At 40.1% G+C, this 72,089-nt stretch overlaps 1 protein-coding gene and 5 non-coding genes across 6 annotated transcripts in view; 5 read left to right on the forward strand and 1 right to left on the reverse strand.

The window, feature by feature from the left end:
- The first annotated feature begins 19,235 nt into the window (after positions 1–19,235).
- On the forward strand, positions 19,236–19,308 carry TRNAG-UCC (transfer RNA glycine (anticodon UCC)). Its single transcript has one exon. It is a non-coding gene; the product is annotated as a tRNA-Gly (tRNA).
- A 469-nt stretch (positions 19,309–19,777) lies between these two features.
- TRNAA-UGC (transfer RNA alanine (anticodon UGC)) lies at positions 19,778–19,850 on the forward strand. The gene has a single exon. It is a non-coding gene; the product is annotated as a tRNA-Ala (tRNA).
- A 341-nt stretch (positions 19,851–20,191) lies between these two features.
- Positions 20,192–20,264, forward strand: TRNAV-AAC (transfer RNA valine (anticodon AAC)). Its single transcript has one exon. It is a non-coding gene; the product is annotated as a tRNA-Val (tRNA).
- A 203-nt stretch (positions 20,265–20,467) lies between these two features.
- Positions 20,468–20,540, forward strand: TRNAA-AGC (transfer RNA alanine (anticodon AGC)). The gene has a single exon. It is a non-coding gene; the product is annotated as a tRNA-Ala (tRNA).
- Positions 20,541–21,148: 608 nt separating this feature from the next.
- On the forward strand, positions 21,149–21,221 carry TRNAV-UAC (transfer RNA valine (anticodon UAC)). The gene has a single exon. It is a non-coding gene; the product is annotated as a tRNA-Val (tRNA).
- Positions 21,222–70,493: 49,272 nt separating this feature from the next.
- Positions 70,494–72,089, reverse strand: part of LOC149640190 (uncharacterized) — a 3,820-nt gene continuing 2,224 nt past the window's right edge. Inside the window, exon 2 of the mRNA XM_089850651.1 lies at positions 70,494–72,089. This exon is cut by the window's right edge and continues 1,091 nt beyond it. Coding sequence (XP_089706777.1) covers positions 70,494–72,089 — 1,596 coding nt within the window.

The following is a 72,089-nucleotide window of genomic DNA, read 5'->3' on the forward strand; positions in this document are numbered from 1 at the left end:
GGCCAGACTTGGGGCCACAACCCCAAGGCTGTACACTGGCTCTATACTGGGATCATCAGACCCATACTGTCCTACGGGGCACTTGTCTGGTGGACAAGGGTCCGGCTCAAGACGGTGCAGGCTGCCCTGCGCAAGCTTCAAGGGCAATGCCTGCATTGGAGATCGATCCCAACTGCTTCCCTGGAGCTGCTCCGTGGCATGCTTCCTCTTCATCTTTTCATTGAGGAGGAGGCTGTCATGGGGGCCTACAGGCTCAACATTAATGGCTGTTGGGTTCCAAGACTCTGGGATTTCAGCCATACGAAGCTCTTTCGGGAGTACGCCGCAATTGAGCCGTCGTTAACGATGTGCTCTGACAAAACCGTACCAGTTTTGATTTCACTAAGCCATTCAGCATCCACTTTCACAGTCGGGCCGAGTGGACTAACCTGCTGCCTCTTGGCACTGGGGATGAAACTATTTCGTTCACCGATGGTTCCAAGACTGATTCCGGCGCTGGCGCCGGCTATTACTGCCAAACCACAAGGGTCGGTTTTTCTGCTTGCCTGGGCATCTTTGCTAGCGTGTTCCAGGCGGAAATTGCCGCGATCTGTTATTGCGCAGATTACTGCATTAACAAAGGGTATACCGGACGGACTGTGGGAATTTATTCTGACAGTCAGGCCGCCCTGAACGCGCTGAACCAGTGTCAGATTACCTCTCAACTGGTGCGCCGCTGCCTTGATCTGCTAGCGCAGCTGGAGTCCTGCAACAGGGTTCTGTTGTACTGGGTGCCAGGGCATAGTGGATATTATGGCAATGAGCAAGCCGATAGTTTTGCGAAAAGGGGCGCGGAGGCCTAGCTCTTGGGGCCGGAGCCGGCCGTCCCCATCCCCTACGGGCACGTCAAACGGAGTCGGCATGACAGGTTGACTGTCATACAAAACCAGCTCTGGCATAACATGGAGGGCCAGAGACAGACAAAACAGTTAGGCAATGGTCCCTGCAGGTCTCGTGCTAGAGACATAATTTCGCTCAGCAGATGGGATATTAGGCTGGCCACCGGTCTTCTGACCGGACACTGCCGGCTAAATAGGCACCTCCATCTGATGGGTTTTGCCGACGACCCTTTCTGCAGGTCGTGTCGGGAGAAGGAAGAAACATCCGCTCACGTACTTTGCGAGTGCGACTGCTTCGCCTCGCTTAGACTAGAATATTTTGATTCACACTGTGGTAACCTCGCGGGTCTCCTCTATTACGGTGGAGCGAATTCTTCGCTACGCTGTGGCTACGGGTCTATTCAAGGCCTGAATACAAGGGCGCACAATATGCCTATGGCATCGGTGATTGGGCGCGAGCCCCCTACTCATTAATAACAGTAAGCCTTTGCCTAACTGAATTTTCTACTTTGATTTAAATATTAATTTTTGAAGCTAAGTATAATTTTTGTGGTCTAAGTGAGACCATTTTTGTTCGTAATATATTATTTTACTAATAGCTCCTTAGAAGATCGTTAGCCGATATTGTAAATTAACCGATGTCAATATCAAAGCTAAACCAATATTTTTAACTCAATGAATCTAAAATAACAATAAAATCTTTAATATTTAAAAAATATTCAGGTAGTGTTTATGAAATATTAATTAAAAGACGCAGTAATTGTCTCGATTAGGAAAATCCATTATCGGTAAGTGTACTCATACAAATGGCCAAATGATTTAATTTCCTATATAGAAACTTCTTCAAATAAAACGAAAATTAAGTATTTCTCCTTTAATATCACAAAACGTTAAAATTTTTATTTTGGAGTTGGAAAAATTTCGGGAATTAAGCAAAGAAGCTGGTTATTTTTGTGTAAGAAATAATAAATTTTATCTTCTTTTAATTTTAACATGATATATTAAAATTAAAGAACAGCGTGATATCTTTTCCAGTAGATAATTGTTTGATATTGATATTTTAGTTTCATTGATTTTAAATAAATTGTTACTGACATCGGTTAATTTACGATATTGGCCAATTGATCATCACTAATAATTTCAATTAAACGGTTCAATACCTTTAGGATAAGCTTAGTTTTATAATGAGTAAAATTCTAATGTAAAATTCTAATTTCAAATTAATTTATCGTACTAGGTAAAGGATTGAAATTCCACTTAATGTATATAGGCCAGGACAGATAGGCCAAAAAAGGGCTTGACCTAGAACATTAGAACATAAAGATGAAAATTGGTACATGTGTTGTTTTGCACCCAACAAAAAATATACTAAAAGTCCCCTGCTGTACAGCGCGAGCTTTCGCCGCCATCTTGGAAAATGGCCGCCGGAAATGCCAGCTACAATGTATTCCACGTTTTTCTTCAAAAATTATGAAAATTGGTACACATAATGATTGGAACCACATGAACATCAGGGCAAAATTTTAAGGCTCTGTGCTCAATAGTTTGGTCGCCATACTGGAAAATGTCTGCCGTGAATGCTAGATACAGTATATTTCACCATGTTATTGGAAAATTATGAAAATTGATAGGTATTATAATCAGAGCTGTGTGAACCTCATAGTAAAATATTGAAGCCATTAATCCGATAGTTTGACCGCCATTTTGAAAAATGGCCGCCATCAATTTCATTTAGATACACTATATGGTTCAAAAATTATGAAAATTGGTAATAATTATGTTGAAGACCGTCTTAACATCATACTTGAATATTGATGACGTGCTACTGATAGTTTGGGTGCCATCTTCGAAAATGACTTCTTGAAATGACAAATATATTACCGATATATAAATTTTTTCGATATTTTTTTTATTGAGTAGATGATTTTCATGAACGTATTAAACACCATAAAAATAACCAATTTTGAGTCTAAATTATTGACCCATCTTCAACAATGGTCGCTGAAATATTGATATCCTAAAATCTGGAAAAAAAGGAAAGCCATGTTACTTCCATTTTGGTTAGGAAAAACCATTTTATATGGGGTATAAACATTCTATTGCCGTTAAGGATTAGATTTAAGACACATTTTTAACATTTCGTTCATATTTCGCTTCATCCTGAAGACTTTTTAGTACGGCTAATACCTTGACAATGACCACACATTGCCCAGCAAGCAAATCCAGATCGTCTACATTCACAGTTCTTTATAAAAGATGTTCTGCAGACTGCAGGTACAAATAATGAGTGTTAGAAGTTCATCTGATGTCGGAATGAGAATGGTGTGAATGGGTTTTCGACTTTCGCGATCGCGAACCAATCCCCACTGTTTGGGATTAAATCGTTTCCTAGCTATTGTTGGACTTGAAGATACGCTCGGAAAAAATGTAGTTTTGCGGCGTCGGTTGTTGGATGAAGCTTAGCGAGATCAAATGAGGACAGTATGTGCGGCAACGGTTCCATTATACGTGTAATATCTACATGGTTGAAGCGTGACGTGTCAATTATCCCCATAAAACAAAGCGAAAAGAAATCTCCCTTCGGCAGCAGCTATGACTTCCTTAGATGCAATATGGCCATTCAAAAAGCGCAACAAATCTGTAAGATGTTTATTATCTGTCATTACTTTAAACCACGCCTTATCATAACCACACCCAGTTACAGCACGCAAATAAAAGAAGTGTTCTCTTAAGCTTTTTAACTCAAAGGACTTGTCGCGGCGGAGGGGGCCCGAGTTCGGTGTGACGGTTCGGGAGTTCCTTGGATTTGCCCTTGCTTTAGACCGTTCCTTGCCCCATTCCGTGAAGGTTTTGCCCGTCCGCTTCGCCCCCGCCTAGGTGTTGCCTCGGCTCGCCCCCGCTATTGGCAACCCTCTAGGGGTCGCGGATACACTATTTGTTTGGGCCTTATGGCACTTTTGTGCTTGGAGAGAACTCCCCCGTCTCCTCGAGTTTTCTGCTGCCTTAATCCTTCCCTGTCACCGACCACCTCCAAACTGGGCTCGCCGCTGACGGTGTCCAGCTTCTGTCACCCGCTCAAGTGGCGTTTGTCGGGCCCGCTGGCCGATCCCGTGTGCCATGACTGCGGCTCCGCAGGTTCAATTTGGAATATGATGGGGAGGGTCGCTGACAAGGCCCCCAGCTATGTGTAGCGCCTAATCAAGGGTTCTGACATGCAATTATTATGAAAAATATTCAGGGTGACGATGAATATGAATGAAATGTTAGAGATTTGTCTAAAATCTAATCTTAAAAAACACTAAAATGTATAAACCCCATATTAAATCATATTCTCTAATCAACATGTTGAGACTAACAGCTTTGAATAACTTTTCTTTCTTTCAGAATTTAGGGCAATGATTTTCGTTTCGCCATTTTTAAAGGTGGCGTCGATAATTTCAACTTCAAGATACCCATTTTTGTTGTTTATTACGTTAATGAAAATCATCTATTCAAAATAGGAATTTCAAAAAGATTTATATATTTGGCATTCCAGCAGTCATTTTCGAAGAGGTGCCCTAACTATCAGTAGCACGTCTTCAATATTCAAGTATGATGTTTAGACGGTCTTCAACATAATTATTACCAATTTTCATAATTTTTGAACCATATACTGTATCTAAATGACATTGATGGCGGCCATTTTTCAAGATGGCGGCCAAACTATCGGATTAATGGCTTCAATATTTTACTATGAAGTTCACACAGCTCTGATTATAATACCTATCAATTTTCATAATTTTCCAACAACATGGTGAAATATACTGTACCTAGCATTTACGACGGCCATTTTCCAATATGGCGACCAAACTATTGAACACAGAGCTGTAAAATTTTGTCATGATGTTCATGTGGTTCCAATCATTATGTGTACCAATTTTCATCATTTTTGAAGAAGAACGTGGATTACATTGAAGCTGGTATTCCCGGCGGCCATTTTCCAAGATGGCGGCGAAAGCTCGCGCTCTACAGCAGGGGACTTTTAGTATATTTCTTGATGGGTCAAAAACAACACATGTACCAATTTTCATCTTTATGTTCAAATGTTCTAGGTCAAACCCTAAAAGTCCTGGGCTAATAATAAAATCCACTTTATTTTAAAATGACGACTAGTTTCGTCGACCCATTCGAGGGCTTCTTCAGGTCTTTTACCTAGTATTTGATGTATAAGTGCCGCTCTACAATTCTATACACAATTCTATATACTTTATCGTAAATAATCAATTTGTCGTAGACAATTTATCGTAGATAATTAATTTATCGTAGATAATTAATTTATCGTAGATAATTAATTTATCGTAAATAATTAATTTATCGTAGATAATTAATTTATCGTAAATAATTAATTAATCGTACATAATTAATTTATTACCTTAGTATAATTTATGCTGAAATAAAAATACCGCAATGACAGAGGAAGTGACATGCATATGGGATGGGTAAATGTTTGGCGGGAGATTCAAATGTCGATTTGGATTAGAAAAATAAGAGAATACAGTTTTAAGCACCCTCTCCATATGGATCCAACCCTATTGTTTAGATTTAGATTTGGGTTTCTTATCATTGAAATTTTTAGAGAATAGTGTCACTGGACCTGAATACTTTTGAAGTGTTTTGTTTATTTCCGCTCTTGCGAATTTCCTGTAGGCTGAAAGTATTTGACTTATTTTCGTCCCTTTTCAATCTGGTCTTGCTGTGAGCTATCAGGGTTCATACAAACCAGGAAAAATCAGGGAAATAAATAGTTGACAAAAACCTCAGGGAAAACTCAGGGATATTTAGAATTTTTAGTAAAATTCAGGGAAATCTGGGAACTTTGCGTCAAACAGAGGCCGAGTAATTAAGCAAAATGTTCATGGCATGAACATACCCTCCATAGGATTAACATTACACTAATCTTTGGAGGCTCATAACTCTGATTCTACTAGAGATACGGAGTTGTCCTTCGAGTATGTTATAGTCTTATTTGCCTACCATCCAACGATACTAAAAACTTGGGATTTTGTCAAACAGTAATTAAGCAAAATGCTCGTGAACATTCCCGCCATAAGATTAACATAACACTATAATTTGGAGGCTCATAACTCTGATTATATTAGAGATACGGGGATGCCGTTTGATTATGTAATTGTCCTATTTACCCTTCCTCCTTCGTTAACATTTGCTCCATAGGATACTCCATATACGGGAAAAATCTGGGAAACTCAGGGAAGTATATGGGGAAAAACCAGGAAATCTCAGGGAAATTTGTTTTCCAAAGTTGTATGAACCCTGCCTATTGTGTCGGTTTTCTATTTAGCAGGGACGGAAATAAGATAACTTTGAGACACTTATAGGGGTCACTGCCTCACTGGACCAATGTCCTATAAATTGACTGGGTGTGCAAAAATGTTCTGGTTGCTAAACCAGCTTTTCCTTATTCAGAGTCACATCCACAAAGATAGCTATTAAAGGCTATTAATGTAACAATATGGGAAGTATGAGCGGCCGTGAATACAATGTCCATTAAACGAGAAATTTCAACAACTTTTGCATGAAGTCGAAATTTTTAAAGATGATGATTGATCTGACAAGTGGGGTTTAAAATTTTATTGAGTCATAAAATTTTTTAAATATCGCGCGGCAGGTGACCAGTATTGACATTTTCTCGTTATATAATGCTCTTGTCTAGCGAAGTTTCAAAAACGAATCTTATTTCAATTTGTTTGAGCCTATAATACAGTTGGAAATCAATTATTTGTAATATTCATTGAAAGATTCAACGAAATATATTTTACATACAAACAAGTCGGCGAGTATGGAATTTTGTGTAGACAGACACATTACGAGTTTATAGATTAGAATAAATCAAAAAAATCTTAAATATTTCAATGTCTTTCGACTACTCAACCGAGTCGCTTCAGCTTCATAGCTTAATGGCAACTACGTCCGGTACTTCTCGAGAAGAGCAAGCCTCGGAGTTTAATGAGAAAATCATTCATTCATTTGACGAGAAATTTAATAGGCAAGGAGTCGGTATTCGTAACATTCGAGACCATTTTATTTACTTCTACTGGAGTTCAAACAAAAACATTGTTGTCCAATGCAAAATTTGCCAAAAATAAGCAAAACTCAGCAGAGGTTTGCGTCAAATTTGGAGCGACACATTAAGGTGAGTTAAAGCTATATTTATAGATTCACTGCCAAATTTTCTAAGTTCGTTTTCAGATAGTCAAAGAGCGCAAGAGGCCAAACCTGGACATAATTCTTCCATTAATATAAATAGATGTTGGTAGTAAACTATAGGCACTCTCGTTCCAGTAATCCTGCAGACATGTAATGGTCATATTTTCTTTTAACTGTATAAAATATCACGTCCAATGTAAACGCGAAGCACTACTTCTAGAACTTATAAAGTAATAATAAAGTTAATTGTTAGAGTATACAAACTTTAATTCTTTAACCTCTACGTGAACACATCAGGGCCTAAAAATCTAGATTAACAAGTCTTAGATCTCAAAATAAGGTAAAAAGTCTTAGATCTCAAAATAAGGTATTCAAGGCATAAATCGGAATTCTTTATATATTTAAAATGACAGAGCAAACAATTGATGTTATTGTATGCTAAAGAACATTATTTTTACCTCTCCGAGTGACGTATGTCACGGAGAGGTTCTAAAATCGACAGGCATGGGTGTGTGTGTGTGTGTGTCTGTGTGTGTGTCTGTCACCGCGTTCGCAGTTGGCAAGTCGGAGCAAACGTGTTCGCAATTTCCGGACCGCGTTCGCAGTACACAGAAATTCGGAAAATTTTACTTCATTGCTTTATCCATCTTATTTGACGCCAATCACTAACTAGCCGTTAGACCTGCCATCTGTTGGCTAACCGCCAATTCTTTCACTCAACGCATACCGGTATTTATTGGCCTCTAACACCACCATCCACCGCTCTTTCGTCTATGCCCCATAGACACCAATCTGCAACATTGGCTTCTAACACCACCATCTACTGGTCTTTCGTCTATACCACATAGACACCAATCTGCAACATTGGCTTCTAACACCACCATCTACTGGTCATTCGTCTATACCACATAGACACCAATCTGTAACATTGGCTTCTAACACCACCATCTACTGGTCTTTCGTCTATACCACATAGACACCAATCTGTAATATTGGCTTCTACTCCATTATCGTCGTTTGGCTTAAGATGTACGCGGCGAGCGGCTAGGGTTACGAGAAACGTCTAGCCTCCCTAAGGTGGGATCACCACCAAAGGTTTTCGCAGTTGCCCTTTTTCTTATCCCTTCCTGTTAATCAATCGCCTTATATACCCTAAATTTACAAAAGTTCTGATATAGGTGTTCCCTAGAAGTATAACGTTAAAGATAGCTATGTTTAAAATTATTTTAGGAATTAAGTTTATTAAACCGACTTAACTATAATTAAAGTAAAATACTGACGATTAAAATAATTAATATCAGTTATATTTATTTAATTATTTAAGATAAACTTCTTTCTATGTAATGACACAAGTGAGAGTTTATATAGAACGAGTAATGAAGATTGCATCTAAATCGAAACACTACACGGATATCAAAGTTAATATAAAGCGAGTAGGATGAAAAGATCTCTTACAAAACGATAACATTTTCTTATTGCAGAATATTGAATGGAAATATTTTAAATATTTTTCGGCATTACGATTCTTTTAGTAGTTGTGTACATATAGAGTTCTGTTTCATCTCAATATTGCAAGAATATCCTTTGATATAATTAATTAAAATTTAGTGTTTACTTTTTAATTCAGCTTTACTACATTTATATATAGTGTAGACGTAAATTTTAATTTCACTAGATAATATGGATGTTAATACTCTATATCTCCACAAGTGTTGTTATGATTTGGTCTATGAATTAAGGTACACCTTAGACCTAAACTAAAATGGGCCTTGTTTCGTGTCATCTTTTAGGAGGTCTTAACGGTTCAGAGTGAGCCGAAAGTTAAATACACATTAAGATATAAGGTCTTTTAAAATAATTGTTGAGGATATATAGTGAAAGACACTTTAACCGTCACAAATTCACTTGGCAATATCTTGCCAAATTGGTGATCTTCATTTCCGGTTTTTCTCATTGACTGATGGACCTCTGTTTAAAAAGTATATTTTATATTGAAAAATGTTAGCCCTCGTCTCAACAAAGAGAGGTTTATCTTACTAAACGCTGTGAATTAATCGTCTTATATACCCTAAAGTTTCTAAAATTGTCAAAGAGGCATACGCTAAAATTCAAACGTCAACCATACCTTTGTATTAGTTTATGAATAACTTTTCAGAAAACAACTAGACTCAAGGTAAATTACTGACTATTAAAATTAATAATACCAATTATATTTATTTATTTAATTATTAAAGAACATATCTTTCTTCGGAACGACTTCGTCGAAGTTTATACAGAATGAGTAATGAAGATTGCGTTTGAAATCGATATGTATATTCATTGCACAGTTTATAAACAGCGAGTTCTTAAAGGAATTTCTCCATTGTAAATAATTTCCATTACAAACCATGGAAACTCTCTCCAAAGTTAATATAGGATGAGATGTGATATTTCTCTGCTTGCGGCATGTAATTCAAATAGGGTATATGAATTACATGCCGAGTAAAGTTAGTATTAAATGAGTAATTAAGTTACTTTCTTACAATTCAATGTAATGAAATTTGTTATCAATGAAAGCAGAGAAGCAAAGTCGATTAATTTTAAATAACAAAGAGTTTTTCGTTTGACTATCTCTAGCTAATCTGTTTAACATAAGCAAGAGAGCCGGGAGTGTGGCGCACTCCTGTAAGCCAAGCTTCTTTGCGACAAAGTTTGAGGGAATAAGACACATGTCGGTAATCCTACGATGACTTGACCCCCACACCCCGTCCGTCACCTGCCAAGTAAACCTCATTTCCTTCCCCTGCTTACACACATAATGACACCTGATTAATCGCATCCTGGCCGCGGTCCTCTGAAACAATTCGCAAAAAAAAACATAAGCAAGAGTATTTCCTATTTCTTTTATAAACTTCCACTCATTGGTGCATCCTCCTTGCTTGTGTGGCTAGAGATAAATAGCTGTAGTAAGATCAAAGGTAATAATTACGCTGGCCATCTATGAATATTTTTTTAAAGATCACGACAAGATTAGGTGTATTGGCAAGTCTGTTTGTAGTACAGAGATATTTTTTACGCGCGAGACTTATTCTTTATTTAAAATTCAACAAAAATCGCTTATCATTAATTCCGATTTTCATTGGCTGCTAGCAATCTGCCACAATGGAGAAATATTAAATTAGATATAGATGCAATTAATTCAATTGTAAATGGACTTTCGTTCTCAATCCAAGAAAATTACTCCATAGAAAATGCCAATGAAAAACGGCATAAATCTAGTCGAATAAATATGCTAGCAATCTATATATGTTTTTTAAAAATGATAGGAAGACATGGTTGAGTTGATACGCCCACCAAGTTGTAAAAAGACCCTATTTTTAACTGCGGGGTTTATTCTAATTTAGAATTCTGAAGGCAGTAGACTATCATTTAACTACTGGCGAAATAATATTGCGAAATTTGAAGAATTGAGGAAAATAAGTGAGTTCGCTTATTTTGTGAGTATTATAGCATTTATTAAAATGGAGGAAGACAATGATTTAACTAAAGAGGAAATACGAAAGCGTAAGGCAAGGGAAAGAATGAGGGCAAAGAGGTCAGATCCTGAATTTAGGAAACGAGAAAATGAAAGAAGAAAAGTGTTAGCAGCTGAGAAAAAGGCTAAAGTTCTAGAACCAGGTTCAAGTACACCTAATGTTGGTCTTAGCGCGCGGCCAGTTAGCCATGATCCTACGAAAGGTAAAGAATTAGATGTAAGCGCTAGCGTAAGTTCTTTAAATGAAGGGATATCTACTAATGAGCAACCCAATAATTTGCGTAATAATAATAATCCTGATATTACTGAAATTTTCGAGAACGATGAACAAGTACCTAGTACGTCCCATGGTAATGTGTATCCGTTAGAGAGGTTAAGAATTTTTAGACAAAACAAAGAATATAGTAACAGTGGCAATGATTCAAATCGTGAAATTGAAAATCAGGGTGGTATATTTTCCAACAAGGTAAAAAGGCTTGATGAATGGTACCAAGCTAGCGAACGTGTTAAGAACCAGTTAAGTAAGGCTATTGAACGCCAAGATCCAGAGTACAAGGAGAGAGAACGTGTCAGAAACCAGTTATATAAGGCAGCTCAACGCGAAGACCCAAAGTATAGGGAAGATGAACGAGCCAGAAACCTAACGGGTATGGCTGCTTAACGCCAAAATCCTGAATACAGAGATTATGAACGAGCTAGAAACCAGATAGGTATGGCTGATAAACGCTAAAACCCAGAGTATAGGGAAGGTGAACGAGCTAGTAACCAGTTATATAAGTCAGCTAAGCGCCAAGACCCAGAGTATAGGGAAGGTGAAAGAGCCAGAAACCAAACGGGTATGGCTGCTAAACGCCAAAATCCAGAATACAGAGATAATGAACGAGCTAGAAACCAGATAGGTATGGCTGATAAACGCCAAAACCCAGAGTATAGGGAAGGTGAACGAGCTAGAAACCAGATAGGTATGGCTGGTAAACGCCAAAACCCAGAGTATAGGGAAGATGAAAGAGCCAGAAACCAAACGGGTATGGCTGCTAAACGCCAAAATCCAGAATACAGAGATAATGAACGAGCTAGAAACCAGATAGGTATGGCTGATAAACGCCAAAACCCAGAGTATAGGGAAGGTGAACGAGCTAGAAACCAGATAGGTATGGCTGGTAAACGCCAAAACCCAGAGTATAGGGAAGGTGAACGAGCTAGAAACCAGATAGGTATGGCTGATAAACGCCAAAACCCAGAGTATAGGGAAGGTGAACGAGCTAGTAACCAGTTATATAAGTCAGCTAAGCGCCAAGACCCAGAGTATAAGGAAGGTGAACGCGCTAGTAACCAGTTATATAAGTCGGCTAAGCGACAAGACCCAGAGTATAGGGAAGGTGAACGAACTAGTAACCAGTTATATAAGTCGGCTAAGCGACAAGACCCAGAGTATAGGGAAGGTGAACGAACTAGTAACCAGTTATATAAGTCGGCTAAGCGACAAGACCCAGAGTATAGGGAAGGTGAACGAACTAGTAACCAGTTATATAAGTCGGCTAAGCGACAAGACCCAGAGTATAGGGAAGGTGAACGAACTCGTAACCAGTTATATAAGTCAGTTAAGCGACAAGACCCAGAGTATAGGGAAGGTGAACGAGCTAGTAACCAGATAGGCATGACTGCTCAACGCCAAAATCCAGAATACAGACAAAATGAACGTCATAGAAACCAGACCGGTATGGTTGCCAGGCGTGAAGATATAGGTTTTAGGACTTCTGAACTTTCAAGAAATAGATTTTCTCCTCCAGATAGGCGAGCAAATCCTTTGTTTATAGAGCAGACATATTTTGACAGCATAAAAGAAGGTCCAACCTTTCCGTGTGAAGGATGTTCAAATCTTTTTTTTTAAGTCATCTGGCACCATAGTTAAGTCCATTGATTTTTTGTCAGTCCCTGGTATTGAACGACGAGAGTTGGATGAGGAAATATTTTTGTGCAGTACTTGTAATAAAGCTGTTAAGAGAAACCAAATTCCAAAATTTGCAAGGGAAAATGGATTTCAGTTTCCTGAAATTCCTACGGAATTAGCTAACATTAGTAATTTAGAAGAAAGAATGATATCACCACGAATACCTTTCATGCAAATAAGAAGGCTAGGATGTGACCAACAAAGGGGAATTAAAGGAAATGTGGTCAATGTTCCTATTAATGTAGAGTCCACTGTGTCGGTTTTACCTAGGTTACCTCGAGACACGGATACAATTCAAATTGAGTTCATGAGAAGAATGCAGTATAACACACCGTTTTTGTATGAAACTGTTAGACCGAAAGTAATTCTAGAAGCCCTTAATGTTCTTGTCAATACCCCTTTGTATGTTAAACATGGAATTACAATTAAGAGTGATATATTAGATCCAATTCCTGAAGAACTTGATTTTATTGTTAACGAAGATAATATTTCAAGAGATAATCCACTAGTGCCACTAAACACAGGTAATGACAGCGATGATATGTGGAATGAACCCAACGATAATAGTTCGTTACCAGTTGGGAATCAAGACACATTATTAGTTTCCTTAAAAGATTTCTTACCAACTAATACAATGCATATTAAGTTTGCTCCTGGTGAAGGTCAAACCCCAATGTCTTTACTCTTTGACGAGGATGCGGAGGAATTGTCATTCCCTAGCATTTACGTAGGTCAAAAAAGAAACCTAAAGGTTAAGGGGAGTTTTGGTGATATTTTTAAATGGGAGCTTCGTAATACCGATAGGCGCTGTGCCAAGAATCCCTCGAAATTGTTTTATTCTTTAGTCAAATTAGAAACTTTGAAAGTTAGTCAAGCTATACAAGTTTGCATGAGAAAAACTAGAAGAGCAGATGTCTCGAATTATACTGCTGGGCTGTTAGCCTCTGCAGATTCTCTTGATGCATTAATTAAGCAGGATGATGGTTTTAGAGTTTTAGAAAGAATACAGAGCTCTCCTTCCTATTGGCAACACAGGCAGAAAGAATTGATGGGTATGATCAGACAGCTGGGTTCTGCAACCTTTTTCATACCGTTTTCTGCTGCGGAAAGTAAATGGCCGGAGCTTTTAAATATTTTAAGAGTAACCTCTGGGCAGGACCGTTTATCGAACGATGATATTAATAATTTAAGTTTTTCTGAAAGGGCGAAACTGATTCAGGATGATCCTGTTACTTGCGCAAGATATTTTGACCACCGTTTTCGGGCTCTTCTAAAGGCTCTGAATAAATTAGGTCCTCTTGGTGTTATAGAAGATTATTATTTTAGAGTTGAAATACAGCAAAGGGGCTCGCCCCATCAACATGGCTTAATTTGGATAAAAGATGCTCCAAAACTCAAGGATGATTTTTCAAATGTCAAGGAAGTTGAGGAGTTTGTTGATAAAGTTATTTCTTGTGCTGGTGAGCACAATGAGGAACATTTAGACTTATTAACACGTTTACAAGTTCACAAACACACAACGACTTGTAGAAAGAAGGTTAATAATAGTTCAGTTTGTCGTTTTGGAATTCCATTTCCTCCCATGCCAAGAACTATTATTTATGATACGAGTTTAAGAGAACCGGGTAGTCTTGACGAAGAACTTAGGTGTAAGAACAATTCCAAGAAATTGCGTGAGCTTTTTCAATCGAAAGAAAAAGAATTATGGGTAGATAGTTTTGAGGAGTTGTTGGCTAAGTTACGTATGACGGAAGAGGAATACATTAATGCCGTTACTTATTATCTAAAAAGGAAAACCGTTTTATTGAAAAGACACCCCAAAGATACTAGAGTTAATCCGTACAATTCCTAAGCTTTGCGTCTTTGGCAAGCGAATATGGACATCCAATTCGTTCTCGATGCTTACGCGCTAGTTATGTATATTGTGTCATATATAGGGAAGTCTCAACGTGGAATGTCATTGCTTCTGCGAGAAGCTTCTAAACAAGCGAAAAATGATAAATGCACAGTAAAACAGAAGTTAAAACTAATAGCTAATCAGTTCTTGAATGCCCACGAGGTAAGCGCGCAGGAAGCGGCTTACAGTGGTTTACAAATTCCTGTCTCCCGGTGTAGTCGCGCCTGCATTTTTATAAACACCAATGCCCCTGAAAATCGTGTACACATTATTAAGAGTAAAGTTGAGCTTGAGGAATTACCAGATGACAGTACGGATATTTTTGCCTCTGGGATTCTAGAACATTATGTTCAAAGGCCAGAGGAACTAGAGGCAACAACCTTAGCTCAATTTGGTGCCTGGTACGAATTTTCCAAATCCCGTAGAGTGACTAAAGCCACCCTCAATCACGTTGATGAGGGAAAGAGTAATGAAATTGAGTCTTGTGGTAAGTGGCTGAAGCTTAAAGATAGCTCAGGGTTTATCAGGAAACGTGGCCATTCTAAAATTATACGGTACAGAAGATTCAATTTGGAAAAAGATCCCGACAACTTTTATCGTGAACAAATAATGTTGTTTAAGCCCTGGCGCGATGAAATTAATGATATTTTGACGAAGAATTTTAAATCGGAATATGAGCTTTGTCTCGAAACTATTAATCAAGTTAGGAAAGAATTTCATAACGAAATTGACGAAGAGGCCGTTGATCACGCCGTAGCAGATTTTGAAAATGGGGAAATTGAAGTGGATATTACCAATATCCAACCTGAATTAGAACATAGAAATGAAATTGATAGGTCTCTAGCTATGGATGATTCGGATTTTTTAATTAATACGGTTCAAGATTCTGTAGGTAATATCAATAGAGATATTGTGGATGGTAATGCTGGAAATACTGTTGCCCCTTCAATAACGTTAGTTAATGATTCAGAGTACAATGCACTTCTTATAAAACTGAATTCAAAACAAAGAGAGATATATTACCATGTTCTGTATCATGTAAAAAGCAAAGAAACCCTGTTGCGCCTCTTTGTTACAGGGGGCGCTGGTATTGGAAAAAGCCTTTCGATCAGTGCTATATTTGAATCTGTGTCAAGGTTTTACAACAAACAACCTGGAAGTAATCCATCGGAAGCGAAAGTTATCCGTTGCGCACCTACGGGCAAGGCTGCTTTTAATATATGTGGGGCAACTTTGCACAGTACGTTTAGTTTACCCGTTAGCCAAATTGCTGGAAATATATCGAGATTGGAAAGTGAAACTCTTCATAAATGTAGGTTACTCTATGGTCAAGTAAAACTAGTAATAATTGACGAGATTTCAATGGTTGGAACGAAAGTGTTTAATCGCGTAAACGCTAGGTTACAAGAGATTATGGGTTGCCCTGATTATTTTGGTGGTGTGTCTGTTCTATTAGTTGGAGACTTTAACCAGTTGAGGTCAGTCCGCGATTATTTCGCATTTCAAGCTCAAAGTAAGACAGATAATCCTTACGCGTCGTTAATTGGTAACCCAATATGGGAGCAATTTGAATTTGCCGAACTTGAGGAAATTATGAGACAGAGAGATGATAAAATATTTGCTGAAGCTTTAAATAGAATGGCTGTGGGAAGTATGACTCAAAATGATATTGATTTCTTTAGTAGTCTGGAGGTAACGACTGAGCGTGTACCCCCAAAAGAAGAGATACATCTTTTCGCCACTAACGCGGAAGTAAACCAATTCAATTAAAATAAGCTTTTAAACATGAATACGGAAAAGGCTGTTTCGGTTTCAGTAGATGTTGTCAATGGTGATCTTAGTAGTGAAGTTAAAAATAACATACTTTCCCAAGTTGAAAAGTTAGCAACGTCTGATACGTATGGTCTGCCCAAACAATTGACTCTTGCGTGTGGCGCGAGATATATGATGACCAACAATGTTGACACCTCTGACGGACTAACTAATGGCGCGACCGGTTGGTTAAGAAAGATAGAGTACGGCACAAATATGCTCGGGGATAAAATCCCGTTCAGGGTATGGATGGAGTTTGACGGTCCCAAAGTTGGGAAAATGTTGAGGCAAAAATGTCATGGTTTATATTTGAATAGTAATATTAACGCTTCGTGGACGCCTGTTGATAAGGTCATCAAGTCGTTTAATAGAAAATGGAGACAAAAGAATGCCTCAGTTTCTAGGAAACAATTGCCTTTGGTTGTTTCTGAGGCCATTACGATACATAAAAGTCAGGGTGATACTTACTCGTCGGTAGTGGTTCATTGTAAGGCTACAAAAAAATTTGAAAGAGCGCATTTATATGTGGCTTGTAGTAGAGCAAAAACCGCTTCCGGTTTATATATTGATGGAAAATTTAAAGTTCCTAATTGACCCAAAAACAACCTAGTAGAATTGGAACTTAATAGGTTGCGAGACACAAAAAGCATCAAACTACCTTTCTTGCATGATCCCGTTTACATTTATGTACATAACGTGCAGTCTTTAAATGCTCATTTAGAAGATGTTTTAGCAGACAATGTAATAATGAAAAGTCAAATGTTATGTTTTGTTGAAACGTGGAAAAAAGAGATGGACGATTTTAGAGTGCCATCTTTTAAGGAAGTAGGTGGTATTTACTTGCCAAGTACGGCACGCAGAGTTGCTTTTGGTTCGTCCATATATTTAAGAGACACGCCTGAAAACGAAGTTAAAGAGATAGATACTAGAGTTTTACGAAGCAACATTCCTGTTAAACATTCTCACGTGGAACGTTGCTGGTTAGATGTTTACATAGAAGGAGAACTTATATCTGTGGTATTGTTGTACAAATCTCCCTTAGGAAGTTTGAGAACTGTGTTTGAGGACTTTAACCCTTTGTCTGACATGAAATATGATTCGTCTATTCCAACAGTTGTGGTTGGAGATTTCAATATTAACTTTTTAAAGAGCCAAACGGCACTGAGAATGTTCTTTGATTCATCTGGAATATCTCTTTTGCCGGGTCTAGAACAAAAGTATTCAACTGACTATCATTGTCAATTGGATTTGGCGTTTGGTAACCAACTCTTTCGAGACCAATACGAAGCATGTTATAGAGAGTCTTATTATTCTTACCACAAGGGTATTTGCATTTTTAAAAGAACATAGTTTGAAATAGAAAAATTTATTTAAAGCAAGGTGGAGCTCCAGTGCGCCTCTTATTGACGACCTTTCTATTGTACATTGGGTTTAGCTTGTTAGGGTAACCTGTAAATAATCACCAAAACTCCCCTTAACCTTTAGGTTTCTTTTTTGACCTACGTAAATGCTAGGGAATGACAATTCCTCCGCATCCTCGTCAAAGAGTAAAGACATTGGGGTTTGACCTTCACCAGGAGCAAACTTAATATGCATTGTATTAGTTGGTAAGAAATCTTTTAAGGAAACTAATAATGTGTCTTGATTCCCAACTGGTAACGAACTATTTTCGTTGGGTTCATTCCACATATCATCGCTGTCATTACCTGTGTTTAGTGGCACTAGTGGATTATCTCTTGAAATATTATCTTCGTTAACAATAAAATCAAGTTCTTCAGGAATTGGATCTAATATATCACTCTTAATTGTAATTCCATGTTTAACATACAAAGGGGTATTGACAAGAACATTAAGGGCTTCTAGAATTACTTTCGGTCTAACAGTTTCATACAAAAACGGTGTGTTATACTGCATTCTTCTCATGAACTCAATTTGAATTGTATCCGTGTCTCGAGGTAACCTAGGTAAAACCGACACAGTGGACTCTACATTAATAGGAACATTGACCACATTTCCTTTAATTCCCCTTTGTTGGTCAGTCCGTCTTGCACTTTCTCGTTTAAAGCACTAATGTTCGATTCTATATTGTCTAACTGAAGAACGTATTTATTCAATATAGCGTTGTTTACAGCTAAAGACGTGGCTCCTAAGGCTTGATTTATTTCATTTTCTAGACGCGTTAACGAACCTCTCGCGTGGCCTCTTTTACCGACGTTTCGTTTATGCGGATCCATTTCAGTTCGGATTGTTTGAGATATACAGTTTAATTTTCGAGCTCCCGAACGCGAATTTCCCGAAATTCCTTCGTACTGTCACAGATTTCGTAGAGGGTTCACAAATGTTTTCAAACACACGCTTAATAACTTCTATTAACCGTTTCTACTTTTTCGCTCCGTTTTTCCGTTTAATTTCTAACTTAATTTCTAATCCTATCCCGGGTTTTCGGCACCATGTTATTTTTTCTAATCGAACACTTAGAAAGTCTAACAACTGAAATCTATTTATGTCTGGCGGATTGAAATCAACACAAGCGGAAAACCATTATTAACAGTTAAAAATCAACAATTTATTTTTAATGCTACTGTTAAGTACAGTGACTGTCTCGTTTAACAAATTCGGTACAACTGATAAGCATTCCCCGCTTAGATCTAAAATGTTAACTATAATAAAAAAGAAAATGCTTATCAATAGTCTACTTTTTTTTAAAATTCCTTATTCTCATTCTTATTTTTTACACAATATAATCTTTAACACGACAATTAAAATATATTTTTTGATATGTCTAAAATTTTGGTCTAATATTTCGTTACATAGATCTCTTCGAAAACTTAGAACAACCAAGTATCTATGGTGTAGTGGTTATCACGTCCGACCAACACGCGGGTGGTCCCAGGTTCGAGCCCTGGTAGATACATGTTTTGACCATCGTGATTAGACATAATAATAAGGTACATCTTTTCGAAAACTCTGTATGACAAAGTATCTATGGTGTAGTGGTTATCACGTCCGCTTTCCACGCGGAAGGTATCAGGTTCGAGCCCTGATAGATACCATGGTGTTTAGACATAATAATAAGGTAGATCTCTTCGGAAACTCAGAAAAAACAAGTATCTATGGTGTAGTGGTTATCACGTCCGCTTTACACGCGGAAGGTCTCACGTTCGAGCCCTGATAGATACATGTTTTGACCATCGTGATTAGACATAATAATAAGGTAGATCTCATCGAAAACTCAGAATAGCCAAGTATCTATGGTGTAGTGGTTATCACGTCCGCTTTACTCGCGGAAGGTCTCAGGTTCGAGCCCTGATAGATACATGTTTTGACCATCGTGATTAGACATAATGATAAGGTAGATCTCTTCGAAAACTCAAAATAGCCAAGTATGTATGGTGTAGTGGTTATCACGTCCGCCTAACACGCGGAAGGTCTCAGGTTCGAGCCCTGATAGGTACATGTTTTGACCATGGTGATTAGACATAATAATAAAGTAGATCTCTTCGAAAACTCAGAAAAAACAAGTATCTATGGTGTAGTGGTTATCACGTCTGCTTTGCACGCGGAAGGTCTCAGGTTCGAGCCCTGATAGATACATGTTTTGACCATCGTGATTAGACATAACAATATAGTAGATCTCTTCGAAAACTCAGGACAGCCAAGTATCTAAGGTGTAGTGGTTATCACGTTCGCTTTACTCGCGGAAGGTCTCAGGTTCGAGCCCTGATAGATACATGTTTTGACCATCGTGATTAGACATAATAATAAAGTAGATCTCTTCGAAAACTAAGAATAGCTAAGTTTCTATGGTGTAGTGGTTATCACGTCCGCTTTACTCGCGGAAGGTCTCAGGTTCGAGCCCTGATAGATACATGTTTTGACCATCGTGATTAGACATAATGATAAGGTAGATCTCTTCGAAAACTCAGAATAGCCAAGTATCTATGGTGTAGTGGTTATCACGTCCGCCTAACACGCGGAAGGTCTCAGGTTCGAGCCCTGATAGGTACATGTTTTGACCATCGTGATTAGACATAATAATAAGGTAGATCTCTTCGAAAACTCAGAATAGCCAAGTATCTATGGTGTAGTGGTTATCACGTCCGCTTTACACGCGGAAGGTCTCAGGCTCGAGCCTTGATAGATACATGTTTTGACCAACGTGATTAGACATAATAATAAGGTAGATCTCTTCGAAAACTCAGCACAACCAAGGATCTATGGTGTAGTGGTTATCACGTCCGCCTAGCACGGGGAAGATCCCAGGTTCGAGCCCTGGTTGATACATGTTTTGACCATCGTGTTTGGACATAATAATAAGCTCGATCTCTTGGAAAACCCCGGATAACCAAGTATCTATGGTGTAGTGGTTATCACGTCCGCTTTACACGCGGAAGGTCTCAGGCTCGAACCCTGGTAGAAACATGTTTTGACCATCATGATTGGACATAATAATAAGCTCGATCTCTTGGAAAACTCAGGATAATCAGGTATCTATGGTGTAGTGGTTATCACGTCCGCTTTACACGCGGAAGGTCTCAGGTTCGAGCCCTGATAAATCTATGTTTTGACCATCGTGATTAGACATAATATTTAGGTAGATCTCTTCGAAAACTTAGAACAACCAAGTATCTGTGGTGTAGTGGTTATCACGTCCAACTAACACGCGGGTGGTCCCAGGTTCGAGCCCTGGTAGATACATGTTTTGACCATCGTGATTAGACATAATAATAAGGTACATCTTTTCGAAAACTCTGTATGACAAAGTGTCTATGGTGTAGTGGTTATCACGTCCCCTTTACACGCGGAAGGTATCAGGTTCGAGCCCTGATAGATACCATGGTGATTAGACATAATAATAAGGTAGATCTCTTCGGAAACTCAGAAAAAAACAAGTATCTATGGTGTAGTGGTTATCACGTCCGCTTTACACGCGGAAGGTCTCAGGTTCGAGCCCTGATAGATACTGTTACAGTTACTGTATGGATGGCCCCCTTAAGAAAGTAGCTCGAGGGGCCATTGTTAAGAGTTCAAAAACCTTGCGAGAAGTTCGCCCTCGACACCTGTTTTTCACCGTATCCGAACAATACGCTGTTTACGAGAAAAGGGATAGTATGGAAAAATACCAGGGTTGTGAAAAACAGGAGAGGACGAAAGGCTTGAGAGGGGGTAGATTTTGAGTTTGGGACAAGACAGAGGGCAGAGAGTTTTAGGCGCGCGACTAGCGAGGTTAGAGAGAGAGTAGAGATTGTGTGTGCGCCTTTACGTGGATTTCTTTGTTACTTATTTGGATATTAAAACCTTTAAAACTTAAAACTCAAAAAGTGTAATTATTCGTATAAACGCCTACCCTTACAACAATTTGGTGGCAGAAGTGGGATAAATGCAAAGGTGCTCCGTTACGCCTTACGGTTAGGCGAGGTATGCCGATAATTACGCGATCTACTACCGCGAACGTGTTGAACAAACCCGAAGAAAACTCGGATAATTGTGAAAACGGTGCTAAAGTGTCCGACGAAACCTTCAGCGACTGTTTCGACATTACGGGCGACGAAAACAACTTTTCTGGCGCCACAGAAGTGGAACATTCGGACGTAGAGACAAGCGACGACGAAAAAGAATCCACCATGGCCTGCAACGGAAACCTAGGAATTCAGATAAGTTACTTTTCTGCTGATTTTGGGGAATCTGCGTCCGATTGGGTAGCCGCTTACGAACGATTGGCTATACAGCAAAAGTGGACGCCGGCGGTAAAATTAAGCTCCGCCGCCAATTACTTCGTTCCTAGTAGTACCGCGCACCATTGGCAACGCGTTAAAGGAGAATCTTGCGCTGATTATGATACGTGGAAGAAGGAATTCTTAGAAGCCTTCCCAGAACAATTTACTAAGGATGACTGGTACTTACAGATGCGCTCCCGTAAACAACAGCCAAACGAAAAGTTAGAAGCGTACGTATTTGCGAAATTGAATTTATGTAAGAAAAGTGGGCTCGGACCAGACGACGCTGAATCAATTAAACATTTAATTTGGGGTTTGGCTAATCGTAACCATGCTGCGGTTATAAGCGCGGAGTGTTATACCACGTCTAGCGAGGTGTTAAAGCAGGCCATACAATTAGAACAGTCGGATAGATCCCATACGATGGACTCCTTTGGCCCAACCCCTACCACCTTTCCCGGCCATCAATTCATGTCTCATGGAGCTATGTACGGACATTTACCGAACGCTTTTTACCCTATGGCCGGCCCCCAAAACGCTCCTTATTCGGAATACCCCCATTTTGTGGCCCCGATGATGCAGCCCCGTTACGCGCCCCAGCCGCCACGCAACCCGCCGTCCGTTGCGAAACCCGGGGGCGAAGACGCCCGTGCCGAAGATCAACTAAAGGTCGTCACTGAGAAGTTAGCTCGTCTGGAAAGCATGTTCGAGAAACTAGCCGAGGAGAGGAAAAATGAACGGAAGGAGTCGGCCGAGTACACGAGAAATGCCGCTCCCAGAGAAAGCCGTTATAGAGGGGGTAGTTACGGTTTTGGAACACAAAACTATCAGCAAAACTTTTACCCGCGTGGTCCGCGATGCTATCAGTGCGAAAAGGTCGGCCATATTGCGAGAGATTGCACCGAGACTCCACAGACGTTCCAACAACGAGCTCAGGCCTTCCGGAATCAAGATATGGGGCCAGGCAACAACTCCTCTCGATTTCCGGGAAACGGGAGGTCAGTTCCGCAATAGGGGTACCGGGACTGTCAGAAGAAATAACCCCACTGCCCCCGCTAACCAACACTTGCATGGTACCGATTATAAACACAGTCGTGGATGCCTTGGGAGAAGTCAAAACTCTTTTGGATACGGGAGCGCGGAAATCGGTAATCGACGAGAAACTGGTGATGGAAAACTACCTACGGGATCGGGTAAAAGCGTGGAACGGGCCGCCCGTTATTGGGTTCGATAAGCGGTTATCGATGCCCCTTGGCGTTATCGAGATAGCAGTTACCGTGTGCGGTTTCGAGTCGATACGCGTCGAGTGTTTCGTAGTGAGTAATTCAATTTTACCACTAGTTCTCGGTGTCGACTGGTTCAATAAGTGTCGGGCGGGTATAGTGTTCGCTGACAACGCGTTTCATCTAATTGGCGTGAGTCAAGATGGTCAAATCGGGCACGTGAATCCACGCTCCGCGATTATCGGTGAGGCTGATCCTTCGCGAGAGCCACAGTGCGCGACGGTCGAGGAACAGCGAGAGATTCCTCAAAGAATAATCAGAGACGTCTACGAGGTGGAAGGACCACACAACCCAGCTGAAACCTACGGTAAGAACTTTCCTGTACACACGGTGGAAACAAAAGAACAGACGTTTAACGTTGTCACGGCGCGAGAAGTAACAGTCCCTGCTGGGTCAGCCACTTTTATTGACGCGTGTATACCTTGTTGTAATTTTAATTTGTATAATGATGCTAGTATTTTTGTGCATGCCCACATGTCTAGTAAGCCAGGAAAACAGTTTAAAATGAGAAATTGACTAAAGTGAGTGAGGTAGCAAATATGGCCATTGACCCGGAGGAACCATTCGAAATTGCCTCCGTCCAAGTTAAGGATGAAAATGACAAGGTAGACACCCCCAGTCCCATAGAGAGCCAAGTAACCCTAGACACGGATGTCTCTCGGATTGAGTTGGGAGAGGACTTGGACGAGGGTCAAAAGCGGGAGGTTCTATCTCTTTTAGGGCAATATCGTAGTTGTTTTGCATTTAGTATGAAAGAATTGGGTAAAACAAATATAGTCGAACATGTTATTGACACGTCAGACCATCCTCCGATTAAGCAGTATCCTCGTAGGGTTTCTCCCGCTGAGAAACAAGTGATCTCAGAACAGATTCAAGAAATGTTGGATGCCGGAATAATTCGTGAATCGTTCAGCCCATGGTCTAGTCCGGTTGTATTGATTAAAAAGAAAAACAATACGTGGCGTTTCTGTGTAGATTACCGTCCCTTAAATCAAATAACGAAAAAGGACGTTTACCCTTTGCCGCGCATAGACGATACGTTAGACCGGTTGAGTGGGCTAGGCCAGGACAGATAGGCCAAAAAAGGGCTTGACCTAGAACATTAGAACATAAAGATGAAAATTGGTACATGTGTTGTTTTGCACCCAACAAACAATATACTAAAAGTCCCCTGCTGTACAGCGCGAGCTTTCGCCGCCATCTTGGAAAATGGCCGCCGGAAATGCCAGCTACAATGTATTCCGCGTTTTTCTTCAAAAATTATGAAAATTGGTACACATAATGATTGGAACCACATGAACATCAGGGCAAAATTTTACAGCTCTGTGTTCAATAGTTTTGTCGCCATACTGGAAAATGGCTGCCGTGAATGCTAGATACAGTATATTTCACCATGTTATTGGAAAAATATGAAAATTGATAGGTATTATAATCAGAGCTGTGTGAACCTCATAGTAAAATATTGAAGCCATTACTCCGATAGTTGGACCGCCATTTTGAAAAATGGCCGCCATCAATTTCATTTAGATACAGTTTATGGTTCAAAAATTATGAAAATTGGTAATAATTATGTTGAAGACCGTCTTAACATCATACTTGAATATTGATGACGTGCTACTGATAGTTTGGGTGCCATCTTCGAAAATGACTTCTTGAAATGACAAATATATTACCGATATATAAATTTTTTCGATATTTTTTTTATTGAGTAGATGATTTTCATGAACGTATTAAACGCCATAAAAATAACCAATTTTGAGTCTAAATTATCGACCCATCTTCAACAATGGTCGCTGAAATATTGATATCCTAAAATCTGGAAAAAAAGGAAAGCCATGTTACTTCCATTTTGGTTAGGAAAAACCATTTTATATGGGGTATAAACATTCTATTGCCGTTAAGGATTAGATTTAAGACACATTTTTAACATTTCGTTCATATTTCGCTTCATCCTGAAGATTTTTTATTACGGCTAATACCTTGACAATGACCACACATTGCCCAGCAAGCAAATCCAGATCGTCTACATTCACAGTTCTTTATAAAAGATGTTCTGCAGACTGCAGGTACAAATAATGAATGTTAGAAGTTCATCTGATGTCGGAATGAGAATGGTGTGAATGGGTTTTCGACTTTCGCGATCGCGAACCAATCCCCACTGTTCGGGATTAAATCGTTTCCTAGCTATTGTTGGACTTGAAGATACGCTCGGAAAAAATGTAGTTTTGCGGCGTCGGTTGTTGGATGAAGCTTAGCGAGATCAAATGAGGACAGTATGTGCGGCAACGGTTCCATTATACGTGTAATATCTACATGGTTGAAGCGTGACGTGTCAATTATCCCCATAAAACAAAGCGAAAAGAAATCTCCCTTCGGCAGCAGCTATGACTTCCTTAGATGCAATATGGCCATTCAAAAAGCGCAACAAATCTGTAAGATGTTTATTATCTGTCATTACTTTAAACCACGCCTTATCATAACCACACCCAGTTACAGCACGCAAATAAAAGAAGTGTTCTCTTAACCTTTTTAACTCAAAGGACTTGTCGCGGCGGAGGGGGCCCGAGTTCGGTGTGACGGTTCGGGAGTTCCTTGGATTTGCCCTTGCTTCAGACCGTTCCTTGCCCCATTCCGTGAAGGTTTTGCCCGTCCACTTCGCCCCCGCCTAGGTGTTGCCTCGGCTCGCCCCCGCTATTGGCAACCCTCTAGGGGTCGCAGATACACTATTTGTTTGGGCCTTATGGCACTTTTGTGCTTTGAGAGAACTCCCCCGTCTCCTCGAGTTTTCTGCTGCCTTAATCCTTCCCTGTCACCGACCACCTCCAAACTGGGCTCGCCGCTGACGGTGTCCAGCTTCTGTCACCCGCTCAAGTGGCGTTTGTCGGGCCCGCTGGCCGATCCCGTGTGCCATGACTGCGGCTCCGCAGGTTCAATTTGGAATATGATGGGGAGGGTCGCTGACAAGGCCCCCAGCTATGTGTAGCGCCTAATCAAGGGTTCTGACATGCAATTATTATGAAAAATATTCAGGGTGACGATGAATATGAATGAAATGTTAGAGATTTGTCTAAAATCTAATCTTAAAAAACACTAAAATGTATAAACCCCATATTAAATCATATTCTCTAATCAACATGTTGAGACTAACAGCTTTGAATAACTTCTCTTTCTTTCAGAATTTAGGGCAATGATTTTCGTTTCGCCATTTTTAAAGGTGGCGTCGATAATTTCAACTTCAAGATACCCATTTTTGTTGTTTATTACGTTAATGAAAATCATCTATTCAAAATAGGAATTTCAAAAAGATTTATATATTTGGCATTCCAGCAGTCATTTTCGAAGAGGTGCCCTAACTATCAGTAGCACGTCTTCAATATTCAAGTATGATGTTTAGACGGTCTTCAACATAATTATTACCAATTTTCATAATTTTTGAACCATATACTGTATCTAAATGACATTGATGGCGGCCATTTTTCAAGATGGCGGCCAAACTATCGGATTAATGGCTTCAATATTTTACTATGAAGTTCACACAGCTCTGATTATAATACCTATCAATTTTCATAATTTTCCAACAACATGGTGAAATATACTGTACCTAGCATTTACGACGGCCATTTTCCAATATGGCGACCAAACTATTGAACACAGAGCTGTAAACTTTTGTCATGATGTTCATGTGGTTCCAATCATTATGTGTACCAATTTTCATCTTTTTTGAAGAAGAACGTGGATTACATTGAAGCTGGTATTCCCGGCGGCCATTTTCCAAGATGGCGGCGAAAGCTCGCGCTCTACAGCAGGGGACTTTTAGTATATTTTTTGATGGGTCAAAAACAACACATGTACCAATTTTCATCTTTATGTTCAAATGTTCTAGGTCAAACCCTAAAAGTCCTGGGCTATTGCCTCTAATGTTGTGAACTGCCGTTGACCCCTTGGCAACAAAGCTGGCATTTCATGGTTTAATCCCAACCCATCCAGGAAATGGAGAGCATCTCTATACCCTCTGTCAACAACAAAACGTCGTTTTCACGGAGCCATTCACGAATAGCACCCCTATCCCTTTCTATATCAGGGTTCATGTCGTGCAATAGGATCGCTGCATCGTTGTGTCTGGCATCTGATAAATATGGACCATGTACATCCAAGATGTAGCCATCGGGGGCTACAACGAGTCCGGCCTTGAGCAACGTGTATTTTTTATGCATAGAGTATGATTGCCTTGCTACTCGGAAATGGGAACTCTTCGGAGCTTTAAGGTAGGTACAATCAGGGTACAGAATTGCCACCCGTTCTTCGGGGTTTGGATTGTACAAGCGGTTAGCAAAATCGGTGACATGTGCTTGAATAAATGCTTCACGGTTTCTAGCTTCCATAGAATCGACACCAATGTTCTGCGGCACAAATGTTTCCATCAAGCTCGTTCGAATTATTGACACAGCTAAACTTACTGCCTGACGAGACGAATAAGTCATTTCGGCTTTTAGAAAATCATCAGAAAGCCCTTGCCGAAGTTTCATGAAAAATCATCATGTCTTTTTTGGTTGGCAAACGTCTGTTACCGTACATTTCAACCGGTCCGCAAGATCTGAATACTACCCCGAACTGATCTTTGGTTAATGATGTTAATGCCTTAAAATCATTTTCTGAGAAGTTATCTTCGTCGTTGTATTTGTCCCTCTGAGAACGCATTGTCGCTTCTCTGAGTGCTTCAAACCAATCAGAAACCTCCCTGCCCAACAGTTTAACGCCACGTTTCACATAATTATGATTTTCCACAAACTGTAGCTGCAGGCAACCTAGATTCGTTAAATGCTGAGCACAGCATCTAGAACCAGTAGGAATATATATGTCGGTCTTTACGTAAAAATCGCACCTCATCAGCAGAGAGGATCTGGTGCCACAGATTTCATGGCATACAAAACATAGGCGTGTAGACCTTTGAACTAACACTTTAAGTATTATTGCCGAAGTGTCATTTTCATCAGCCATAATTGTGACAATTCTCCTATCACAGTTAATACAAAGGCTGTCATCGTCATTGGGATCTCGCACATTGTGCAAACGTGCATCGCGATGATCTCTGGCCAGCTCGAATCGACGCTGAACAATATTTTCGTCGGCGTTTATACCATTAACTCGGCGGTTAGCGTTTCTGAGATTGCATACAAAGCAATTAACCATTTTGTCTGTTGCCAAGTAGAAACTTCAACAAAAGTTATGAATAAAGGTACTTCGTTACTGCAATAAAACATAAAAAACTAACTTTATGGCCATTTTTTGACCTATTCCATACCTATAAATTAACGCGTAAATAAAAAATAATGTTCTTTAGCATACAATAACATCAATTGTTTGCTCTGTCATTTTAAATATATAAAGAATTCCGATTTATGCCTTGAATACCTTATTTTGAGATCTAAGACTTTTTACCTTATTTTGAGATCTAAGACTTTTTACCTTATTTTGAGATCTAAGACTTGTTAATCTAGATTTTTAGGCCCTGATGTGTTCACGTAGAGGTTAAAGAATTAAAGTTTGTATACTCTAACAATTAACTTTATTATTACTTTATAAGTTCTAGAAGTAGTGCTTCGCGTTTACATTGGACGTGATATTTTATACAGTTAAAAGAAAATATGACCATTACATGTCTGCAGGATTACTGGAACGAGAGTGCCTATAGTTTACTACCAACATCTATTTATATTAATGGAAGAATTATGTCCAGGTTTGGCCTCTTGCGCTCTTTGACTATCTGAAAACGAACTTAGAAAATTTGGCAGTGAATCTATAAATATAGCTTTAACTCACCTTAATGTGTCGCTCCAAATTTGACGCAAACCTCTGCTGAGTTTTGCTTATTTTTGGCAAATTTTGCATTGGACAACAATGTTTTTGTTTGAACTCCAGTAGAAGTAAATAAAATGGTCTCGAATGTTACGAATACCGACTCCTTGCCTATTAAATTTCTCGTCAAATGAATGAATGATTTTCTCATTAAACTCCGAGGCTTGCTCTTCTCGAGAAGTACCGGACGTAGTTGCCATTAAGCTATGAAGCTGAAGCGACTCGGTTGAGTAGTCGAAAGACATTGAAATATTTAAGATTTTTTTGATTTATTCTAATCTATAAACTCGTAATGTGTCTGTCTACACAAAATTCCATACTCGCCGACTTGTTTGTATGTAAAATATATTTCGTTGAATCTTTCAATGAATATTACAAATAATTGATTTCCAACTGTATTATAGGCTCAAACAAATTGAAATAAGATTCGTTTTTGAAACTTCGCTAGACAAGAGCATTATATAACGAGAAAATGTCAATACTGGTCACCTGCCGCGCGATATTTAAAAAATTTTATGACTCAATAAAATTTTAAACCCCACTTGTCAGATCAATCATCATCTTTAAAAATTTCGACTTCATGCAAAAGTTGTTGAAATTTCTCGTTTAATGGACATTGTATTCACGGCCGCTCATACTTCCCATATTGTTACATTAATAGCCTTTAATAGCTATCTTTGTGGATGTGACTCTGAATAAGGAAAAGCTGGTTTAGCAACCAGAACATTTTTGCACACCCAGTCAATTTATAGGACATTGGTCCAGTGAGGCAGTGACCCCTATAAGTGTCTCAAAGTTATCTTATTTCCGTCCCTGCTAAATAGAAAACCGACACAATAGGCAGGGTTCATACAACTTTGGAAAACAAATTTCCCTGAGATTTCCTGGTTTTTCCCCATATACTTCCCTGAGTTTCCCAGATTTTTCCCGTATATGGAGTATCCTATGGAGCAAATGTTAACGAAGGAGGAAGGGTAAATAGGACAATTACATAATCAAACGGCATCCCCGTATCTCTAATATAATCAGAGTTATGAGCCTCCAAATTATAGTGTTATGTTAATCTTATGGCGGGAATGTTCACGAGCATTTTGCTTAATTACTGTTTGACAAAATCCCAAGTTTTTAGTATCGTTGGATGGTAGGCAAATAAGACTATAACATACTCGAAGGACAACTCCGTATCTCTAGTAGAATCAGAGTTATGAGCCTCCAAAGATTAGTGTAATGTTAATCCTATGGAGGGTATGTTCATGCCATGAACATTTTGCTTAATTACTCGGCCTCTGTTTGACGCAAAGTTCCCAGATTTCCCTGAATTTTACTAAAAATTCTAAATATCCCTGAGTTTTCCCTGAGGTTTTTGTCAACTATTTATTTCCCTGATTTTTCCTGGTTTGTATGAACCCTGATAGCTCACAGCAAGACCAGATTGAAAAGGGACGAAAATAAGTCAAATACTTTCAGCCTACAGGAAATTCGCAAGAGCGGAAATAAACAAAACACTTCAAAAGTATTCAGGTCCAGTGACACTATTCTCTAAAAATTTCAATGATAAGAAACCCAAATCTAAATCTAAACAATAGGGTTGGATCCATATGGAGAGGGTGCTTAAAACTGTATTCTCTTATTTTTCTAATCCAAATCGACATTTGAATCTCCCGCCAAACATTTACCCATCCCATATGCATGTCACTTCCTCTGTCATTGCGGTATTTTTATTTCAGCATAAATTATACTAAGGTAATAAATTAATTATGTACGATTAATTAATTATTTACGATAAATTAATTATCTACGATAAATTAATTATTTACGATAAATTAATTATCTACGATAAATTAATTATCTACGATAAATTAATTATCTACGATAAATTGTCTACGACAAATTGATTATTTACGATAAAGTATATAGAATTGTGTATAGAATTGTAGAGCGGCACTTATACATCAAATACTAGGTAAAAGACCTGAAGAAGCCCTCGAATGGGTCGACGAAACTAGTCGTCATTTTAAAATAAAGTGGATTTTATTATTAGCCCAGGACTTTTAGGGTTTGACCTAGAACATTTGAACATAAAGATGAAAATTGGTACATGTGTTGTTTTTGACCCATCAAGAAATATACTAAAAGTCCCCTGCTGTAGAGCGCGAGCTTTCGCCGCCATCTTGGAAAATGGCCGCCGGGAATACCAGCTTCAATGTAATCCACGTTCTTCTTCAAAAATGATGAAAATTGGTACACATAATGATTGGAACCACATGAACATCATGACAAAATTTTACAGCTCTGTGTTCAATAGTTTGGTCGCCATATTGGAAAATGGCCGTCGTAAATGCTAGGTACAGTATATTTCACCATGTTGTTGGAAAATTATGAAAATTGATAGGTATTATAATCAGAGCTGTGTGAACTTCATAGTAAAATATTGAAGCCATTAATCCGATAGTTTGGCCGCCATCTTGAAAAATGGCCGCCATCAATGTCATTTAGATACAGTATATGGTTCAAAAATTATGAAAATTGGTAATAATTATGTTGAAGACCGTCTAAACATCATACTTGAATATTGAAGACGTGCTACTGATAGTTAGGGCACCTCTTCGAAAATGACTGCTGGAATGCCAAATATATAAATCTTTTTGAAATTCCTATTTTGAATAGATGATTTTCATTAACGTAATAAACAACAAAAATGGGTATCTTGAAGTTGAAATTATCGACGCCACCTTTAAAAATGGCGAAACGAAAATCATTGCCCTAAATTCTGAAAGAAAGAAAAGTTATTCAAAGCTGTTAGTCTCAACATGTTGATTAGAGAATATGATTTAATATGGGGTTTATACATTTTAGTGTTTTTTAAGATTAGATTTTAGACAAATCTCTAACATTTCATTCATATTCATCGTCACCCTGAATATTTTTCATAATAATTGCATGTCAGAACCCTTGATTAGGCGCTACACATAGCTGGGGGCCTTGTCAGCGACCCTCCCCATCATATTCCAAATTGAACCTGCGGAGCCGCAGTCATGGCACACGGGATCGGCCAGCGGGCCCGACAAACGCCACTTGAGCGGGTGACAGAAGCTGGACACCGTCAGCGGCGAGCCCAGTTTGGAGGTGGTCGGTGACAGGGAAGGATTAAGGCAGCAGAAAACTCGAGGAGACGGGGGAGTTCTCTCCAAGCACAAAAGTGCCATAAGGCCCAAACAAATAGTGTATCCGCGACCCCTAGAGGGTTGCCAATAGCGGGGGCGAGCCGAGGCAACACCTAGGCGGGGGCGAAGCGGACGGGCAAAACCTTCACGGAATGGGGCAAGGAACGGTCTCAAGCAAGGGCAAATCCAAGGAACTCCCGAACCGTCACACCGAACTCGGGCCCCCTCCGCCGCGACAAGTCCTTTGAGTTAAAAAGCTTAAGAGAACACTTCTTTTATTTGCGTGCTGTAACTGGGTGTGGTTATGATAAGGCGTGGTTTAAAGTAATGACAGATAATAAACATCTTACAGATTTGTTGCGCTTTTTGAATGGCCATATTGCATCTAAGGAAGTCATAGCTGCTGCCGAAGGGAGATTTCTTTTCGCTTTGTTTTATGGGGATAATTGACACGTCACGCTTCAACCATGTAGATATTACACGTATAATGGAACCGTTGCCGCACATACTGTCCTCATTTGATCTCGCTAAGCTTCATCCAACAACCGACGCCGCAAAACTACATTTTTTCCGAGCGTATCTTCAAGTCCAACAATAGCTAGGAAACGATTTAATCCCAAACAGTGGGGATTGGTTCGCGATCGCGAAAGTCGAAAACCCATTCACACCATTCTCATTCCGACATCAGATGAACTTCTAACACTCATTATTTGTACCTGCAGTCTGCAGAACATCTTTTATAAAGAACTGTGAATGTAGACGATCTGGATTTGCTTGCTGGGCAATGTGTGGTCATTGTCAAGGTATTAGCCGTACTAAAAAGTCTTCAGGATGAAGCGAAATATGAACGAAATGTTAAAAATGTGTCTTAAATCTAATCCTTAACGGCAATAGAATGTTTATACCCCATATAAAATGGTTTTTCCTAACCAAAATGGAAGTAACATGGCTTTCCTTTTTTTCCAGATTTTAGGATATCAATATTTCAGCGACCATTGTTGAAGATGGGTCAATAATTTAGACTCAAAATTGGTTATTTTTATGGTGTTTAATACGTTCATGAAAATCATCTACTCAATAAAAAAAATATCGAAAAAATTTATATATCGGTAATATATTTGTCATTTCAAGAAGTCATTTTCGAAGATGGCACCCAAACTATCAGTAGCACGTCATCAATATTCAAGTATGATGTTAAGACGGTCTTCAACATAATTATTACCAATTTTCATAATTTTTGAACCATATAGTGTATCTAAATGAAATTGATGGCGGCCATTTTTCAAAATGGCGGTCAAACTATCGGATTAATGGCTTCAATATTTTACTATGAGGTTCACACAGCTCTGATTATAATACCTATCAATTTTCATAATTTTCCAATAACATGGTGAAATATACTGTATCTAGCATTCACGGCAGACATTTTCCAGTATGGCGACCAAACTATTGAGCACAGAGCCTTAAAATTTTGCCCTGATGTTCATGTGGTTCCAATCATTATGTGTACCAATTTTCATAATTTTTGAAGAAAAACGTGGAATACATTGTAGCTGGCATTTCCGGCGGCCATTTTCCAAGATGGCGGCGAAAGCTCGCGCTGTACAGCAGGGGACTTTTAGTATATTTTTTGTTGGGTGCAAAACAACACATGTACCAATTTTCATCTTTATGTTCTAATGTTCTAGGTCAAGCCCTTTTTTGGCCTATCTGTCCTGGCCTATATACATTAAGTGGAATTTCAATCCTTTACCTAGTACGATAAATTAATTTGAAATTAGAATTTTACATTAGAATTTTACTCATTATAAAACTAAGCTTATCCTAAAGGTATTGAACCGTTTAATTGAAATTATTAGTGATGATCAATTGGCCAATATCGTAAATTAACCGATGTCAGTAACAATTTATTTAAAATCAATGAAACTAAAATATCAATATCAAACAATTATCTACTGGAAAAGATATCACGCTGTTCTTTAATTTTAATATATCATGTTAAAATTAAAAGAAGATAAAATTTATTATTTCTTACACAAAAATAACCAGCTTCTTTGCTTAATTCCCGAAATTTTTCCAACTCCAAAATAAAAATTTTAACGTTTTGTGATATTAAAGGAGAAATACTTAATTTTCGTTTTATTTGAAGAAGTTTCTATATAGGAAATTAAATCATTTGGCCATTTGTATGAGTACACTTACCGATAATGGATTTTCCTAATCGAGACAATTACTGCGTCTTTTAATTAATATTTCATAAACACTACCTGAATATTTTTTAAATATTAAAGATTTTATTGTTATTTTAGATTCATTGAGTTAAAAATATTGGTTTAGCTTTGATATTGACATCGGTTAATTTACAATATCGGCTAACGATCTTCTAAGGAGCTATTAGTAAAATAATATATTACGAACAAAAATGGTCTCACTTAGACCACAAAAATTATACTTAGCTTCAAAAATTAATATTTAAATCAAAGTAGAAAATTCAGTTAGGCAAAGGCTTACTGTTATTAATGAGTAGGGGGCTCGCGCCCAATCACCGATGCCATAGGCATATTGTGCGCCCTTGTATTCAGGCCTTGAATAGACCCGTAGCCACAGCGTAGCGAAGAATTCGCTCCACCGTAATAGAGGAGACCCGCGAGGTTACCACAGTGTGAATCAAAATATTCTAGTCTAAGCGAGGCGAAGCAGTCGCACTCGCAAAGTACGTGAGCGGATGTTTCTTCCTTCTCCCGACACGACCTGCAGAAAGGGTCGTCGGCAAAACCCATCAGATGGAGGTGCCTATTTAGCCGGCAGTGTCCGGTCAGAAGACCGGTGGCCAGCCTAATATCCCATCTGCTGAGCGAAATTATGTCTCTAGCACGAGACCTGCAGGGACCATTGCCTAACTGTTTTGTCTGTCTCTGGCCCTCCATGTTATGCCAGAGCTGGTTTTGTATGACAGTCAACCTGTCATGCCGACTCCGTTTGACGTGCCCGTAGGGGATGGGGACGGCCGGCTCCGGCCCCAAGAGCTAGGCCTCCGCGCCCCTTTTCGCAAAACTATCGGCTTGCTCATTGCCATAATATCCACTATGCCCTGGCACCCAGTACAACAGAACCCTGTTGCAGGACTCCAGCTGCGCTAGCAGATCAAGGCAGCGGCGCACCAGTTGAGAGGTAATCTGACACTGGTTCAGCGCGTTCAGGGCGGCCTGACTGTCAGAATAAATTCCCACAGTCCGTCCGGTATACCCTTTGTTAATGCAGTAATCTGCGCAATAACAGATCGCGGCAATTTCCGCCTGGAACACGCTAGCAAAGATGCCCAGGCAAGCAGAAAAACCGACCCTTGTGGTTTGGCAGTAATAGCCGGCGCCAGCGCCGGAATCAGTCTTGGAACCATCGGTGAACGAAATAGTTTCATCCCCAGTGCCAAGAGGCAGCAGGTTAGTCCACTCGGCCCGACTGTGAAAGTGGATGCTGAATGGCTTAGTGAAATCAAAACTGGTACGGTTTTGTCAGAGCACATCGTTAACGACGGCTCAATTGCGGCGTACTCCCGAAAGAGCTTCGTATGGCTGAAATCCCAGAGTCTTGGAACCCAACAGCCATTAATGTTGAGCCTGTAGGCCCCCATGACAGCCTCCTCCTCAATGAAAAGATGAAGAGGAAGCATGCCACGGAGCAGCTCCAGGGAAGCAGTTGGGATCGATCTCCAATGCAGGCATTGCCCTTGAAGCTTGCGCAGGGCAGCCTGCACCGTCTTGAGCCGGACCCTTGTCCACCAGACAAGTGCCCCGTAGGACAGTATGGGTCTGATGATCCCAGTATAGAGCCAGTGTACAGCCTTGGGGTTGTGGCCCCAAGTCTGGCCGGCAGAGCTCCTGGTCCTCCACTATCTTGGCCTTCCTGATGCACCGATCAAGATGCGGCTTCCATGTGAGTCTGCAATCAAAGGGTCACCCCTAGGTATTTCACCTCGGAGGACTTTGTCAGGACCTGGCGAAAGAAAGAGATATCATTGAACAGATCCTTTGTATTCTTACTCGTAAAAGGAACAAGGACAGTTTTATCAGGATTAACAGTGAGATTAACCGCCTGACACCATTGCTCCACGCTAGAGAGAGCAGTTCTCATGAGTGCGGTAACAGTATCCGGGAACTTCCTGGAAAAGACTATCGCTACATCGTCCGCATACCGGTAGCAGCTACAGCCCCTCCAGCACCCCCGAGCCTCCCCAAGATTTCGTCCACCACCAGGCACCACAACAGGGGGGAGAGCACTCCACCCTGAGGGCAGCCCCTGCTGGTAGTCATCCCCAGACAACTCACGGTCGGTAAGCATGAACTTGATCCAGCGGCCAAGAGTGTCGCTGTTGGCAAATCTCTTAACAGCTTCAGTAATAACCGAACTAGAGACCTTATCAAAGGCCTCCTCAATATCGAGGAAGACGGCCAGTGAAATTTCCTGAAACACGAATGCCCTATCCAGGCAATTCGTAAGGCCGTGAAGGGCTGTCTCAGTGGATTTGCCTTTTTGGTAAGCGAATTGTGAAGAAGAGAGAGGAGTTACCGAAAGTACCTCGTCTCTAATGTACCTCTCCACCAGCTTCTCCAGAATTTTGAGGAAGAAGGAGGTCAGGCATATGGGCCTAAATGCCTTCGCCTCGAGATAGGAAGCCTTCCCGGGCTTGGGAATAAAGATGACCCTGGAGCGTTTCCAGTCACGAGGTATGTGACCGAGAGCAATGCAAAGTCTATAGATCTTGCATAGTGGAGAGGCGATGTGGTCTAAGCCCTCCTGCAAAAGTAGAGGGAAGACCCCATCGGGTCCCGGAGACTTGTAAGGCTCAAAACAGTTGACAGCCCACCAAAGCTTGGGAATCGTGACAACCTGTCTGGCTACAAGCCAGTCTTCCCTCTTAGCCCTGTGCAGGACAGGGTGGAGAGAGTCAGGGTTAATTGGATTGATTAAAATAAAGTCAGGAAAGTGGACCTCCAGGATGTGCTTGAGAGTCCCAGCCACAGACTGAGTGTACACATCCTCCCGCAGCTTAATAGTATTAAGTCGATGTGTGCTGTCGTGCGTTAGAATCTTCATGACCCTAGCCGTAGCAGGGACATTGGAGACTTGCTCACAGAAGGTCCGCCATGAGTCCTTCTTAGCAGCTCTATTGTCCCTGTTGTAGGTGTTAAGGGACTGCCTGTATCCAGTCCAGTCTCCCGTGCACTTGGCTTTGTTAAAGAGCGTGTATTTCCGAAGCCGGCTGAGATCCGCGTTCCACCAAGGGACAAGCCTCGAGCGGTTGACGGTCTTAAGTGGGCATTTCAAAATACTCCATGATGGAGCACTGTAAGTCACCAGCAGCCCTATCAAGATCCTTAGGTGAAGTAAGTTTAGGAGTGTGACCCCCTCCGTAGCGTAGGATTAGGTCTTCCCTATAGCATGCCCAATTAGACCGTTTTGGATTGCGTATCTCCGTCCCCGCCGTGACAGAGGTAGTCGCGACAGTAAAGCAGATGTGCCTATGATCCGACAGAGACGGCTCATTAGACACATGCCAGTTAGACACGGAAGAGACGAGATTTTCTTTGGCTAGCTTGAGGTCAATTACCTCCCTTCTATTAGAAGTAACAAAAGTAGGTTCATTGTTTTGATTAAGAATATAGAGTTTACAACCAACTAAATATTCTAGTAAATCATCACCTCTCCTGTTGCAGTCAGAGCTGCCCCACGTGATGTGATGAGCATTGGCGTCGCACCCAATGATTAGTTTGTCCCCTCACTTTTCACATTGATTGACCAAATTGATCACCTCAATTGCCGCCGTGTCCTGGGACGTGTACAGCGGTAGAGAGATACAGCAAAGATCCCTCCGAACCAGAATACACGCCCTAGGTCTAGCAGCAGTTTGGTCATAAAATAGTGACCCGCCGCGTCAACACCGAGGATTTTGCCATGGCAAATCCACGGTTCTTGTATGAGGGCCAGATCAAGACCCTCTATAGCAAACCTCCTGCAGAGTACCGCAGAGGCCGCCTTACTATGGTGCAGATTGACTTGAATCGCACGTAGCGTCTTCATGGTCCTTAAGAGAGGGGTTCAGAGGGGACCTAGCTACACCTCATCAGTCCCGAGAGGGCTAGTGGCACCTCCCCCCGACAGGCAAGCTCCCAGTTCCAAGATCCTGCCCCTCATCAGGACCACTAGAACGCACATCGGCTGGATCCCGAAGGGTCCCATCCGATTCTTCCAGTAGGGTGGACTCATCCATGGAACAACAAACTTCCGAATGAGCCCCCTTCCCCCTCTGTGCCTAGAGCGACACCAGCGAGCTCTACAGCGAGACCCCCATCTCGCAAGACCCACCCCCTGCCGTAGACTCGGCTGCAGTGGTTTTGGTGGTTTCCGTGTGCTGTAGGAGTTTGAAGGAACCCTTGTCCACTCCAGTGAAGTCCACGAAGCCAGCATTCTTAACAGCGTCCAGCGAGGAGCCATCAATGTACAGCACACTGTACAGAAATTACCAAAAATTACCGACTGAACGGTAATTTTTGTTTTCCCAAAATTTCAATCGGTAATTTACCCGGTAAATTACCGTTTTTAAAAATTACGGTAATTTTACATCTCTAGGGAGTTCGCTAGCTCTCATTACTCAGAGCGCCGCATCCCCCACCACCGAGTAGGCTAAGTTCTCCTTCTGACATTGACCAGTGAACGTATCCTCACAGGAGTATAACAGGGCCCCGGCCGTCAGGCTAAAATTCGCAAGGCGCGGTAGACGGCTCCCCGAAGGTATCCCATCCAGCGCCCCTAGAATCGCCTTCTGGATTGGGCCCACGTCTTTCTCCGTCATAATCGCCTTCAGATAGCCTTTTTAACAATGGCCATCTTTTCTGCGCTGGCGGCGTCACTATAGGACTTAGCCTTTTTCGGCACCGCCTGCGAGGTACTGGGCGAGGGAGTCGAGTCCTCCGTTCTAGGCCTCTTCAATTGGGTGCCACGTGCCACCGCACCCCCAGCGGGGGTGGAGACCGTTTCAGACCCCGATTTGGCCTTTTCCCGAGCAATCTGTCGTTTACGGCGACGTCGCACGGTACGTTTCGAAGCCTTGCCAGTCACACGCACTGATAAATCGGCACGAGTATCGCTGGATACAGGCCCTAGCGTAGTGGTATCAGTGTGAGTTCTGCCCTGAGCAGACCCCTGCACCGTAGGTTTGGTAGTTTTAAGGTGCGTTCTCAAGCGAGCGAGAATATGAAGCTTACGCGTCAAGCTTAGGCAGAAATTGAAAACCGGTTCTCGCCGGCAGATTTTGAATTCAGCTTCCGCTCTCAGCGTCATCGCGATTTTCTCGCGCGGCCGTTCACATACACGCCGAGGTAAAGTTTAAAAAGTCCGCGTTTCGCGCATCTTGACTGCCAGTGCGCGCGAGCGACACGACGCCGACGGTTTTGGATTCCGCAAAGATGGCCGTTAGTAAAAATAGACGTTTGTCTCTCTTGCTGTTGAAAAAGTTTCTATTATTGAAAAAGAAACGAGAGATCAGAGAAAATCTGGGAAAAAATAGGAGAAGAAAAGATCGTCGGTGGTGGGTGCACCCCATTTGGGAAAATAGGAAAGTTGAAGGGTACTTTCATACTCTGGTAAGTGAAAGCCAAGGCTTAAAAACATGTAAACAAAGCTATGGCTAGCTATAGCTATACCAATCACACTTTCAACTTTTCAAACAAGGATGACTTATTTTCAGCTAAATAATATGAGGATTTATGACCATTCATATTTCCATAACTTTCTGAGGATGTCGCCAGAAGTTTTTGATGAATTAGTTTGAATGTTAGCAAGTTCCGTGAAGAAATATCCTCCGTCTAGAGAACCACTTTCACCAGCCCATCGCTTAGCCATTACTCTACGGTAATTTATTTAATTGAAGTATATACTTTTGACATCTTATTATGTGTTTCTTAGCTTTTTGGCCACTGGTGATAGCATTATGAGCACCGCCTATGGATTTCGAATTGGCAACGTGATTAAAGAAACTTGCGATGCTTTATGGAACGTTTTGCAACCATTGTACCTCGCGGTAAAGTTTTGCTTAGACTTTAAACTTGAAACCAAAATTGAGTAATGATGATTTTTAAAGACCCCAACTGCGGCAATATGGAGAGAAGCGGCCCAACGGTTTGGTCGCCTATGGCAGTACCCCAATTGTGTTGGAGCAGTAGATGGAAAGCATGTGGCTATCAAACAGCCTGCGAAAACGGGGTCAATGTTCTATAATTATGAAGTACGTATCTTTTTTACCTCTCCGAGTGACGTATGTCACGGAGAGGTTCTGTAACGATCGTGTGTGTCTGTGTGTCTGTGTGTGTGTGTGTGTGTGTGTGTGTGTGTGTGTCAGGCTGTTGTTATTGGCTTACACCCCAGGGGACCGCGTTCGCAGTTTCCGAATCGAAGCAAATGTGTTCGCCATTTCCGGACCGCATTCACAGTTCCCGGAAAATTCAAAACTTGAGGCTATCCACAATTCAACTGGCCACTACTATTTCATCTGACTAGTCAATTGTCCATTCCACATGAACACCAATCTGTATTCACTGGCTTCTAACACCACCACCTTCTGGGCGTTGCTTTTGTCTATCCCACAAAGACACCAGTTTGTACTTACTGGCTTTTAACACCACCATCTTCTGGTCTTTGTTTTTGTCCATCCCACTTGGACACCAGTCTGTACACCTGGCTTCTACACCACCATCTTCTCGTCTTTGTTTTTGTCCATCCCACATGGACACCAGTCTGTACACCTGGCTTCTACACCACCATCTTCTGGTCATTGTTTTTGTCCATCCCACATGGACACCTGTCTGTACACCTGGCTTCTACACCACCATCTTCTGGTCATTGTTTTTGTCCATCCCACATGGACACCAGTCTGTACACCTGGCTTCTACACCACCATCTTCTGGTCATAGTTTTTGTCCATCCCACATGGACACCAGTCTGTACACCTGGCTTCTACTCCATCATCATCGTTAAGGTTAAGACATACGCGGCGATCGGCCAGGGTTACGAGAAACGTCCGGCCTCCCAATGGCGGGGCTTCCACCAAAGGTTCACGCAATTGCGCTGTTCTTATCCATAGCTGCGATTCGAAATCCTTATATACTACCTATTAGAATAAGGTGAAGCAACCGGCGTATGCTTCATTTTAAACGCCAATATTAGTCAAGTCTCTCAAGAATGTTTAATTGTTCTTTATCAAGACGATGTAACGCTCAATAAGGCGAACAACTAACGAAGAAAATATTTAATATTAATTATATTTATTTTAATATTTAAGATAATCTTGTTTCTAAACTCAAAATTAAAACGGAAAGAGTTAAAAAGCAGTCTATTTTTTTGTGTGTGTGTGTGTGTCTGTCCGTTGTCACACTAGTGCGCCGAGTTAGCAGTTCGCTTTGTTTTGATGTGTTAAGAAATCCTACAGAACCTTAATATTCACTTTTTCATAATATAAAGTGAATATGTGGAAATCTTTTTCGTAATTACGATGCATATAGTACTTTTGTAGCTTTAAAGCTCTGTTTCATTTTGATATTCCGAGAATGTTTTTTAATATTGTTATTTGAAATGGATGTTTATATATTACTTAAGCTATACTACATCTGTTTATAGCATAATCCTTTCTATAGTGATTTCAAAACGAACGCAACGATATTGGTCAAATGTACTTTTATTTGTCAATAGGCCTAGTGAACCAAAAAGTAAACGCTTGGGTTTGGTTTTCGTTTCTGTAATGCAGAGACATTAACGGTTCAGAGTGAGCCGAAAGTTAAATACACTGTTAAATAATTAGGCTTAGAGTTTATAATCATGGTGGATATCTGGGCCGCGTTCAGCAGAGCTCAGCGCTGTTAGCAGTGTCGTACAGGACGGGATTTTGCTCTTGAATTTGACGTCACGGTGCTCAGCGCTGAGCCAGCGCGGTCTTCAAAGAAAATAGTCGGGTTTTGGGAAAACGTGACGTAAAACGCGTAGTTCTCAGCTTGGCGAAAAAACATGGAGGAATTAATACAAATAGCTCTTGCTGATTCTGATGGGACTATAGCTATTTAATTGGCGTGAAAGCATTTGATGACGCGAGAATTTTAAGAGACATGTTACTTTCTAATTTTAATTATAAAAGACGTTGTTATCTATCTCTTTAAATATGTTATCATACAATATTTGTTAAGCCTTGGTACCTTGCACGCTTTATTGTGCTAGCGTCATTTTTAAAACACCGATGACCGGAAAAAAGCTATGACGACAGATCTCACCGGTAACCGTTTTCCAAAATCCGCTGTCATTTTGGGGAGCTCTGCTGGACGCAGCCCAGACCAGTGAAAGGTCTGATCGTAATCGGATTATAGCTTCGTGTTTTCATGCTATTTATGGTGCGCATTTACTTCCAGTGTGTGTAGCCACAAATAAGCTTTGATGTTATGTAACGTTAACAGTCCATGTTGACAAACTAAGAAAATTGTTGAGGTGAAACGAGAGGATAGTGTTTACATGGCAACCCTGTTGTGAATATGGCTTTGAACATAGAGGGTATACAGTTGAGGAGTAGAAAATTCGGCCTTTACAAAAACGTAAAGGTAATATCCCTCCAAAGGTTTAGCTCTTCATTTCCCGTTTTTCCCCCATCGGATGATTTTAATGTGTACAAGTATATCCTTATTGGATGTAAAATGCCGTCTGATTTACAGTATATTTGCTATGCTTTGTATACTGCTTTAATATTTCATAAATTTTAACTTCAGTATTTGTTCTTAAAAAAAGAAACATTTCCATATCTGGGTAAGTAAGTTTGTAAGTAGTCCTCCTCGGAGAGGTAATATTTTGGTTTTCCCAACTTGTTTATTTACGCGTTAATTTATAGGTATGGAATAGGTCAAAAAATGGCCATAAAGTTAGTTTTTTATGTTTTATTGCAGTAACGAAGTACCTTTATTCATAACTTTTGTTGAAGTTTCTACTTGGCAACAGACAAAATGGTTAATTGCTTTGTATGCAATCTCAGAAACGCTAACCGCCGAGTTAATGGTATAAACGCCGACGAAAATATTGTTCAGCGTCGATTCGAGCTGGCCAGAGATCATCGCGATGCACGTTTGCACAATGTGCGAGATCCCAATGACGATGACCGCCTTTGTATTAACTGTGATAGGAGAATTGTCACAATTATGGCTGATGAAAATGACACTTCGGCAATAATACTTAAAGTGTTAGTTCAAAGGTCTACACGCCTATGTTTTGTATGCCATGAAATCTGTGGCACCAGATCCTCTCTGCTGATGAGGTGCGATTTTTACGTAAAGACCGACATATATATTCCTACTGGTTCTAGATGCTGTGCTCAGCATTTAACGAATCTAGGTTGCCTGCAGCTACAGTTTGTGGAAAATCATAATTATGTGAAACGTGGCGTTAAACTGTTGGGCAGGGAGGTTTCTGATTGGTTTGAAGCACTCAGAGAAGCGACAATGCGTTCTCAGAGGGACAAATACAACGACGAAGATAACTTCTCAGAAAATGATTTTAAGGCATTAACATCATTAACCAAAGATCAGTTCGGGGTAGTATTCAGATCTTGCGGACCGGTTGAAATGTACGGTAACAGACGTTTGCCAACCAAAAAAGACATGATGATTTTTCATGAAACTTCGGCAAGGGCTTTCTGATGATTTTCTAAAAGCCGAAATGACTTATTCGTCTCGTCAGGCAGTAAGTTTAGCTGTGTCAATAATTCGAACGAGCTTGATGGAAACATTTGTGCCGCAGAACCTTGGTGTCGATTCTATGGAAGCTAGAAACCGTGAAGCATTTATTCAAGCACATGTCACCGATTTTGCTAACCGCTTGTACAATCCAAACCCCGAAGAACGGGTGGCAATTCTGTACCCTGATTGTACCTACCTTAAAGCTCCGAAGAGTTCCCATTTCCGAGTAGCAAGGCAATCATACTCTATGCATAAAAAATACACGTTGCTCAAGGCCGGACTCGTTGTAGCCCCCGATGGCTACATCTTGGATGTACATGGTCCATATTTATCAGATGCCAGACACAACGATGCAGCGATCCTATTGCACGACATGAACCCTGATATAGAAAGGGATAGGGGTGCTATTCGTGAATGGCTCCGTGAAAACGACGTTTTGTTGTTGACAGAGGGTATAGAGATGCTCTCCATTTCCTGGATGGGTTGGGATTAAACCATGAAATGCCAGCTTTGTTGCCAAGGGGTCAACGGCAGTTCACAACATTAGAGGCAATAGCCCAGGACTTTTAGGGTTTGACCTAGAACATTTGAACATAAAGATGAAAATTGGTACATGTGTTGTTTTTGACCCATCAAAAAATATACTAAAAGTCCCCTGCTGTAGAGCGCGAGCTTTCGCCGCCATCTTGGAAAATGGCCGCCGGGAATACCAGCTTCAATGTAATCCACGTTCTTCTTCAAAAAAGATGAAAATTGGTACACATAATGATTGGAACCACATGAACATCATGACAAAAGTTTACAGCTCTGTGTTCAATAGTTTGGTCGCCATATTGGAAAATGGCCGTCGTAAATGCTAGGTACAGTATATTTCACCATGTTGTTGGAAAATTATGAAAATTGATAGGTATTATAATCAGAGCTGTGTGAACTTCATAGTAAAATATTGAAGCCATTAATCCGATAGTTTGGCCGCCATCTTGAAAAATGGCCGCCATCAATGTCATTTAGATACAGTATATGGTTCAAAAATTATGAAAATTGGTAATAATTATGTTGAAGACCGTCTAAACATCATACTTGAATATTGAAGACGTGCTACTGATAGTTAGGGCACCTCTTCGAAAATGACTGCTGGAATGCCAAATATATAAATCTTTTTGAAATTCCTATTTTGAATAGATGATTTTCATTAACGTAATAAACAACAAAAATGGGTATCTTGAAGTTGAAATTATCGACGCCACCTTTAAAAATGGCGAAACGAAAATCATTGCCCTAAATTCTGAAAGAAAGAGAAGTTATTTAAAGCTGTTAGTCTCAACATGTTGATTAGAGAATATGATTTAATATGGGGTTTATACATTTTAGTGTTTTTTAAGATTAGATTTTAGACAAATCTCTAACATTTCATTCATATTCATCGTCACCCTGAAGATTTTTCATAATAATTGCATGTCAGAACCCTTGATTAGGCGCTACACATAGCTGGGGGCCTTGTCAGCGACCCTCCCCATCATATTCCAAATTGAACCTGCGGAGCCGCAGTCATGGCACACGGGATCGGCCAGCGGGCCCGACAAACGCCACTTGAGCGGGTGACAGAAGCTGGACACCGTCAGCGGCGAGCCCAGTTTGGAGGTAATCGGTGACAGGGAAGGATTAAGGCAGCAGAAAACTCGAGGAGACGGGGGAGTTCTCTCCAAGCACAAAAGTGCCATAAGGCCCAAACAAATAGTGTATCCGCGACCCCTAGAGGGTTGCCAATAGCGGGGGCGAGCCGAGGCAACACCTAGGCGGGGGCGAAGCGGACGGGCAAAACCTTCACGGAATGGGGCAAGGAACGGTCTGAAGCAAGGGCAAATCCAAGGAACTCCCGAACCGTCACACCGAACTCGGGCCCCCTCCGCCGCGACAAGTCCTTTGAGTTAAAAAGGTTAAGAGAACACTTCTTTTATTTGCGTGCTGTAACTGGGTGTGGTTATGATAAGGCGTGGTTTAAAGTAATGACAGATAATAAACATCTTACAGATTTGTTGCGCTTTTTGAATGGCCATATTGCATCTAAGGAAGTCATAGCTGCTGCCGAAGAGAGATTTCTTTTCGCTTTGTTTTATGGGGATAATTGACCCGTCACGCTTCAACCATGTAGATATTACACGTATAATGGAACCGTTGCCGCACATACTGTCCTCATTTGATCTCGCTAAGCTTCATCCAACAACCGACGCCGCAAAACTACATTTTTTCCGAGCGTATCTTCAAGTCCAACAATAGCTAGGAAACGATTTAATCCCGAACAGTGGGGATTGGTTCGCGATCGCGAAAGTCGAAAACCCATTCACACCATTCTCATTCCGACATCAGATGAACTTCTAACATTCATTATTTGTACCTGCAGTCTGCAGAACATCTTTTATAAAGAACTGTGAATGTAGACGATCTGGATTTGCTTGCTGGGCAATGTGTGGTCATTGTCAAGGTATTAGCCGTAATAAAAAATCTTCAGGATGAAGCGAAATATGAACGAAATGTTAAAAATGTGTCTTAAATCTAATCCTTAACGGCAATAGAATGTTTATACCCCATATAAAATGGTTTTTCCTAACCAAAATGGAAGTAACATGGCTTTCCTTTTTTTCCAGATTTTAGGATATCAATATTTCAGCGACCATTGTTGAAGATGGGTCGATAATTTAGACTCAAAACTGGTTATTTTTATGGCGTTTAATACGTTCATGAAAATCATCTACTCAATAAAAAAAATATCGAAAAAATTTATATATCGGTAATATATTTGTCATTTCAAGAAGTCATTTTCGAAGATGGCACCCAAACTATCAGTAGCACGTCATCAATATTCAAGTATGATGTTAAGACGGTCTTCAACATAATTATTACCAATTTTCATAATTTTTGAACCATAAACTGTATCTAAATGAAATTGATGGCGGCCATTTTTCAAAATGGCGGTCCAACTATCGGAGTAATGGCTTCAATATTTTACTATGAGGTTCACACAGCTCTGATTATAATACCTATCAATTTTCATATTTTTCCAATAACATGGTGAAATATACTGTATCTAGCATTCACGGCAGCCATTTTCCAGTATGGCGACAAAACTATTGAACACAGAGCTGTAAAATTTTGCCCTGATGTTCATGTGGTTCCAATCATTATGTGTACCAATTTTCATAATTTTTGAAGAAAAACGTGGAATACATTGTAGCTGGCATTTCCGGCGGCCATTTTCCAAGATGGCGGCGAAAGCTCGCGCTGTACAGCAGGGGACTTTTAGTATATTGTTTGTTGGGTGCAAAACAACACATGTACCAATTTTCATCTTTATGTTCTAATGTTCTAGGTCAAGCCCTTTTTTGGCCTATCTGTCCTGGCCTACAAATCAATCAAGAAAAATCACCAAAACCCGTTGGATTGTGGAGAGTCGGAACGGACACCTAAAGAGCATTTTCAAAATGTTTCGGGACATGATTCCAATGCAGCACTGCGAACGTCTTGGTGATTTCTTAAGGATTGCTTGCGCTATAATTAACAGATTTCATCCACCAATACTCATGCAAGGTGCCGATGGTGACCTAGCGCGTAGAATGCTTGAACTAGCACAGCGACCAAATACGTTACAAGAACGGGTGATAAACGAAAGACTCCACTTGCGACAGGGGAACGGTCGTTGGATTCCAATGGTTGAAAATCAGTTAGAGGGATTTCCGGTTTTACCCTTAGAATACATTCGAGATAAAACATTTGGCACATACCAGGTAAAACTAGCTCCTTCATATATTCAGCCTTCAGGATCGTACTCAGCGAGATATCGCCAACGAGTTTCATTTAGAAACACAAGAGTTTGAAGCTGGATTGATACGCGGAAAAATATATTCACGTTTCACACAAGCTGTGAAGCATACATTATATATATCCTACACTGAACAACAACAGTGTAGGATATATATAGAAGGTCCGCAACCAGAACCAATCCTCCAAACGTATTGCACTTGCAAGGCAGGTGCTCGCACACTGGGAGTCTGCGCCCACGTTGCAAGTGTTCTATGGTATTTTGGATATGCCCGCCACCAAGAAACTGTGAAATATCCCACGGACAATCTATTAAGAGCCGTGCTTGACGCTGCCAATAGGGATGAACACGGAGCGATAGCGGTTTAGCGCGACAATTCCATTCAGGCAAAAGTGTAAGCATGAGCAAGTTCACCATTACTGCTGTATTCGCCAATAGCCTAATAGATCTAACCGGGTTAAACTGCATGTTACAAACAAAGAACTTTAAGTGGTATAGCTTTTTGGCCTACTCGCATTATGTATATTTTATCTTGTTCAACTTTCAGCCTCGCTCTTGTCTTAGTCCTCTAGTAATGAATTAATCATAGTTTAATAAATAAATACTGTTATGCTATCTACTTGAGTTGTCACTGTCATTGCAGATAGTATCGTGAAAAAAAATCGTGCGATGATCTGGATTTGAAACGAGGTAAAAATATCACCAGGCAAACGCTCTATCTACATACCTATACTCACACAGAGAATGTTGTTCATCATAGCAAAATAAAGGGTAGCGAAAATAATGTTATAGCCTGTAAAAGACTACACTAAGTAATTGTCCAATTTCAACTTCAATTACTGATCAAACTATCGTAGCTAGGGAAAAACTCCCACGGAAACTTTTGATCAGCTGGCAAAGCTTAACAACATACTTAAATTTTTGAAAAATCCGTAGAAAGCCATTTTTCATAGAAAAAGTGCGATGTCCAAAAGTTGTAGGTTTCCCATTTTCTAAAATGCAAACGTATGCCATTTCATGATTGCTGGAGCTTTTATCCGTCGATCCATTCAAAATCAAGGAAAAACTATTTGAATTTAGTATTGCTTTAGCTCTTTCTTTTTGGCAAAGATTTGAAATGTACTCTGCAAATTGTGGTACAGTTTTGTAGTGGGTAGTGTATGAAATTCTCATATCTATTCCATTTTTGTTTTGTAGTTGACAGAGTTCTGGAAATTTATTGTATGATGAGTTAGATACTATTAGGTAGTAAACAGTGTTGAAAAGGCATGACAGTTTTTCTTTATGAATTTTAGATAGCATCAAGATAGCGAAAGGTAATGGCTCAAAAGATAAACATTCCTTGTGAAAACTAGATATTTGATGTGCTTTAATAGCAGATATTTGAAAATTGCTTGTGCCACGAACAAATAAATATGAGCTTTTTTTAAAGTTTTCCTTCTTTTTCCTGCAGATTTTACAGTACATAACATTCTCCTGTTCGCAGAACTCTAAAAATTCATACTGAGATTTCGGAGATTTTACAAATTTTCTTTTTTTACCCCGAGGCTGGCCTCTTTAATTTCTTGATTTCCGAAATCTTCGATTTCTTTGGAATTTAGCCCTATACTTGGCCATAATCTTGTGTCAAAATTTTTAGTGCAGCCAGGAATTTTATCTGTAGTTTCGTAAAGTATTTCTAAACAAGAGGCAACTTTTTCACATAGATTTGCACTATCTTCTAAGAAAGAATTAGCATTTTCTAAATCTAATTCTATAGGTAGACCCCGAAATTCATTTGGATTTTTCAAAAGCTCATTAGTAATAGATTATACTTTAACTCCTAATTCCATTTTTAGTTTTCTTATCTCATAAACAGCGGCTTTAACCTCATCTTTATCTTCATATAACAATTAATCATTTTTTTGAAGCTTCTGGGAAAGATTACCAAGTTGAAAATATGTATATGTCATACAAAAAGGCTAAGCGGGCAATAAATGATGAACTTGAACTAGCGATCTTTTCACTTAAATCTTTGGCCTTCGCAGACGTTTTAGCATCTTTTGAGGTAGTGAAAACTTCTGTCAAGTGAAGAAGCAATGCTTTCCAATTCCTTTCCACTGCCTTAACAGCTTTGAAATGAAATGTCATCCATCTTGTTTGAGGTAGTGTTCCGAATTTTAAATTATTTTCTTGGATCTGATCTGCAATTTCTTTGATGCCATCAATTTTTTGTATGACTTATGATAAAAACTGAAGATCTCTTGGTCCAAAGCTCGTTTGTTCCACCGCTTATAAGTTCCACCGCTCGTATGTTCCAAAGACCGTTTGTTCCACCGATTGTTTGTTCCAAAATATAGAAAGAAAAGATAGAATTATAGTCGGAAATACGCCCAAAACTGTAATTGCGTGGAAAAGTGTATTTGCGTGGAAAAAGTGTATTTTACTGGAAAAATTGCATTTGCCTGGAAAAATTGTATTTGCCTGGAAATAAAAACTGTATTTGCGTGGAAAACTGTATTTGCCTGGAAAAGCTGTATTTGCCTGGAAAAGCTGTATTTGCCTGGAAAAGCTGTATTTGCCTGGAAAAGCTGTCTTTGCCTGGAAAAAGTGTAATTGCGTGGAAAAGTGTATTTGCCTGGAAAAAAGTATTTGCCTGGAAAAAGAGTATTTGCCTGGAAAAAGTGTATTTGCCTGGTAAAAGTGTATTTGCCTGGAAAAAGAGTACTTGCCTGGAAAAAGAGTACTTGTCTGGAAAAAGTGTATTTGTCTGGAAAAAGTGTATTTGTCTGGAAAAAGTGTATTTGTCTGGAAAAAGTGTATTTGTCTGGAAAAAGTGTATTTGTCTGGAAAAAGTGTATTTGTCTGGAAAAAGTGTATTTGTCTGGAAAAAGTGTATTTGTCTGGAAAAAGTGTATTTGTCTGGAAAAAGTGTATTTGTCTGGAAAAAGTGTATTTGTCTGGAAAAAGTGTATTTGTCTGGAAAAGAGTATTTGTCTGGAAAAAGTGTATTTGTCTGGAAAAAGTGTATTTGTCTGGAAAAAGTGTATTTGTCTGGAAAAAGTGTATTTGTCTGGAAAAAGTGTATTTGTCTGGAAAAAGTGTATTTGTCTGGAAAAAGTGTATTTGTCTGGAAAAAGTGTATTTGTCTGGAAAAAGTGTATTTGTCTGGAAAAAGTGTATTTGTCTGGAAAAAGTGTATTTGTCTGGAAAAAGTGTATTTGTCTGGAAAAAGTGTATTGGCCTGGAAAAAGAGTATTTGCCTGGAAAAAGTGTATTTGTCTGGAAAAGTGTATTTGCCCGGAAAAAGTGTATTTGCCCGGAAAAAGTATATTTGCCTGGAAAAGGTGTATTTGCCTGGAAAAGGTGTATTTGCCTGGAAAAACTTTGCATGACTGTTAACAAACTCCATCTAGCGATTGAAAATACTAATCTGTTAAGATTAAGAAGAAGAACATCGACAAAACAATCCTTGCCAGGAAATGGAATCATGATTGACGTGACAGAAATTAATGATCAAAGTACTCATATGTGATTTTTTTAGAAAGGGAAATTGTGTAAGTTTTTTATATTTATATAGGCCTAAAAGATATCTTTAATTTAAGCGAGCCCAACGTAAGTTAGTAACATCAATGGAAAAGAAGGGTGATCCAGCCTTGGCTGTAAACTACAGTGTTAGCAGCTGTTTTAGTCAGTTTATTTATTAATACTATTAACTGATAAAATATGGTATACATTTAAGTATTTTTTCCTTTTTTTTTGTAAACTACAAGAAGCCAGCTCAAACACTGTTCTAACTCTAATAAAACAGCCACGAAACTATTGCTATTATGTGGGCTATACCATAATCAATGAACTACATTTTTCATATTGTGGTGGTCAATAGGTCATAAGGCCTTCAGACCAATACCAACAAATAAATAACTTAAAGTCAAAGATAAAACTTTTTCCATCGAAAAATTTGGAGGGCTCAGAATGGTTACTCAATTACTTGCACAGCCAAGTCACCATGTATGCTCTCATAAGGAACAAGCGTAATCGTTTCGTTTCCCCCAGTGGGTGGAAGACCAGCTCAATTTTCAATATAGGAATAAATGTGTTAGCCAGGTCAAAGGCAACAATCGCGCTTTAAACAGAATTGAACTATTCAGCAAATTACAAATATATTTTATTTATTTATTTACTGTTGGTACATAAAGTCCTAAATTGACTTATGAGACCGCCTTGTACTATAATAATTCTTTTGATTCATAGATTAACTGACATTTTTAACTAAAATTTAGTATCTTCGTAAATTTTGAATCAATTTTAGCAAAACCAGATTTATTTTAAGTATTAAAATTTAATCAACAACACTTAATAGTTGTTCATTGAAAACTCGATATTTTAAAGATAGAAATGTCATTTAAAAGATACTCGTTCTTACCTTGTTAATCTAATGAATTTCAATATTTTTTGTTAAAAATTAGGAAATATCACAACCCATGAGCCATTAGAAATGAGGTGATAAACCAACTGCCTAGATTTCCAGTCTTGCTCCACAGACCTGCTTGCTGAATCAAAAGAAACTCGCCAACAAGCAAGATCTTGCACCTTCCCAGAACAGTCTCAGAGTCAAACAGCCTAGGAAATAGCATAGGCTTCGTATTTCTTGGAAACAGCTGGAATAAGAATTTAAATTTGAGATATGGGGTCCTTGGTTTTAAGGACCAGTTAATTATCTTTTTAGATTAAGATCATAGGGCACAGGTCCTATGGATCAATTTATATATTTGAAGTCTGAGGGGGTCACTTCAATCACCAGACCAGTTGTGGAAAAGGCTTATTTCCAAGATTGATTGTCCAAATCCAATGGAAATTGCCTTTGATATGCTATAACAAAGTATATAGGGTTGGTATTGGCAATAGTGTAGAGTAGAATATAATTAGGGTGACTTTCAAAACTAATTGCATCTTAGGGGGCCAAGATAATCAGGTTTTACTCCTTTTGTAGGGATGATATTGGAGAATTTTTTTTAGTTTCATGAGTCAGAAGCAATTTCTCCGTCGTGAGTCCGGCAGAATTTTCGCGTAAGTTTTTTTATTCTGCTTATTCTGTTCTGCTAAAATGACGGCGGTACTCTTTTAACACCTGAAACTTTCAGGATACGATATAAGATATTTTAGACACAATTCAATGTTTTCAGCTTTTTAAAATTTTCCACAATATTCTCTTTCCCAAACCCCTTAGAGGACCCCAAATGTGAAAACCCTGACCCTAATTATTGCACCCTGGACAAAATGTGAACACCAATGAAAATCAAAAGGGATGAAAAAAAGGTACTAATACATAAGCCTAGGGCCTAATTCCTGTTTTTTTTTTTCTTTTTCAATTAGGAACTAGGGCTTTCTAGCCATAACAGCTCCATTAGGTAGGGAAATCTGGATGAAAGTTTACGCATATTTGTTAAGTGAAAATTGTATATTGCGTTAAACATTACCAGAAGTAAATTTACTTCTGACAATACCAGAGTCAAAATGTTCAATAATATGTTGAGTAGTCGTATTTTATTCAGTATAACAGCCGACTCCTTTCCCGCGTCAAGACCAGGTAGTGGTAGCTACGGCCCTCTTGTGACTAAATTGATAACTTTACTAAAGGCTCGAAATTTGAGTCTTTTTGGGTCAATGATGTATTTTAAAGTTTATATTATCAAACTTGATTCTAATTAACCTTTAAACGTCGTGTTCACATTTTCGATTTTTACTTGGTTTTAAGCAACTCTATAGAGTAATGGCACCTACTTGCCTTTGACTGTATTAAGCTCTATGGGTAGTTAACATGGAGTGCCACTACTCTATTTTTAAATCTAATTCCGAATCGAAACCAAAGATTTTATAGCATAGAACTTGATCTATCTAATGGTTTTATAGCATAGAACTTGATCTATCTAATGGTTAAGTTTGTCATTGTGGGATTATTGTAACTCATGCTAAAACTCATTCCCCGATGGTGTTGTATTGGCATTAGGTTAAGTTGACTAGTCCGAGTTGGTGTGTATCAGAAGTCATGGACTTCTGCGTGTATAGGCCTATAGGTCCGTATCTTTCATTCACGTATTCCTACAATATTTGGACCATTTTTTAACGTGATTCTCGATATTCAACTATCAAATTGAACATTTTTAAAATGAATTTGAGCCGCCCAAATATTAGAAATGTTTATATTTACCAGTACCGACCTATTTCCTGGCTTCAATAAAAGGGAACTAATCCCCATTTTGTGATATTTTTAAAGACCTGAATTCTGGTTTAACTGATGGGTTGGTTAAAATCTTCCGCAAATTTCAAAATTACTAATAAATAGGATTTTTGACTGTAGCCAAAATTTAATATTTTATAGGGCCTCTGGGGGCCCTGAACTGGTTTGTAGGACCTTTGATACTAAACTAGAATTATAACTGCAATTAAAGTGGACATTTCTACAGACCCATGGCCCAATTTCTCCGATTTAGTCGGGGTGGTGGGGGTCAGCCAGATAAATTATTGTAATAAAACTCAGTCATAACAAGAAGTACGAACCTTGTCTGCAAACAGAATACCGAGCTTTGTATAAACCATGAACCTATTTAGTTCTGGGTTTTTTAAAACTGAATAATCCAATACAAGGACAAATGTGAGTATTATAATTAAAGCATTAGTCCAGGCAAATGACTATTAAAATAAATTTCCTGAGAGGCTGAGGGAGTATTGTTAACCTGGCTATTCTGGTTCAACAAACTGACAAGAAAAAAGTATTCAGTTTCCCATTTCTTATAACATTTTATGATTGGGACAGGGATGCCACGGAATTTTTAGAACCAAATTTTCTTACCTTTTTCTGAGATCTTCCCTAACCTCTTTAGGCCGAAAGTGTAAATGCTTACAGCACGTTTATTTAATTAAATAAACTCTCTACATTACGTTTTATAATGTATTTTTTCACCAAAATGATAAAGAACAGGGTTCGTACGTAATTTTTACATTGAAAATCCCTGACTTTTCCATGTTATCACTGACCAAATTTTTGCAATATCCCTGACCATTTTAAGGTTTTTAACAGAGCCCACTTTTCACCCCTGTCTTATATTTAGCATTGCTCGAAGCATGGTTTGACATACCAAACGAAATCCCTGACTTTTTAGGGAATTTATTTAAATCCCTGACTTATCCCCCTATTTTCCAGGTTCCGTACGAACCCTGAAGAAACATTTTAAGTATAAATAACAGGCAATAGATTTTTTAAAAGCAATTCTAGACATTTTTAAGGATTGCTCTAGAGTTTCCTGTGTTAAGAGAGGATGAGGAGAAACTTTAATTACTATTTTATGATTAAAGACTTATCCCCAGAAATTGTACCCACTAAAATCAAATTCCCTGACTTGATTAAAGACTTATCCCCAGAAATTGTACCCACGAAAATCAAATTCCCTGACTTGATTAAAGACTTATCCCCAGAAATTGTACCCACTAAAATCAAATTCCCTGACTTGTTTTTAAAATAACCTGATTTTGCTATAATTTTTAATATTCCCTGACTTTTCCAGGCTTTCCCTGACCCGTGGCAACCCTGGGTGAAACCTGACAAAGATTTATTTAACCAAGCATTTCACCCGGTAGTTTAGCCCCTCATTCTTGCAGAGAGCTGTAAGGCTTAGTTAAGATTTAATTTTCATCTGATAAGCTAGGTGATAAGTACAGTGCTTTACCTTACACTGGCTTTGTATAGTCCAGTAGAGATTTGAATTAAACCTGTAAATATAGACTTATCTCTAGGAAAATTAATTTTGATTAAGTAACCTACTTTTGTAAAGTCCAGTGGAGAACTGGAGATTTGAATTGAACCTGTAAATATAGACTTATCTCTAGGAAAATTAATTTTGATTAAGTAATTTTCGAATAATATTCGATCTTTCGAATATTCGGACAGTCCTAAAAACTACCACTAACGTTGCATCAAAAATATCAATATCAATATCATTTCGTATACTAATTCAGCTCTCTGGAACCATACTCCATGATTTTTTATATTTTTATTTAGCATAATTAATGTGATATTTATCCAAAACCTATTTGCTTCGATGAAACGTTGATAAATTTTAATAAAAGAATTACGATTAAACCTATATAGTACTATTTCGCAAAGCCTGAAACAAGAAATAACTTTTCAAAGATTATCGTGAATGAATGAATGAATATTTATTAACTTTTCACCTAGGTGAATCCCTTTTAAATCAGGGAGGAGCAAGTAATTGCTCACAAGTAGTAGCTTTGGTGTTTTTCGGGTAGGAGTTTTAAAGGGGTCCGTAGGAAATATTTTATTATTTTACCCCTGGAGGTTCGGCACTTGAAAGTACATGGATCCAAGTATTTTACAATCACGAATAAAGAACAGACCCTGGAACAGAGTAATTTGGGCGGGCGTTAAAGGTCCATGAGCCCCTTCCCCGGGACGGGGGGCATGAAAGAAAAGGCGGGTTATAGCGCTAAAGGCGAAAAGGAATTACTTATTTTTCGCCATCCCGTCAGCATAGTTTAAGTGACCCAGTAAGATAATTTAAAGTAACGGTTCTCTATTCCTGCTTCTAAAATTACGTGGATCCCTGAAAGTATCTAAAACTATTTTTGAAAAAATCACAATTACACAGTTTTAGCGAAAAACACTATTGTTTTTTAATTGTTTTAAATTAAGATGTTAATAATTATTTTAATTTTTAATTTTATTTTCTGTATTTAATTAATATGTTATTAATAGTAGTAAATCTCTTCAGAAATGACAATGATTACATTGATTGGATGGCATAAAAGGGTTCATTCCGTTATTGCTCCCTATTTTTAAAGAGGGAAGAGAACTTTTCAGACTGGACCAAATTGATCGAAATACCAAACAAAGTCAGTTGATTTGCCAATACTTTGGGTTACATGGAGGATTTCTCACGATTGAACTTTTTTATATTCCCCATGTAACGGAAAGTAACGTTGATCCGTTTTTTTGAATGATCGGGACCTGCCACTCTTGGTACACAGTGTTGCCAAGTTTGCTGCTGCTGGCCCGTTGGGCCTAATCCCATTAGACCGAATGTCCCATTGAACCGAATCCCGTTGGACCGAATATAGCCAAAATGTGCGGGTTTATTATCTTAAAATTAAACTATTAAACGATATATTTTTAACGCCGTATTTTAAAACCAAATTTAAAAATACCTCTTTTGGTGGAAAGGAAATACCCTTGTCATTAAGCTTATGTCTATCAGTACACTTTCCTATATAAAAAATGATACTGTGATGGTCAAATCCCAAGTTTAAAAGGATGCCTTTATTGTAACCGAGCCGAATCAAAGCCAACCTGAAATGACCCGTAAAACAATAAATATTTATTGTTCAAGGAAGTTAATAAATGCAGCGTCAATTGTTCCAGAATCTTTATAAAAATAATATGTTGGAAAAGACCCGCTTGTATTATGCGATGACCTCAATGAAAATAAAAATATTTTGGAAAATCGGTTACCCTACCACTTCCAAACCAAACCTTACCTTACCTAACCCTAACCCTAACCTAACCTTACCTAACCTAACCTAACCAAACCAAACCAAAACAAACCTAACCAAACCTTACCTAACCAAACCTAACCTTACCTAACCTTACCTTACCTAACCTAACCAAACCAAACCTTACCTTACCTTACCTAACCAAACCTAACCCAACCAAACCTAACCTAACCTGATTTGACCTAACCTTAACCCTCTAAAATATTACCGTAATTTTAATAAAATTTTCGCAAAATATTTCAAATACTCAAAGGCCATTATTACAATAGTATTTTTAATTTCTTTATAGTTTCCCACACTGTCAAACGGAACTGCAATTTAGTTCCAATGAAATTAATAATCAATTGCATGAAACTACTATTACGTAGTTTACATTTTCTTTCGGGGAATCGATCCAAGGACTGTCGCACGGAAGTCTGTTACTCTTCTACCGCGCCACGGTGAGACGAAAGTTCCTATCGCTAAATTAACTTATATAGCCTTATAAGTAATAAGAATATTCTTAATAAAAAAATCCCAATAGGCAGAAACCGCACAAACGGCGGGATTTAAAATCATATTTCAGATAAAATCGGTCGATTGGGAATTCGGTCGAATGGGATTCGATCCAATGGGAGGACACCAGTTTGCTGACAGGACCCTCTTATCAAAAGGAAGGACCCATGAGTCAAATCAACTGACTTTGTTGGGTATTTCGATGAATTTGGCTTCATCTGGAATTCTCTCGTCCCTCCAAAAGATAAGGAGGCAATAACGGAATGAATTCCTTCTTCATCATCCGCTGTGCCAACCAACCGAATCCATGCCATTTCTGTAGAGATTTACTACTGCGGCATTAAATTGTAATTAGGGATGCACCGATATGGGTTCAGCCGATATATCGGCCGGCCGATATATCGGAAATTCGTAGCCGATATATCGGCCGATATTATCGGCCCATAAAAAAGTAATATTTCTCCATGAATATCGTTTCCAAGAGTAGAATCAACATTATTTAGAACCATTTACGTTTTTCCTTTGTTTTATTAAAGACATGTTTAACATCTCTTTCTTTAATGCGGTACCGCTACATATTTTAGCCTTAACCCGCTTCCTTAAAAAGTGGTGTGGTCTAAGTTAAATCCTTGTTTGCTTTTTAGTAAAAATGCAGCTCCGTTCTTTGTTCAACAAGAAGTAGCGTTATAAGCAAAATTTTGGACCACAAGTGAAAAGGTCAAAATGTACTTTTGTGACACGTACCAAAGTCATTAGAGAGCGTCAGTGTCGACATCGATTGTTTGTGGGAGGTATGGGAAACTAGGGAAATTATTTACTCATAGTCGTGAACAACGGGATAAAACTGAGATTCTGGAAAACCTTGCATTTTTAAAGGGAAATTTTAAATGTGGGGAATAAATTTGTTGTGATATGTTTCAATTAGTATTTATTGAGTACCTTATATTTTGTCAAATTTTTCCCGGAAATATCGGTTTACATGAAGCCGATATTGGCCGATACCGATATGAAAAAAATAGGCCGATATATCGGCCGATATACCGATAACCGATATATCGGTGCATCCCTAATTGTAATCCGGTTTTTTTTTCACTAATTTTTTCAAAACTAAAACGGTCCTGGGCCAATACTTCAAACTTAAATGGCTGACCTTGCCATAAGAATATTGAGAATATTCTGAATTTGAACAGACGTAAAACGCTTTTCGGGGCAATTTTACATCATCGTAAAGGTTTTCTAGTTCCTTTTTGAGTTCATCGAAATTTAGGTCCGGAACGAAGTTTTCCACATACTCCACAACCGCTCCATGTTTTAAATTGTGCACCTCAGGTTTTAATTTGTCTGTAATGTGAAATTATTAGAAGATAGAGGTTTAGGTGCTGGATATTCTTCAGTTTCATTTACGAGTGAGTTTATTTTAATTGTCTTGTCTATTTTACTCAACATCTTAGCAACAGCCAATGGTGCTTCAAAACAGCTTTTCTTAAACCTGGGATCAAGAAGCGTTGAACATGCAATTAGTTCATTCAGTTCTACATTACCAAATCGCCTTTCAATTTGTTCTAAAAGTTTTGCTTTCAATGAAGCACCACACTCGATTTTACAGTCTTGTCATGAAATGCATAACTTTAAGATATTAGTTAATGGAATCACTTTCGAAAGCGTCGTATGATTTTCTGAGGAAATCTCTGATGTTACCTGAAATAAAGGTGCCAAAAGAGATTTCAATTCTAATAATTCATCCATTTCAGATGCTGATATAGTTAGGGGTGGTTGCCTACTTTTAAACGAAGCCAATATAACACACAAGTGTGATATAACGATCAATCATTGAATAGCAAGAATTCCAACGAGTTGGTACCTCTTGCAAAAGTTTCTTGCTCTCGAAGTTGGGGACGCAAGCTAGATGGGGTGTTCTCTTCCCCCTTGCTTTCGCTTCCCGTTCGCGTTTTTTTTACTTTACACACGCTAGCTTGGCTCCTCATCAATGCGTAGTATCACACCTCCTCGGTGGTGAGAGCTGGTAACCACTACGTTGTGTGAGCTAAGCGGATACGTCTCCTTCCCAAGCCAAGGTGTTGAGGTATCGTGCCGAGGGCTGCGTGGTACTGGGGAAGTAAAACTACGGTATCGCTAACGATCCCCTCGGGGCACCAGGCGACACCCCGTTGTATCTAGCCTTCCACCCGGGTGGTGGTGGCCTTCTACTTGCCCCCTTACTCGTGGGATTCTTATGGATACCTCTAATAAAAACAACTCATACACTACCAAACCTACCCACACTGATACCACTACGCTAGGGCCTGTATCCAGCGATACTCGTGCCGATTTATCGGTGCGTGTGACTGGCAAGGCTTCGAAACGTACCGTGCGACGTCGTCTCAAACGACAGATCGCAAAGGAAAAGGCCAAATCGGGGTCTGGAACGGTCTCCACCCCCGCTGGGGGTGCGGCGACACGTGACACCCATTTGAAGAGGCCTAGAACGGAGGACTCGACTCCCTCGCCCAGTATCTCGCAGGCGGCGGCGAAAAAGGCTAAGTCTTATAGAGACGCCGCCAGCACCGAAAAGATGGCCATTGTTAAAAAAGGCTATCCGAAGGCGGTCATCACGGAGGAAGACGTGGGCCCAATCCAGAAGGCGATTCTAGGGGCGCTGGATGGGATACTTTCGGGGAGCCGTCTACCTCGCCTTGCGAATTTTAGCCTGACGGCCGGGGCCCTGTTATACTCCTGTGAGGATACGTTCACTGGTCAATGGCTGAAGGAGAACATAGCCAACTCGGTGGTAGGGGAAGCGGTGCTCTCAGTAATGAGAGCTAGCGAACTCCCTAAGCCGTTTAATGTAATGTTCCGCACCAGGGACCAGATCACCAAAGAACCGGCGGTGCTGTTCCGGCGCCTAAAGGCCCTTAACGATGGCTTTGCAACCGAATATTGGAAATGTATTCGGACATACGTGGACAAAGCAGTGCGGTACTGGGTACTGTCCATTGATGGCTCCTCGCTGGACGCCATTAAGAATGCTGGCTTCGTGGGCTTCACTGGAGTGGACAAGGGTTCCTTCAAACTCCTGCAGCACACGGAAACCACCAAAACCACTGCAGCCGAGTCTACGGCAGGGGGTGGGACTAGCGAGATGGGGATCTCGCTGTGGAGCTCGCTGGTGTCGCTCTAGGCAAAGAGGGGGAGGGGGGCTCATTCGGAAGTTTGTTCTTCCATGGATGAGTCCACCCTACTGGAAGAATCGGATGGGACCCTTCGGGATCCAGCCGATGTGCGTCCTAGTGGTCCTGATGAGGGGAGGATCTTGGGGCTGGGAGCTTGCCTGTCGGGGGGGAGGTGTCACTGGCCCTCTCGGGACCTATGAGGTGTAGCTAGGTGTCTTCTGCCAAGTTGACTATCACGGCTGCATCTGCATACTATGCCCACGACGCGGACTCTCTCCCGACAATTGAGGTGATCAATTTGATCAATCAATGTGAAAAGAGAGGGGACAAACTAATCATTGGCTGCGACGCCAATGCTCATCACATCACGTGGGGCAGTTCTGACTGCAACAGGAGAGGTGATTATTTAAGCATGGTTTTCACTTGACCGAAAAAAACACTTTCCAGCTGGACGTCAAACGTCAAAATTTTTTTTACGTTGTCGCCCAGCGTTAAAGCGTTTTCACTTAGCGTAGCTCCCGCGCAATATTCGTGAAGCGGAAGTACGTACGGAAATCGTGGCCCTCTCTCGCGCTTGCGCAGAATGGGCTGGCTGATTTCTGCCCTCTCTTTCTAGAATTTCTGACGAGGCCCAAGGGTAAACATTAAAATGGACGGCGAGACAGATTTGATTTTAAATGCGCATATAAGCATAGTTAATTTCATAGTATTTTATATGAATTATCGAGTTCAACGCTACATGGGTTTTGAGAGATCGTTTTGGGTTAGAAGTATATTTAAAAAAAGACGCGAACTTGGTTATCAGGAGAACCTAGTGAAAGAAATGCGTGATTGGGACGAAATGAACCATCTTAGGGAAGTAGTAATTACCTAATTTTTGTAATACATCTTCTATTTGCATTAATCTCGATTTGTATTTTTGAACTAAAATCGCAGGTACTTTCGTATGTCAAAAGAACTCTTTGACCAGCTCTTGACCATAGTCGAGCCTTTCATTTAAAAAAAAAAATACCAAGTTTCGGGCTGCTATTCCTGCCGCTGAAAGACTCTCTCTAACTCTAAGGTATGTTATTTTCATTACAATATTATTTGTTATTAATTAAACCTTTGATTTTAGATTTTTAGCGTCTGGTGATATGCAAACATCTCTGAGTTCTGCATACAGAATATCTAAAACAGCCGTTAGTAACATTGTAAAGGATACCTGCGAAGCGTTGTGGAAAACTTTAGAGCCTTTATATCTAAATATGCCATCAAGCCCTGAAGAATTTGAAATTGTTGCGAAGGTGTTTGAAGAACGGTGGAACCTTCCTCATTGTGTAGGGGCAATAGATGGGAAGCACGTGTTAATAGAGTGCCACCAAAATCTGGATCAAAATATCACAATTATAAGGGTTCATTTAGTACAGTATTACTCGCTGTCTGTGATGGTGAATATCGCTAACAAATGGTTGACATTGGCGCTTATGGTAGCCAAAGTGATGGGGGTATATTTTCTACATCACACTTCGGTTGCAAGCTAAAGAGTGGAAAATTACCGCTGCCTGAAAACAAAGACTTGCCTAATTCGAATCTGTCATTTCCGTACTTTTATGTGGGAGATGAAGCCTTTCCATTGTTGAGAAATATGATGAGACCCTATCCTGGTAACAAGCTAACATTGGAAAAGAGAATATTTAATTACCGTCTCAGCAGAGCTCGAAGGGTAATTGAAAATACTTTTGGTATAATAGCTTCGAGGTGGCGAATTTTCCGCAAACCCATTAAAGAAAATCCCGAAAATGTAGATAGCATTGTTAAAGCATGTGTTTGCCTTCACAATTTCTTAATTACTGAAGAATTGAAAAGAAAAAAGGATGATCCAAACTATGTAACTCAGTATAACCACAAGAAACTAGCTGATTACACTGACCAAAGTGAAGAAGATCAGAATAACGGCAGATGGAGGGTTATATGTTCACAAAATGAAGCTTTGCAGGATTTTGATATGGGACATGCGAATCGTAGCGGAGTAACTGCAGGTGTTCACAGAAATACTCTTGCAAATTATTTGCGGTATGAAGGCAAAGTTTCATGGCAAGAAAACTATGTCCTCCGCTGTTAAGTTTAAACAGTGTATTTTACGTATTTATTTAAAAATCCAAATTAAATAAGAGATTAAAGACTAAAAATAGTGTGATAATTATTTTAGAAGAAACGTCAACCCCTCGGTTGTAGCCTCTTATTTTCCCGTGTTAAATAAAAATAAAATCAGATGAAAAAAAATTCTCCGATGAATGACCAAGATTTTTAAACCCAAAATTAAGTTAAAAATTGTACGAAAATTACTTTAAAGTTTAAAAAGGCATTGAAAGCTAAAAAATAATTGATAATTATTGTAAAATAACACGTCTAGCACTAGGTTATAACTCACAATTTACCCCACTTAATTAAATATACAATTAATCTCAGACAAACGCTTAAAATGAAAATGTTTTTATTTCTCATTTGTCTTGTTCTTCCTCCAATTCATAGAATAAATTTTCCGTTTTTAATCTGAATTCTCTTTGATTTTTGGCATTTAATTTGCGAAACCTTCCCATACTTGAGATAAAGAAGTGAAAAATATCATCTTTAGGCCCTTGCTTGTTAACGAGATTCGATAAGCTAGAAGTTGTTTCTTTCAAAACTTCTGACATTTTCCTATCCAAATCTTCCAATTTTCGCTTCTTAGAAGAGTTTAAGTTTGGTTTAGTACTGTTTTGTGCACTGGTTAAGTTTTTTCGGCTATATCTGCTGCTATTATTCTCTTCGTACACTCATCATTTTCATCTTCCGACAAATCACTGCAAATTAATTAATATAGCCGTTAGGAAGTTTTTAAATTTTAAAGGTAGATCCATTGCCCATAACTTGTTATTAATTACCCATAAATATCACTTGGATCCATAATCTGATGAAATATCTCGGAAGCCGACTCTCCTTGACTCTTTTCGTCTTCGGTGCTAGCATCTCCTCCGTACATGGTCTCAGACATTTCTAAATCTATGTTTGTGGTGCTTCTAATATAAGGATTTAAATAATGATACATATAATTTTGACTGATAAAAAGGTTTTAAACAGTAAACACCTACTGTCTTTGTTCTGTGAAGGCATCGAGAAAGCCCAAAAGAATAGGGTAAATCTTCCATTTGGGAAGTGTCGCAGAGTCATCGTCTACACCTGACCCACTTTTCTTCTTTGAAATTAACAGATTCTTTTCCCTTTTAAAACGGTCCCTAATTCCCTTCCATTTCTTATAAGCTTCTGTCCCTATAGGAATAACACCATGTAACGATTAATTAAAAATACAATCAACCTCAAGCATAACTTCCAAAGAAAACAAATAATGGATCCAAGGCTTACCCGATAAACTGAACATTATGCAAATTGCAGCCCATCTATTGTCTTTTTTTTCTGGTCTTTATAATCCTTGTGGGCCATGTCATAAAGATAAGGGTAGTTTCGCACCTCTTCAATGAAACTTTCTGCGTGGAACTTCGGCATTTGTTCGTACTAACCAACTCGATTACTAGAAATTAAATAAATAAAAACATGGCGGACCGCGGACGGCCTCTTCCGAGCACGCGTGGTCGAAAATGACGTCACGACTCTAGCTCATTGCTGATTGGCTCGCGCAGAGCGTTAACGTTGAACGCGGCCGAAAAAATAGAAAGCCAATATCGCCACACTCAACGTAATTTCTGTCCAGCGTAACTATGTTTTTTTTTCGGTTGTCGCTTGACGTCGGGCGAAAAGTCGTGATTTACGCCAAGTGAAAACCATGCTTTACTAGAATATTTAGTTGGTTGTAAACTCTATATTCTTAATCAAAAAAAATGAACCTACTTTTGTTACTTCTAATAGAAGGGAGGTCATTGACCTCACGCTAGCCACGGAAAAACCTCGTGTCTTCCGTGTCTAACTGGCATGTGTCTAATGAGCCGTCTCTGTCGGCTCATAGGCACATCTGCTTTACTGTCGCGACTACCTCTGTCCCGGTGGGGACGGAGATACGCAATCCAAAACGGACCAATTGGGCCGGCTATAGGGAAGACCTAATCCTACGCTACGGAGGGGGTCACACTCCTAAACTTACTTCACCTAAGGATCTTGATAGGGCTGCTGGTGACTAACAGTGCTCCATTATGGAGTCATTCCACCGGAACTGCCCACTTAAGACCGTCAACCGCTCGTTGCTTGTCCCTTGGTGGAACGCGGATCTCAGCCGGCTTCGTAAATACACGCGCAGGCTCTTTAACAAAGCCAAGCGCACGGGTGACTGGGCTGGATACAGGCAGTCCCTTAACACCTACAACAGGGCCATTAGAGCTGCTAAGGACTCCTGGCGGACCTTCTGTGAGCAAGTCTCCAATGTCCCTGCCACGGCTAGGGTCATGAAGATCCTAGCGCATGACAACACACATCGGCTTAATACTCTCAAGCACATGCTGGAGGTCCATTTTCCTGACTCTACTTCAATCAATCCAACAAACCCCGACTCTCTCTACCCTATCCTGCACAGGGCTAAGAGGGAAGACTGGCTTGTAGCCAGACGGGTTGTCACGATTTCCAAGCTTCGGTGGGCTGTCAACTGTTTAAAGCCCTACAAGTCTCCGGGACCCGATGGGGTCTTCCCTCTGCTTTTGCAGGAGGGCTTAGACCACATCGCCTCTGCGCTTTGCAAGATCTACAGACTTTGCATTGCTCTCGGTCACATACCTCGTGACTGGAGGCGCTCTTGGGTTATCTTTATTCCCAAGCCCGGGAAGGCTTGCTATCTCGAGGCGAAGGCATTCAGGCCCATATGCCCGACCTCCTTCTTCCTCAAAATTCTGGAGAAGCTGGTGGACAGGTACATTAGAGACGAGGTACTTTCGGTAACTCCTCTCTCTTCTTCACAATTTGCTTGCCAAAAAGGCAAATCCACTGAGACGGCCCTACGCGGCCTTACGAATTGCCTGGATAGGGCATTCGAGTTTCAGGAAATTTCACTGGCCGTCTTCCTCGATATTGAGGGGGCCTTTGCCAAGGTCTCTAGCTCGGTTATTACTGAAGCTGTCAAAAGATTCGGCATCAGCGACACTCTTGGCCGCTGGATCAAGTCCATGCTCACCGACCGCGAGGTGTCGGCCTCCCTCCTTGGGGACTTTCTAGGGGTGACTACCAGCAGGGGCTGCCCTCAGGGTGGAGTGCTCTCCCCCCTGTTGTGGTGCCTGGTGGTGGACGAACTCTTGGGGAGGCTCGGGGGTGCTGGGGATGTAGCTGCTTCGGGTATGCGGACGATGTAGCGATAGTCTTTACCGTGAAGTTCCCGGATACTGTTACCGCACTTATGAGATCTGCTCTCTCTTGCGTGGAGCAATGGTGTCAGGCGGTTAACCTCACCGTTAATCCTGACAAAACTGTCCTTGTTCCTTTTACAAGGAAGAATACTAAGGATTTGTTCAATGATATCTCCATCTTTGGCCAGGTCTTGACAAAGTCCTCCGAGGTGAAATACCTGGGGTTGACCTTTGATTGCAGACTCACATGGAAGCCGCATCTTGATCGGTGTATTAAGAAGGCCAAGATGCTCTTCTGGAGGACCATTAGCTCTGTCGGCCAGACTTGGAGCCTACACCCCAAGGCTGTACACTGGCTCTATACTGGGATCATCAGACCCATACTATCTTACAAGGCACTTGTCTGGTGGACAAGGGTCCGGCTTAAGACGGTGCAGGCCGCCCTGCGCATGCTTCAAAGGCTTGCCTGCATTGGTGTTACGGGGGCCCTGAGATCGACCCCAACTGCTTCCCTGGAGGTGCTCCTTGACATGCTTCGTCTTCATCTCTTCATTGAGGAGGAGGCTGTCATGGGGGCCTACAGGCTCTACATTAGTGGCTGCTGGGTTCCAAGACTCTGGGATTACAGCCATACGAAGCTCTTTCGGGAGTACGCCGCACTTGAGCCGTCATTACGATGTGCTCTGACAAAACCGTTACCAGTTTTGACTTCACTAAGCTATTCAGCATCCACTTTCCCAGTCGGGCAGAGTGGACAAACCTGCTGCCTCTTGGCACTGAAGGTGAAACTATTTGGTTCACCGATGGTTCCAAGACTGATTCCGGCGCTGGCGCCGGCTATTACTGCCAAACCACAAGGGTCGGCTTTTCTGCTTGCCTGGGCACCTTTGCTAGTGTGTTCAAGGCGGAAATTGCCGAAATCTGTTATTGCGCAGATTATTGTATTAATAAAGGGTATACCGGACGGACTGTGAGAATCTATTCTGACAGTCAGGCCGCCCAGTGTCAGATTACTTCTCAACTGGTGCGCAGCTGCCTTGATCTGCTAGCGCGACTGGCATCCTGCAACAGGGGTCTGTTGTACTAGGTGCCAGGGCATAGCGGATATTATGGCAATGAGCAAGCCGATAGATTTGCGAAAAGGGGTGCGGAGGCCAAGCTCTTGGGACCGGAGCCGACCGTCACCGTCCCCTGCAGGCACGTTAAACAGAGTCGGCATGACAGGTTGACTGTCATACAAAACCAGCTCTGGCATAACATGGAGGGCCAGAGATAGACAAAACTGTTAGTAAATGGTCCTTCAGGTCTCGTGCTAGAGACCTAATTTCGCTCAGCAGATGGGATATTAGGCTGGCCACCGGTCTTCTGACCGGACACTGCCGGCTAAATAGGCACCTCCATCTGATGGGTTTTACCGACGACCCTCTCTGCAGGTCGTGTCAGGAGAAGGAAGAAACATCCGCTCACGTACTTTGCGAGTGTGACTGCTCCGTCTCGCTTAGATTAGAACATTTTGATTCACACACTGTGGAGCCCTCAAGGGTCTCCTCTATCACGGTGGAGCGAATTCTTCGCTACGCTGCAGCTACGGGCCTATTCAAGGCCTGAATACGAGGATGCACAATATGCCTTTGGCATCGGTGCTAGGGCGCGTTCCCTCCTCAACAACAACAATAATAATAATAATAATAATAATAATGAAATGAAATGAAATGCATTTTTATTGTGTATATAAAAAACTAAACTAGTAGTTCACGAGAATATACACATGAGAGTCATAAATACAAAAGTATGTACATGATATTTACAAAAACTATAATTTCTAACAAATTTGTCTGAGTTTAATTGAAAAGATATCGAATTGGTGAGAGTAGTTGTTATAATTTTTTTGCATGCGATAAATTGGATTCAGATCTTTACACGGCACATTAAAAGTTACGTTTTTACGAAGACCAAGGGGAACCAAAAAGTTTAGTTTAACAAGTAGCTCACTTAACGTAATGCGATTATGAATTAATTTATGGAGGAATTTAATATCTATCATTGCCAAGTGACAGTCTATGGTCGGAAGACCCAAATGATTTAACAACAAAAGGTAGTCGTATTCTAGGTTACGCAAGAAGAATGTATGTACATAGGAAACAAATCTACGCTGAACAGCCTCTACGAATTTCCGTAGGTAAGAACTGCAGCCACTCCAAGCCATCGAACCGTAAACAAGTCGCGAGCGGACAAGACTGAGGTAAAGCAGTCGGAAGTGTTTAAGTGATTTGAGAGGTCTACATATTTTTAAAGCCACTCCCAATGTCCTTCGGCAGCGATTGACGGTACTAGTTACCTGCTCCTGAAAAAGCAAGGCACTATCGAAGATAACCCCGAGATCGGCAACCCTTAACATTCGGGGAATGAGAGAATTCCCAACCTTATAAGAAAAGCATATTTGTCTACTTATTCGCCTAGTGAAAGCGACATGTAGGGACTTAGAAGGATTGACGGGCAGATTATTCTTATCGCACCACACCGTTATTACGTTTAAATCGGCTTGGAGTGCCGCGCAGTCATCAGCAGAGTTGATTATCTTACATACCTTATGGTCATCCGCGAAAGCGATTAATTTTGAGAATTGAATTAAATATTGCAAATCGTATACGTACAAGTTGAACAACAAAGGGCCAAGAGAAGAACCCTGTGGAACCCCGCAATTAACCCTGTACGCAACGGAGGTAAGTACACCATTACACTTGATACGGTTAGTTCTCTGGTTTAAGTAGGAACTAAACCAACCAATAAGTTCTTCACCGACACCCAATATGCGCATTTTATCCAGTAAATAGGTATGGGAAACTCGATCAAAAGCCTTGGCCAAGTCAAAATAAATGACATCAACTTGTCCACGACTCTCAACTTCCGGTGCTACGTAGTCCATGAATGCCGCGTGGTTCGTGTCAACACTCTTCCCCGGCACAAAACCATGCTGGCATTCATTAGGGAAGGCATTAAACCACTTTTGTAATTTAGAATGAACTAACATGTCAAAGAGTTTGGCTAGTGTGGACAATAGAGATATTGGACGATAATTTTTAACGTCGCAAGCTGCGCCAGATTTAAAGACAGGGGTAACCGCCGCTTCTTTCCAAATGGTAGGGAATGTCTGGTTCGTGACAGATAAATTAAATATATGAGCAAGTGGCTCTAGTAAAAGGTCACCGCAACCTTTTAAAATAAAGGCGGGTATCCCATCAGTACCGGTTGATTTTTTGTTGGGGAGCTTCATAATCGAATTGTGAATGTCATCGCGCGTGAAAAACAAGGAGGGCAAAGTGTGATGACCCGTATAGGTTGAGTCATAAACATAGCGACTATTGGAAGACTGGTTATCCACTGAAATTCGAGAGAAATGATCCCCGAAATGAGACGCGAGCATCTCAGGATCAGAAACCATTTCACTGTCAATTTTTAGGGAAATGCGATGAGATACGTTTTTGATATTACCGTTCACAAAGTTCCAAAATTTCTTAGGATGGGATAACGCGTCCTGACAGACACGTTTACCCTCTAAGTTTCTATCGCGCTTCGCAAATCGTCGAACCAGTGCCCGTTGTTTTTTATAGTTGATGAAATCCGGTAAGAGAGCGTTTCGCTTGTATTTCCCGTAGTAGTACTTTTTCCTACGTATAGCCGTACGTAACTCAGAGGAATACCAATTAGGAAAAGAAGACGAACGATTACCGACCCGTATTGGTATTGCAGCATCCATAGCGCGTTTAATATAGAGTGTCAGTAAATTAGCGCAGTAATTAACATCCCGGGAATTTAGAAGGCATATCCAATCGGAGTCGCGCAAAGTAGTGTAAAGGTGATAATAGTTCCCATTCATGAACTTGTATGATTGGTTCAGCGTGAGGGGTGGAGGAGAGGACGGAATCGGATAATATTAATAATAATAATAATGAATGAATGAATGAATGGTAGTTTATTGTGTATAAAAAAAGCCTACTGGCTCACGAGATTATACACAGGGATAGGAAAAAACAACAAAATACAAATATACAAATATACAAATATTTACAATGTTAAGGAATCTTCGACTAGTTACCATAAGTTTTAAGATGTGAAATTAAGCCACGCTATTTAATATCTTTCAAGTTAATTGAGAATAAATCAAAATTATCACCTAAGGTGTTAATTGTAACCTGCATTCTATTTAAAGGAACAAGAATCTTTTTAGGGGCAGTAAAAGTTCTAGGGTACCGCGTTGAACGAGGCACGTGGAAACTTAATTTTTCTATTAAATTGGGCAAGTTCAACCTGTTGTTTATTAATTTGTGAACAAATTTGAAGTCATTTAATTGGCAAAGGTAAGAAATGGGTTTTAAATTTAGAATTTCGAGTAAATGGTGATATTCATATAGTTCATTCTGAAGAAAAAATGTATGGCAATATTCTACGAATTTACGTTGGACACATTCCAATTTAGCTCTAAGGTACAGAGCGCTACTACCCCAAGCGAGACAACCATATAACACTCGAGACCGAACTAAAGCCAGGTACAGTATTCGAAAATGTCTTAAGGACTTAATTTTTTTACAAATTTTGAGAGTGACAGCAAGTGTTCGGCGACACAAACCAACCGTGCGGGTAATATGGTCTGTATAATATAGTCCACGGTCAAATAGAATACCAAGGTCTTTAACAGAATTTTTACAAGGGATATCTACATTAGAGACTGAATAAGAATTGATTATCTCACGTGAGACCCTCCTAGTGAAGGACACGTGGATTGACTTGGCTGGATTAATAGCGAGATTATTTTTTGAGCACCAAATAGCAGTCGCATCAAGGTCCTGTTGCAATAGCTGGCTATCAAATTTGGAATTAATAATTTTGGAAATTTTATTGTCATCAGCTAGTTGTAGTAAATGAGAATGCCGAATCGAAAATTGTAAGTCATAGAGATAGATGTTAAATAACAGCGGTCCCAGTGAGGAACCCTGCGGAACACCACAGGATACCGCGTACGTAGAATTAGTAATGTGAGAGTTACATTTCAGGACGTTAACGCGACCAGCCAAGTAATTTTTCACCCATGCCAACAAATTGCCCGTCAATCCAAGTGCTTCAAGCTTATCACCGAGGTAGGCGTGAGAAACCCGATCGAAAGCCTTAGCGAGATCGAGGAAAATTACGTCGACCTGACCCTGACCTTCGACCTGAGGAGCTACATAGTCTAAAAACGCCACGTGGTTTGTGTCAACGCCTCTGCCAGGGACAAAGCCGTGTTGGCAATTATTTGGTAAAGCACCAAACCATCGTTGCAAATGTTGGTGCAGAACACGGTCGAAAATCTTGGCCAAAACACAAAGTAAGGATATGGGACGATAGTTTTTGACGTCACAGGACGCTCCAGATTTAAAAACTGGAACGACCACTGCCTTTTTCCAAAATTCAGGAAAGCATCGCGTGCGCAGAGACAAATTAAAAATATGTTCTAAGACTGGCAGAAGCAAATCGCCACAACCTTTAATTATAAAGGAAGGAATTTTATCAACTCCAGTGGAAAACTTGTTCGGTAATTTCATGATAGCGTGATAAATATCAGATTGGGAGATAATCTGATCACAGTAAGAGTCAGTGACTAAGTTTCTAGTGTCCATATCGTACTTTGTGCCTGGTATGGTTTTATCTACAGCAATGTTTGAAAAATGATCAACAAAGGTACGCCC

The sequence above is a fragment of the Phalangium opilio genome, unplaced genomic scaffold (assembly GCF_054372755.1).
Source record: "Phalangium opilio isolate 3A_F unplaced genomic scaffold, DU_Popi_V2 ptg000093l_1, whole genome shotgun sequence".
Lineage (NCBI taxonomy): Eukaryota > Metazoa > Arthropoda > Arachnida > Opiliones > Phalangiidae > Phalangium > Phalangium opilio.